The sequence below is a fragment of the Toxorhynchites rutilus genome, chromosome 3, assembly GCF_029784135.1.
Source record: "Toxorhynchites rutilus septentrionalis strain SRP chromosome 3, ASM2978413v1, whole genome shotgun sequence".
Taxonomy (NCBI): Eukaryota; Metazoa; Arthropoda; class Insecta; order Diptera; family Culicidae; genus Toxorhynchites; species Toxorhynchites rutilus.
In genome coordinates this window covers 204,830,042-204,902,130 of record NC_073746.1, presented here as the reverse complement: position 1 = coordinate 204,902,130, position 72,089 = coordinate 204,830,042, and the positions used below count along the sequence as shown (strand labels likewise).

The 72,089-nt window shown below is 39.8% G+C and overlaps 2 protein-coding genes across 2 annotated transcripts; both read right to left on the bottom strand.

Moving 5' to 3' along the window:
- Window positions 1-7,260: 7,260 nt before the first annotated feature.
- On the bottom strand, window positions 7,261-10,976 carry LOC129775985 (mucin-2). Its single transcript, XM_055781298.1, has one exon. It carries the CDS (start codon window positions 10,442-10,444, stop codon window positions 7,472-7,474), a length of 2,973 nt encoding a protein of 990 aa, XP_055637273.1. The 5' UTR covers window positions 10,445-10,976; the 3' UTR covers window positions 7,261-7,471.
- A 23,201-nt stretch (window positions 10,977-34,177) lies between these two features.
- LOC129773869 (uncharacterized) lies at window positions 34,178-35,857 on the bottom strand. Its single transcript, XM_055777529.1, has one exon. The coding sequence runs from the start codon at window positions 35,855-35,857 to the stop codon at window positions 34,178-34,180; it is 1,680 nt and encodes a 559-aa protein (XP_055633504.1).
- Between the last annotated feature and the right edge of the window lie 36,232 nt (window positions 35,858-72,089).

Genomic DNA, 72,089 nt, shown 5'->3' with positions numbered 1-72,089 from the left:
AGTGCGCTTCGAGCGTTCCTTTAAAGAGCGCTTCTGCTTCTCCCAGCGACTCTTGTAAATTTCACAAGCCGAGAGCACGTGCGGATTTCCTCCGCAATATGGACACTTTTGCTCAATCGCACTGCAGGATTTGTCCACATGTTGCTCTCCGCAAGTGGCACAGCGCTCCTTGTTGGCGCAGTAAGCTGCTGTGTGACCAACTGACTTGCATTTCAGGCAAGTCATGGGCTTTGGCACGAAGAGTCGCAGCGGTAGCCTCAATTTGTCCACCATAACGTAGTCAGGGAGGGCGGAGCCAGCAAAAGTGACTCTAAACGAGTCGGACGGCGTAAATTTCGATTCTTTCCCTTCCTGGGAGACTTTGCCGAGTTGTCGGCATTCTAAGATTTTAACCTTAATCAAAGGCAGCTTTTTAAATCTGCCATCTCCTTCCATAATTGATTTGCACGTCAGACCCGTTTCGGTTATCACCCCCGAGATTTCTACGTCATGGGAAGGCACGTAGACACGATATTCCAGGGTAAACCTCTGGTCGACGACAATACCGTTTGCGTCTTTCCGATCAGCCACGACAACACGCAGTTTGGTCGGTCTAACCTTCGTAATTTCTGTCACGGAAGAGTATCTTGCCAGATCTTTCATGATCTGAATAACATTAAGTGCTTTTCCGTTTGGCTTAGGCCTGAAGAAAACAACCCACGGACCAGTTCCAGGTGCATCTTCAGGATAGACCTTGACACGTGGAGAGAAGACAACAGGAGGAGAAGGAGATGACGAGGATTGAAGGGGATCGGGGACAACAGGATGGGGAGGCGAAATCTGAGCTGGGGTAGGAGCGAGGGGGGTTGGAGAGGAGATATTTGCAGGTTTTTTAGAGGGGGGCTTGCTAGAGTTAGCAGACTCGTCCCCGGACGAAACATCCTCTGATGTAGGAACGCGTTTAAGTGTCTTCGCTGTTCCTTTATTTGTTTTTTCAACCAGAGGGGAGTCATCATCAGAGATCTCCATATCTGGAGATCCTCCCCCTCCTTCTGCCATTCTGTAATTGGTACTTATAATCTAATATTTTGTTTCAATAATAATAATAATTAAAAAAAAAAATAAAAATAAAAAAAAAATCTTATATCTTATTTATTTCTATTCACCACAATGCACCCAGTGCTGATGAACTGGCAACCGCTGCTTGCTTCTCAATCGGAGCGCTTGAGCGCTCGGCACTATCACACACCACTAAGAAGTGATGCTCTCCTTCACACTGCTGTAAGTGAACAGCGAATCGCGCTGGTATTGTGTGCGTGCAACTGAGCACCGATGTCCGACTTCGATTGCGATGGCGACAAATCGGCGAAAACTGAAAGCCGGCTGGCCTTGCCAGGCTTTGATGATTCTGCTTTTCTCACTAATTCCGAGTTCACACTGCGTTTTACGATATCTCGAACAGTTCGAAAACGCGCGAAAAAAGCACACCCGGGCGATAAAAAAAAAATAACAGCCAACGGTAACCGAAAACAATGCTTTAACGGAGACGCTCACAGCACATGACCGGTTACTCGAAGCTTATGCCGAAGAATGATGTTCGCAATGTAGTTCACCGTGAAATTATCGTACTATTCCACCACCTGTTCAAGTTCACGTTCACGGGAACTCTAAACCAGGCTTCAGGGGAAATCATTACAGCTCAGACAACGAGATGAAGGCAGCTTCCGCGTCCTAGGTTCGAGAAAAGTCGAAGAATTTTTCAGTAACGGTATGAAAAAACTTTTAACACGTTGAGAGAAATGTATAATGCTCAACTATGAAACATATGACTATGTTGAAACATATATATTAACACGCTCTATCACGTTATATCTCAAAATAGTTTATTTTTTAATATTCACGAGCAATAAAAATTCTACGCATCGTATATTACAAATCTGTCCATATTCCCCCCACTATATGTCCCCCCGCATCGAAACAAATGTTCTAATTTTAATTTCAGTGAAAAAAATATTAAAAAACTATTTTTTGTAAAACATTTGGCCGATTATTTCGGAAAACAGTATATTAAATTGTAAGAAACTGCATTCATGTTTTGGGAACCATGAGTTTCAAAAGATACAACTGAAGCTCTTCTTAGCATGTCCGTCTTACCCCCACTTTTATAAGATAGTCGAGATAGGATGTTCTAGGAAAGATATGATAAGCGAAATTATGTGAGAGTATGAGTAAGAGTAAGAGAAACGAGTAAAGTAAATCAGAATGAATAGTATTAGAATAAACAAATGGGCTCAAGAGTTTGTGAAGAATATTTGCGAAATATTGGTATAAAAATAACAAAATAGAAATTAAAATGGAGGAAAAGATTAGGTTAGAAAGAATACTTGGAAGGCTGATGAATTTTCACACTACTAAGAAATTGATGAAAAGTATTGATTTGATTCAAACTGATTTATTGCATAACATTGAGAAGTTATAAGACCTGTATCGAAAAGTAACTCTCAACTTTTATAATGATTCTACTCAAAAATGGGTGAACTTGTTTTAGTATGCATGCAAGCAAAAGTTTGTTTACATGTCAACAAAAGTTTGTGCAATCGATTCATTTCGGTTAAGCTGTTTGTTTTCGCTATAACTAGAATTGATCTTGAGACAAGAAATAAAATTCTGCACACTTGGTGTACTGAAAAGTGTGCAACTAAAGGTTCTAATATGGGAAGTTATTTGTACTTGTGGTCTGCGGTCTTCTATTTTCTTCACAAAAGGTACAATCAATGCTCAAATTTACAAAGATGAATGCTTGAAGGAAAGATTGTTGCTCCTCTATAAAAAGCATCAGTTTCCCCCTCTCTTCTGGTCGGATTTGGCATCTGCACATTACTAAGCCAGTATTATAGTGGCTCTCAGACAATAACATCCAGTTCGTCGAGAGAAACATCAATCCACTAAATTGTCCAGACTCCGATCAATTCAACGTTACTAGGCGATTGGGAAAAGGATCTTCAAGAAGGAGAGAACAGTTTTCCAAACCATGGAGGAATTCAAAAAAAAGTGGATAGCAGCATACAGGAAATGCACAACAGCTACTGTGCAAAATTTTATATTGCCGTACCATATATATTACACAAATGCTTACCAGTATTTGAGAGTCATGACATTTTATTTTATTTTTGCGCTGTGTTGATAAATCGGGATGACAAAACATGAACTAAAAGTCAATTTTGGGTGTAGCTAAACCATATAATTTATGCATTTCGATGACCTCAATTTTGATCATGAGTGGTCCGATTCACTGATGTTGGTTTGTCTACATGATTTCTATGGCAACCGCTTGGCGCGCTGCAGTTTGTTTGTTTTGTTTATGGTGTTCTTCACGCATAGCAGCAGTGTTGAGTGTGTTAAGGTGAACACTTTTAAAATGCCCAAAAAAGGCAATATTCTGAAGAAAGCCTAAATTATGAATGGATCAATATGATGACAGTAATCTCAAGTAATGAAAAACGCAACATCTACTTGAGAATTCTAATTTTTCAAACAAAAATGGTCAAATGTCAAAAATGCTCAATCGGAGAGTGGCGCAAAGCGATCAAAGTCTGAGTTTTTTGAAAATCGAAAAATCACCTAAGGGGATAGTAAAGGAAATCGGGGTTTTCGATTTTTTTTGATACCAAATATCTTAAAATTGCATGAAACGTCGAGATCTAGTGTCATTTCGAAAATTTTGTTTTGTCAAAAGTCGACACTCTGAGACCTGTTTTTTTCGGTATACGAGACGAAGTTTTGGGTGCCAATAGAAATAGTCATCTCGATTTTCCAATCGGAACTAGCTGCAAAATGTTGATTTGCACGATGATATACTCTATGCGAAATATTAGCTCACTCGAACTTCATTTATTAGTGTCGCAGACGTTAAAATTTGAGTTTGACAAAAAACATTTTTCGAGATAACAGTGAATCTCGACGAGTAATACAATTTTAATACATTTGGCATCAAATTTTTTTTGAAGATCCCGATTGTGACTCTAATAAATGAAGTTCGTATGAACTAATATTTTGCACAAGGTATATTTTTCGCTCAAATCAACATTTTGCAGCAAGTTCCGAATGAAAAATCGAGATAACCCTATTTATTATAGAAAGCCATAATTTTCGTCTCGTATTCCGAGAAAAAAGTCCCAGAGTGTAGATTTTTGACAAAAAAAAAATTCTAGATAACACTAGATCTCGACGTTTCATACAAAAAAAAACTCAAACTTTGACCGTTTTGCGCCACTCTCCCTGAGGTCCGATTGAGCTGATATTTTGCATACGGTTTTTTTTCGAGGTGGTAAACTTTTTTTTATAGAGTAACTTTTTGAAATTCGAGATGACCATTTTCATTGGCACCCTAATATTCATTCAGCTGATAATCATTGATCCTGTTTTTTGCATTTTGTATGTACTCGAGTGGAATGAATGTTGTAATTTGTATAGTTCGTATTTTTATTTTAAAAAAAGACAAATGTTTTAAAACGTCCGAAAACACATAAAAAGTAATAAAAGGAAGCAGGCAGGAAGTAAAATTGAGTTATAATTAGTTCAAATTATCTGTATAATACTGAAATTTAAGTTCCTGCCAAAATATTAGCTGAATATTTCAGATTTTGAACGCTAGCATTAATTGATGCAAAAAGGTAGTTCGTTCATTTTTATTATTTTGGTTTATTTTGCCTTTGATAACGATACTTGATCTAAGTAGTGGATCATTATAAGTAAAGTAACACTTTTTCCCTTCCTGATTATCGGATCTTTTTTGACATTTCTATTGGATTCTTTTTGACAACAAATTTGATTCTACTCGCATGACCCAGGTATATACGAACTCAGCCCCATATCGTTTTAACTTACCATCCATCATTTGCACAATTTCGCCTACAACAAAGGGCATTCGGAAAATCAGAGTGAAAGATTTGTTTACATTTTTAATCCAATTTTATTTTTCATTTCCCATATAATTTAAAACTTGCTTTCTCATTCAAATTCACATATGTTTTTTTTTAAAGTGATATATTCGTTTCTTTATAAAGTATTTAACGTAATCTCGTTTTTGTTCTCTTCTCAATCTTCTGAAACTGAACCTGAAAAATGAAAACATAAACTCAGCCCATCAAAACGAGCTGAATCAATAACATCTTATTGACTAATGATTCCATTCGAAAACATAAGGATGGCAACATAATTCATGACACAATTCTGTCCGAAAAAAAAACAATATTTTTCGTTCGTGATAATTAGAAGCGATAACAACTTAATAAAAAGCGGGAAAAACCCGCGATGAGTGATTTAACCAAAATTGAGCAAAAAAATTCGTATTTTTTGAAGACATGTTTCCAATTATTCCTACGTGGTTATTTTATACACTGGTACCCAGATACACATTGTTATGCGATATGAGTATGGTAATAATGCAGTTGGCCTATATAGTTTTTCTTTTTTTATTTTTATCAAATGCACATCCAATTATTACAACAATTCAAATTATATAAACCGGTTGCTCAAATTTTCTACTAAGATATAAACGCAAGATGGATATGTGGCATTCATGACACAACTAATTAATATTGGCTAGGGTTTTGTTTTACAAAATGGGATATGTCATTCTTACATTTCATTATTGCAAAATATTGTTTTTTTGTGTGTGTGTGGCAATACGATTTATATTTTTCGATATGACATTCTCTGATTGGTAAGTACTGATTGATTCATTTCCTATTCATCTTAGTTTGCAAACTTTTGCAGCTTCTGATAGTTTGTTAGTTTACAATCGTATATATGGTTAACATCCGTTGATGGTGTTCTAGAATGCTTATAAAATAATCGCGCACAACACATTCTAGGAGCTTTAGATTTTGATCGTATTGCGAACACTATAGATCAACGCATTAGTTTGGCACACAATGTACAGTTACACAACTAATATAATCAAAATAAAACTACACTAAATCAACCAATAGTGTAATCGATAATTCGCACATTTTATCTAAAACAAATTGATATGAAAGACTATCGAGTGATGGTAACTCAAATTTACTTACGTAGAATTCGCAGTGCTATTTGCTTATGTGGTAATCGAAATGTACAATGATATAAACTATCAAACTCACAACATGTGATTTGGAAGATCATAAATTAAATGGCTCATAAAGATGATAATAATCACCTAAGAGAGAGAGCGAGCCCCAGAATGGAGGAAGCAAAGTGATTATATCACTTCTAAAGCACAGCATAATATGTTGGCAAGGGAGCAGCATGTAAGAGGGGGAAGGGGCACAGACATCTCGTGGCGCGCCATAAGCTGGCCGCCCGCCCGACGGAAGTGCGGTGAAAATGGTAAGAGAACTGAAGAACACAGCAAATCTGCGACTGCGACGAAACCGTAACCATGTGAGAACAACAAGAAAAAAAGATGTGCCGTTGAACGGGGAAGCTATCGAAATCAGACCAAACGGAAAGCTTATAATCCTCAATAATAGGTAATTAATTAATCTAACACAACCATTCGATAATACAGTTTCGGTACGTAGGATTGTTTGTTTTGCTTCTTGTTTTCGCATTTCGCATCTTTTTTTTTTCATCCTCCTGTAGACACAAATGAAACTATTATGCTAATGTTTTGTTTCTTATATTTTCCAACAACAAGAGTGAATCTGCTTTTTTTTAATAGAATTTTCGATTTTCACACTTAACAATTCTATTGTATTATAGTTTTGTACATGTTATTCTGTTTTTTTTTTGTTTTGTTTAAAAACTACAAACACATTTAAAGGAGGATTCCCCCTATTTTTTCCCATGTGAATGCTATTTTATGTTCATCAGAGAGGTACCTTTTGTTGCGGTCATTTTATATTTTAATGTTTAGTATTGCTTCAAAACAATATTTAAAATATTTTGTCACTTCAATTTGAACCTTTGTTTCAGATATACGTTTTCTGCTTGTACATGATAAATACGCTTATTATATTTGCTTTAGATGTGTCATCGGTTTATTCTCGATTGTAAATAACATTTTACTTTCAAATGTATAACTTTGTTCAATTGCTTTACTCATTCTGCGACAGTTGACTCACGGGGTAGGAGCGTGTGTCACACAATAAGAATAATAATCACTATTGAGTTGAGGTAGATCCTGTGTGTGTTTGTTGGCTAACTTTGTTATTATATGATATTCAATTGAACTAGATATTGACTATTTGCCAAATTGATAAATATTCTGCTGAGGTAGAATACTGCACCTGGTTTTGGTAAAATAAGTGTGTCATATAGGTAACTTCGTTTCTCATGATGCACAAAAAAATGAATGAACAAAAACTTTGCGTATGTGATTCGGAACAAAACTTAATATACCAAGAATTATAAACTTTACCATTAGGAGCGCCGAATCCTTCGCCTATTGTCCGTTGTCACGTTGATGCGTTCATGGTTCCGGAGTTAGACAACGGATGTTGGACCAATGTCATTCATCTTGCACAACAGCATATTTGTTGAGAGTATCCTGAGTTTCGTGCTGTTTACCCGCAGCTGCCTTCTTCGAACTGTTGCCATTTTTCTTCCTGTGAATGTAGCTGTGTTTCAGCATATGATCCTTACGAATGAATCCCTTTCCACATTGAGCACACGCATATGGCTTAGTGCCGCTGTGTAGACACATGTGGCGGCGAAGGTCGGTCTTGTGGTTAAATTGCTTTGGACAGAGCTCACATTTGAATGGTTTTTCTCCACCATGTTTCGCAAGATGTTCCTCGTGTGATTGATCACAGGGAAAACGTTTGCCACAGCGTTGGCACTTGAACGGCTTATCCCCGGAATGGAATGTTTTATTGTGCTGAGTGAGGTAGCAGGCCTTGTTGAATACCTTGTCGCACTCTTCGCAGCGATGGATTTCATTTGAGCGAGTTTCCGCCGGCGGAATTGTACCTGTTGAAGTAACCCTTGGCGAACACTGTGCTGGTGATAGTAGAGGTACCGTTGTGGCCTGTTGAGGGGTCGGCGCCGGTAGTTCGTTATAGAGCGAGTCAGTTTGCTGATATTGCTCCGGTACATTAGGTGAAAAGGGGGGCGCCGTATCGGCTTGATACATTTCGGCGCCCCCCGAGTACCGAGGGACTCCCGGAGTTACGGAAGATACCATGGCCGTCGCTTCAACTACCATTACTTCGTAGCCATTCACGGAATAGTATTGATTACCTGAGACTGCTTCGTCGCCAGCTGATATGCTTTGATTACCAATAATATGGTGATAGCTCGGTGCCTCCGGCAGGATGGTTTGGAATGATGGAATGGTGTTGATAGTTGAATGGTTGGTGGTGTGGTATTGCTCCGTTGTATTGATGTGCAGCTGACTGTGCAGCGGCGATGGGATGCTGGTGGTGGTGGTGATAGTAGACATTTGTTCCGTTTGCTCCTGCTGCTGCAGCGTTTCCATGCTGCTGTTCGAGAAGATCTGCAGGCCCCTCGGTAGGGAGGCTTGGACGGAGGGACCTGCTACCCCGTTTGGGGGAACCGTTGAAGAAGTATTTTGAAGATTGGTATTGTACTGGTGGAACCCCTGGTTCGAGGTTAACTGATGAGCGACAGGTGTTGTAAACCCCGATTGATTATACTGGGAACCGTAATCAGGGCTCCTGGGAGGGTCTGGCGGAGGAACCGGTTGTTGTATCGGTTGTTGGATTTGTGCAGCCGTTCCTCTCCTTCCCTTGTTCGCATAATTAGGGTCACGTCCAGGATGATGGTGAACACTGATGGGTAGGGTCGCCGGATCTGGCTGACCACTTGACTTGACGGCATTCTTGTGCAGTGTCGTGTTGTAGTGTCTTTTCAGATGTCCCGAGCTCGTAAACCATTTGTTGCATGCCGTGCAGTTATAGGTTTTCGGACGTCTAGCTTCGTTCGATTTCCACGCGGTCCCCTTCGATGGTAACGCACTGTTTGGCAACGAGGAAGTCGGCGGTTCGAAATTGCGGTATTGGGAACTATTTTCCTGAGTTGTCGTGCTAGGAAAATCAGAAGGACTCGTTGTCATTGGATTGTTTTCATTAATTTCTTCTGCAAAAGGTTTCGCCGATTGATTCGGCTGTGATACCGCCGGCGGTCCCGTCGGTGGTATATTATACTCATTTTTTATTGGAGCCGGAGCCACAATTGACGAATACTCAGGTTTAACGTGCATTGCAGCGTGCTGCGGATAGTCGCCCTTCATCGAGGGTGTGGTTGAATATTCCGATTTAATTTGAGGGTGATAATATGGGACCTTTAATTCGTGCGGCGGATGGGGTGGAATGAAATTATGAGGGTCATGGGGCCACATCATTGGGTGACGTTGCATCGATTGTAGTGAATGCAGCGAATTCATCGGTGGAAGTACTGGTTCCGGCGGGTAAACCATTTTCTGCGAGTCGAGGTCTAAAATATCGGATGCTGGAGGCTCTTCCTTGATGAACGGCGGAGGATTATTGCCATACGGATAACCACCCTGCATGTCTGTGTCACTGCTATTCATATTATTACCTTCAGATGAATGCGAGGAGACACTCTGCTGCTGGGATTGGTTTTGATGTACCGACGCATCATGCTCGCTCAGCACTTCGTCTGAATCGCAAACTAATCCACACTTTTCGCATTGAATTGGAGACGGCGATGGTGTTGGTGGGATATGAGCACTTGTGTGCTGTGGCGACGACGTCGTCGTCGATGTCGCTACGGTGGTGGCTGTTTGTGTGGAGGGGTTATGAGAATTGCTAGAAGAACTAACCACTTGCGGACTCAAACCTGCATTATTGAGCGGAACTGCACTATTCGATGCACTTCTGTTGGAATTCACAATCGAAACACTGCTGTTGTGATTTCCATTGCTGTGATTGTTATTGTTATAGGGGTGATATCTCGCTGAAGGCACTGCTTTGTACTCTGGGTGTGATTGGGTGAGATGGGGAGGTGGAAGCGGATTGCCATACTCGATACTTGCCGGGTGGTAGTATGGATCGTATCCGTGAACATAGGTAGGGTAGTGCATCTCTGGTGGAGCGATAATAGTTGCGGTCTGTTGATATGGTGAGGCACCACCTGTATAACTCTGTGGCGTACCTGGCTCAGGTAGTGCAGGCGGCTGCGGAGTAGATGGTTGGTTATCACTTGAATCCGCGGCGGCGGCAATAGTTTGGTGTGGTGAACTCGATTTTATCTGTGCCTTCAGTGGCGGTTGATTGTTATTTTCTGAGTCAGAAGTCGGCGTAGATGAAGTCGTCGAACTGGGTACACTTCCCGTTGATGATGGACCCCAACGATTCATTGTCTCATGGTGATAATGCATATGCACCTGTAGCGACGATGAACTCTCGAAAAACAAACCGCAGTGAGAGCAGTTGTGATGACCACCTAGGCTCTGCTGCGATTGGGGAACCCCATGTAGAGTTCCCCCATTACTGGCCATCACTTAACAGACCCGCTGCACAATACACTTGCATTAATTTGTTCAGTTTTTAGTCCTCGCTGATTGTTGACACAAAATGTAACCGTATGCACAAACACTTTGTTTCTAGCCAGACGTTCTCATCACTCAAATTGTTACTTCAGTTTTGGATTGGGTTTTCCGGTTTACCAGAGTTCACAGACTTAATAATTGTCGAACCAAACAAACCAAAAAAATATCCGAAACAATTAAACAGAACAAACAAAAACAACAGCTCTTCTCCAACTCGATTCACACAGAATGGAAAACTATTCTTCCTATTACACCATCATTACTGTAAGAACAATTACAGCACAACATTATTAGCAATGGTTTTTGGCACAATGTTCAAACGATCTTCACCATCAGATTTCTACTGTGTCGCTAAAGCCCTGAGTGGGTTTTCTGGAGGAAACGGAAAGGAAACTAATTCACGTTTGCTTCGGTCGAGGATGCGTTGTCAAATGAAACCTAAATATAGCCTCGGAACAAATAGAACCCAACGGCTCAACAACTGGACATCTCCAAACAACTTAAGCGAAAATATGTTTAATCTTCTCCATCCCTACACACACTCGCATTCACTCACTCTTTCTATCAAACACACATTCCCTTCCCTCCCATATCGAGTAGGGAGCAGCAGCAGCACCGTCTTACATTTGTCGGTAATGTATATAATAGAGTGGCCAGTGTGTCTTATATACAATGACACTGGCGAAAGAGTAAGAGAAGGATATTCGGTATGCACACTACCACATTCAGCCTAATGTGCACAACGGACGGTTGCCTAGTTTGCCTGATGAAGAAGCCTTACCATCTCTATTGAAGTCGAATGAAGGTCCGGCAGCAGTTGCCAAATGCTAAAATATATAGCATAAAACTAGCATGCCATGCCATTTGAAAGCAGTGTGCGTGAGAGAAGGTGACAACATTTTCTTTACCTCTTACGGATGCGTTGTGGAGAATCAACAGCAGCAGACGTGTATTCGCATACTGTTTTGCTGCCTGAAGATCTCTTGAGGCGGCAAATGCCAAAGCATGATCAGCAAAACACCACCAGGACTTTTCGTTTGAGAATATTAGTGTTGAGAAGAGAAGCTACACCGGGGTACGAAAGAAAAACAAAACATAAAAATCGTCTACTCTTGTGTTCCCCTACTCCCTTGCTCTCAAAAATGAGCACTCCCAACCACGTGCTGTATACAAATTTTTACGCGCTTTATTCGTTATTTGAGAGAATTTTTGCTCGCCGGCAAACCCAAGATATCGCCGCGTCTCATGGAATGCACTTTGGACTCTCACTCTCCGCATGCTGCGAAGAGCATTGTGGCGGACCAAAGCAGGATAACTATATGTATTTTCGGGTAGTGATTCGCTACCCTCTCCTTCAAATCGTAAGCGATGATCAGTCGAAGCGAATGATACCAAATTTTATAACTCACCAACGTGGTGTTTGTGCGGAAAGATTCCATCAGAGATCAAAAGGGACAATCAAACTATACCAGAAGATGAACTATACCAACACATTCAAGTTAATTAGTTTCATTGACGCTTGCAGTTGTTCTCCGTTTTCCTTCCAGATTCACAAAATGACTATGCTACACATAAAAACATCTCGTCTCATGTCTGTCGGTTGATGCTGTTGTAGGTCAGCTTCCATTTTTATGTTTGCCGCCTTTATTTTCTAGCAGCAACGATTCCAGTGTTTTCCCCGCTGAAAGGACTCGGAGTGTTGGGCCCCGTTAGAAGACATATGTTCGTATGTTTCAGCTAGGAGCTATACGTTTTTACGCATGAATGATAAGAATTCTTTCCACTTTACATAATCAAGAATGATGTATACCAATTTTTAAAATTAAAACTACGATTTTCCAGAATGGTTCACGTTTAGAATCACAACACAACATAACCGCAATTCCAACAGCATGCGATTGAAATCTTTAAAAAATCTCGAATTGGCTCCCTCGCATTCGTGACTTTGAAAACATCCGTCAACAACAGTATTCTCAGGATTTCACTACCAATTGAAAAACTATGAACGATCTACAAGTGTTTATCAAAGCACTCGTATTCAGTCCTAATTTTGTCACACTTGAAGACTGTATTTTGAACTATTATTTCGGGTGAGAATAATGCAACATTTATATCGATGCCACAACATAGGACCCACCCGAACGGTGGTTGATATCATTAAAAGCGATAGTAATAGAAAAGATCTTACCTGAATTGCTTCGGGAAACCGCGACGTTCGGTGGCCGCGAACTAATCGGAGAATTGAAGTTAAGAGGAACATCTGAAAACTATGTAAATGCAAGGGATATTTCAGCAAAAATGTTCCACTCGTTTATTCGCAGGTAGCGTACTTATATTGCTCCATATATAATATATGGAGCAATATTGTCTATTGTCTAAACGTAAAGCAGTTTTGAGTGAATGACAAAGTACATCATTGTACAATAAATTTTTCATCAAAAATAGCTACATAATTCACAAATAAAGTTTAAAGTTTTTTCAAAGAATTACATTCATGTGAGGGTTTTTCCCTCAATTCTATATTCCAGTGAAGCGTTTAGAGTCGAATATAATTAACCCCATATTCCATGTTGTTTATGTACGTAATTCTCTAAAAACAATCCAAACTGCTAGATTATATGTATTACGATTTGGCCGAGATCGATCCAGACGCCTTCAGCGCTTCCAGCAACAGGCGCTATTTCAAGGTCCTCATCATTTGCAACAGTGGAACAACACAGACACCGATTGATGCCCAAGAAAACTATTATGGTGGCAAAAGTGACAACGTAGCAACGTTCTCTAGATCCTTTCTGGGCAGAAAGAGAACCGAAAAAAACACACACAGGATGAAATTCCATGGGACGATTTTGCTAAAGTTTGGCAACACCGACTGGAACATAATCAGGCCGAGCCGCCGAGGATTGTGAAAGTGATATGTTGTGAAAAGAAAGGACACGAAAAAAGGAATTGGCAATCAAGCAATTTCCAACAAACAGGACAATGTGTGGAGGAGGTTGCAGGCGAAATACATCTGAATATTACGACGGGCATATTGTTTGCATCTGTAGCAATTATACAATTCCACAGTAAACACACACACCAATACGCTATTCACAATTGACATCTAATTTTTATTTGCATTGAATGTATGTTTTTGTCGATAGAAATCAGAAATTTATAAAATAAACTGACTGCCAGTTGATTTATACCATGCTTGTTTTAACGTAGAACGTAGAACTGAATGCCCAGTGATACTAGAAAACATCAATCTCCAAGTTCAACCTCGAAATCTACGGAACCATGCCTTCTTTCGAGTACCTTTCCGCCGTACTAATTATGGATGCAACTCAGCCATTCAAGGACTACAACGTCTGTTTAACAAAGTAGCTTCGGGCTTCGACTATCATAATTCACGAAGTGCAGTTCGACAAAATTTTATTGTACTTATTAACAATTTCCACTAATATCATTAGGGCAGTAATGTGCCTGTTGATATCTGAAACAAATAAACAAATGAACAAATACAAACTTCTGAATCGATGATCATTCACCGTATTTAATTAGCCAACAAAAAAAAGTCATGCGCAAAGCATTTAGAAAAACCAAAAACGTGAATTTTTCATAACTACCAAATGGAGTAAAAAAGAACCAAATGGATTTTTATACTCCTTAAAAAATTTAACATCAATTTCGAATGAATAACAACAACTTTAAAATGAGCTGGCCCTCCATTGGTCTCAATCTGTTCAGATAACTTAAACGTTATCTCATTATATGCCGATAAAACGGCTCGTCATCTCTTCATTATTTGTCACCCGACTTTTATGAGCTGATGCGTTATTATGTTGGAATGTATAATAATTAGGATGGTAGATATTTATTTTGAATGGGTCAAAAAAGGTAGTTTTCGAACTGTTTTGATGAATAACAGTTGTAAATTAGAGTAAAACACAATTCTGATTACGTGACAATGGGTCAATGTAGTGAATATTACTTTCTATTAAGAATTATGTTTAGAAATCAATTTCTCAATAATTTCAAGATAATTTGTCAATGTGTAAGTGTCTTGAATAATTATTCGGGTTACGAAAATAGTGTCAATTCACCTAGAAGTGCGATGGAAATGTTTATATATAAAGATTTTTATTAGATCTGCCGTCAACGATGTCTTCTGCCGTGATGCTGGTTCCTGGAAGAATATCAAACTTCTTTAGTTGCTTTTGTCTCGCTCATGAGATAAGGTCTATGCCCTCAACGCATACCATGAGTCTCGAGGTTTTGGCAGGCGTACTCCCACTAAAAGATCGCTTCAATTTATTATCTCTTCGGTTCCTCATCCGGTGTAAGGTTATGAACCCATTGGTGATCGGAAATTTTGAACAGCTGATCGAGCTAAATTTTCAATCTGGGTTCATGAGTCCATATCATGAATTCATCTCCGTGCAGGTTGATCCTTCTTCGTATATTCCCAACCGTGTTTGTTTTCCTGACTACATCAATTCCTCTGTACATTTTGATCTGTCCATGATGCAGGATATCCATGGAACATCAGATTATCTTCGATCGAGGATCGTTCCAACGATCTTTGATGCAAAGTATGGGAATATCAATTGTGATAATATGTACTTTACTGATGGGTCCTCTATGAATGAGTCCACAGGATTTGGAGTGTTGAACGAATTTTTTAGCACCTCCCGCAGTCTTCAGAATCCTTGCTCAGTGTATGTTGCTGAATTGGCAGCGATACACTGGGCGCTGGACAGCGTCGCCTCACGACCTGTTGAACACTATTACATTGTAACGGATAGTCTTAGCTCTGTCGAAGCTATCCGTTCAGTGAGGCCGGAAAAGCACTTGCCGTACTTCCTTGAGAGAATACGAGAAATTTTGAGTGCTTTATCCAGACGCTGTTATGTCATTACCTTTGTCTGGGTCCCTTCACATTGCTCAATTCCGGGTAATGAGAGGGCTGACTCATTAGCAAAGGTAGGTGCAATTGAAGGCGATATTTATCAGCGTTAAATCGCCTTCAATGAATTTTATTCTTTAGTCCGCAAAAATACAATAGTTAACTGGCAACGCAAATGGAACGAAGATGAATTGGGCCGGTGGTTCCACTCGATTATCCCTAAGGTTAGCCTCAAACCATGGTTCAAAAGTCTGGACTTGAGTCGGGACTTTATTCGCACCTTCTCCCGACTCACTGTTCGTTAGACGCGCTACTCTTTCGTATTAATCTTGCCGACAACATTCTTTGTGTTTGTGGCCAAGGTTACCACGACATCGAGCACGTTGTTTGGTCGTGCGAGCTGTATCTTGTCGCCAGATCGAATTTAGAAGACACCCTTCGGGCCCGAGGAAGGCAGCCCATGGTACCGTTGAGAGACGTGTTGGCTCGGTTAGACCTTGATTACATGTCCCAAATTAATGTATTCCTTAAAGCTATCGATCTTCGTGTGTGATTGTCCTTATACCCTTAGTTTTTCCTTTTCCTTTTCCTTTGTGAGAGATCGGATCCCTTCTTAAGAATAAGATGAAATGTAAATACATATTAGATATAAGATAGGTTTAAGAATTGAGTGTAATGAGTGTGTTTGAGAGTGTGAGTGTAATCATTGTCAACATATCCTCATATCCCCTCCTTTCCCTGAAGAAAATATGTCACCCTTCTAAACTCGAGTAGACCGCGAGTAATCGGTTTCCTATATTATTAACATTAGAATTAAGGAAAAATGTATATATACTAGTAACAATACAGTAAGCAGTTCGGCTCCTTTAAACCTATGAAACTGAGCCTGTAAAAATAAACGATTTAAATAAAAAAAAATGAGATAAGGTCCCCATGGCCTAGTGGTTAGCATGACGCTCGCCAAGATGGGAGCTTCGGGTTCGATTTCCGTTCTAGTCACAAATTCTTTCGACAAAGGTCGTTTCTCTGGCTTGCACTGGGTCAGGTGAACATTGTCTAGGGTGTAATGAGAAGAGCAAATGGCCATTGCCAGTCTCCAAGAAAATCTACAAAAACACGGAAAAATCGAATTGACGCGCCGTCGGAAGCGGCGGCTTCTCGCAAGCAAACCTGTGTTTCACTGATTGCCCGGTTAGTTTGCAACATAGCATACGATCCTGGTGCATTACAAAAATGGTGTTTTAGAAAAAAAAAGTTTTTGTTGGTAGCGCAACGTCGACCAGCGAGCCTAGTACATCCCTGGTTGAATCGACCGGAAAGGTCAGCCGCACCCACTGACTGAAGAAAGAATTAAAACTGTCAAAAAGTTCATACAAAAAGAAAATCCATATTGTGCAAGAGAACGTGGTAGTGCGAGCAGGAAATTTATTATTCATTTAAAAATTGAATTTTCTTTAATTCTATATTTGGAAAGCACATAGGAACACATAAAGAACCTGAATTTGCAAGCATAAAACGAAAGGTGTTTGCAAAAAGGTTATCTGAGGTTGAATCCTACAAAATCAGATTGTTGCGCGATAGCGAAGAGCTACTATAGTAAGTAGATTTAAGCGAACTAAACGTTCCCATCTAATATGCTTCCTCGTTGATAGGATTTTGTAACTCTGGATGATATAATAAAGTTTTCACGAAATTGAGAAGCCATTCGTTTTCTATCGCCAACAGTTTTGATGCTAAATGTCTGCAAATTGAATGAAACATTTAGCATGAAACTGTCATCTCGATTTTTTTTAAATCGACACACTTTTCGAGATAACAGTAAATATTGACGTTTTGTGCAATTATTAGACATTTGACATCAATTTTTTTTTCGAAAACCCCGATTTCCGGTGATTTTTTGGTTTTTGAAAAACTCAAATTTTAACGTTTGCGATTGAGCTAATATTTTGCATTGGGTATTTGATCGTGTAAATCAACATTTCGCACGAAGTTCGATACGGATAATCGAGATAATCATTTTCATTAGCACCCGAAACCAAAAACGCACCCGAAAAGTTTCCGAAGGAAAACTAAGTCCCAGAGTGTCGATTTTAGATCTCGTCGTTTCAAGCAATTTCAAGACATTTGGCGTAAAAAAATATTTTTTTGAATAAAGTCTGCTTCATTTAATATTGGAACAAATTCTTTTGCTCATTGTGGCGCTCCTAGTGGACGGATTTGGAAACTTTTTTTCACCCACGTGTCGGGAAATTCATTACCTTTCACCATGTATTTATGTCATAACACCAAACGATAGCATTTTGTAAACAACCGCCATGGAAGACGAACGGAGAGATAAAATTGTGCACAGTTTTCTTGAAAATCCATTGTTGTCGGCATCTAAGCTAGCTAAACAGCTTAAAATGCCCAGAAATACCGTATGGCGTGTTATCAAGCAGTACAAGGAAACATTGACGATGGCTCGGAAGCCGCATTCGAAGCGTCGGAGTGGAACTGTCGACCGGAAACTGCGTGGGAAAGTCATCAAGGCCGTCAAGAGGAATCCCAATCTTTCAGACCGCGATTTGGCCAATAAGTTCCAGGCCGCTCACAGTACGGTGCGACGAATTCGTCTCCGGGAAGGAATAAGGCCATTCCGAGCCAGCAAACAGCCAAATCGGACGCTGAAGCAGAACAATGTGGCCAGAATCCGTGCTCGAAAGCTGTACGACCAAGTGCTGACCAAGTTCGACGGATGTATTCTGATGGACGATGAGACCTACGTGAAGGCGGACTTTGGGCAAATCCCAGGTCAAAAAATTGATTTGGCGACGGCTCGGGGGGATGTACCTGCAAAATTTAAGTTCGTGTTTGCGGATAAATTCGCCCGCAAGTACATGATTTGGCAGGGGATATGCAGTTGTGGACAGAAAACCAAAGTCTTTCTCACTGACAAGACAATGACATCAGAAGTCTACAAAAAAGAGTGCCTACAGAAACGGATTCTGCCGTTTATTCGTGCCCACGACAGTCCAGTAATGTTTTGGCCGGACCTCGCAAGCTGCCATTACAGCAAAACGGTTATGGAATGGTACGCAACGAACGGGGTCAGCGTAATACCGAAGGACCTCAACCCCCCAAACTGCCCCCAGTTCCGGCCGATAGAGAAATACTGGGCAATCACGAAGCGGAGGCTTAAGGCAAAGGGAAAACTTGTTAGGAACATGACTCAAATGAAGAACTGGTGGAATCAAATCGCCAAAACGGTGGACGAAAAGGGTGTGCGCCGCCTAATGTGCCGTATTACGAGAAAAGTACGAGAATTTCTTCGAAACAGCAATGAATAATTTTTTAAATTTTTTTTTATGAAAGAGTAAAGAAAATGCTACATTTGTATGAAAAACAAATTATGAATTCGTTAATAAATGACTGAACTACACGCAATTATTTGTGTTCCAATATTAAATGAAGCAGACTTTACCCTTATTTCCTTTGCTCCTCACTTGGGTGATTTTTCGATTTTGAAAAAACTCAAACTTTGACCGCTTTGCGCCTCTCCACTTAAGTCCGATTGAGCTGTTATTATGCGTAGGGTGTTTTTCGGGGTGGTAAACATTTTTTATTGAGTATCTTTTTGAAATTCATGTTGACAATTTTCATTGGCATCCACTGTCACTCTACTTCTGCAATGGAAATCATCAGTTTAGAATGAAAGGAAAACAACTTAATTTTTTCCTGTATTAAGTCAGAATAGGACAACAAATTTGAATTCGGCTATAATGAAAGTAATTTAGCATTTATAATCTTTTGACGTAGAACTACGTCTAACCGGTAGATATAGGGGGTGAAATGGAAATCTAGACACTGAACAAGTAAGAAAAAATGCAAAATTTGGAACGCTTATAACTCGAGCATTTCTCAATAGATCGCAAAGGTTTTTGCATCAATTGATAGGAAATATATCTACGCATCTATCATAACGAATAACATTTCATTTTTATTGAGATAAATAATTGAATAATTGTGAAATATCAAGCATTGTCAAAATGCACTATGTGCCCATTTTTTATTGGTCCATTTTGTGCTCCTCAAATCGTATCGACCAAAACGGGCAACCAGAGCAGCAGCGAAATAGAATGAAGCACGAAATGAACGAAACATTGGTCGCAGTCTCACACATGCGTAATTCTCGAGCGAGCCAGTCAGCTTACAAATCCCCGCTCCGCTGCCGTAACGATCACCATTCTTTGTGTGGACACCGACTGGACAACATCGTTGCTGGACGAGCTGGACGGCGAGGGATCGAGTTCCTTTCTCAAGGCAAGAGGGCGGAGGTGGTAGCGCTGGAGTAGAGTAATAGAGTAGAGTAGAGTTTTCAAAGGGCCTTTCTCAAGGCTAGAGACGAATGAACTGCAAAAGTTTAAAGTCTCTATAATTCAAGACCTTCCTTCCTTCCGTAACGATCATTCTCATTCAAACCGTACACCACATCGGTTCGCATCACAACACATCAACAAACCAACACAAGCAGCCATGTCTGGACATGGTAAAGGAGGAAATGTGAAGGGAAAGGCAAAATCCCGCTCGAACCGTGTTGATCTGGAGTTCCCCGCAAGGGTAGCTAGGCCGAGCGCGTTAATACCAGTGCACCAGTCCACCTAGCCGGCGTTATATAGTTTCGGCCGCCGAAGTGATCGAGTTAGCTGGCAAAGCTGCTCGCGACGATAAGAAAACCCGCATTCGGAACAGAACACATTCGGTTCGGTGGACATCAAGACAACAGGCAGTTGCAGCGAGTGGCGAGTGGCAAACGCAATCGCAAAACGGCATCAGGTAGCAGAAGAAAAAAGTTTGTTCTTTATACAAACTGCTTTGGTGGCAAATCCAGAACAAGGCGGCATCGAGGGCGTTCGAAATGGTTTTTTTCAAATCACGAGTACTAAGTTTTCTAAACTGGAACCATTCCATAAAACAAGGCGCTTTTCAGGGCCATTAAACCTTCCAAAAAAGAGTTTAGGAAATACAGTTTAATGCTTTCTAAAACATTATCCAAAATAATAATAAAACACAAATTGATTTTTTCATAATTTGTTTGCCAGGATCTGATGAGTATGTGAATTTGGCAGTTGTTCTGAGCTTATTGATAGTTGGGGACTTTCCTGATTATTCAATTTTCACCAATTCTTAAATTGTTTCCAGATTGAAAGTACAGTAATTTACAATTAGTTCGACATTTAGCTAATTCGACGGACCTGTAATGCGACATATTTAGTTGGACAGTTTTGTAAACATAGAGTTCGGGGTCCAAATTATGACCCCACATTGAAAGCCGACACTGTACCACTGTCATCACAAATGTTCAATTACAGGTTAAAATTACCTCCAATCCGACACTGAGTGGTGGTAATGCGACGTGCCATTGAATGTAATTTACTGTAAAATATGTCACAAGCTGGATGGGAAGAAATTTTCCAACTGTGAAAGCTGTGGCGAGTGGCAAATGCAATCGCTAAACAGGAAGATTTAGCCGAACAAGATGGGGATATCGAGTGATAACAAAACAATAAACTCTTTAGATTGAAGATAATTTTGTGATCCTGAAAAGGACCCTTTTTAGCCTGCATGTGAATCCAACGAGCGAACAAATCGTAATGGCGGGTTTACATCAGGGAGATCTATAGCTATAGATGGATTTATTCGCGTGAAAATAGGTGTAAACGGGTGAGAATAAATATGATACACTTATTCGAAGCATATATAACTTGAATAAATTCAGCATATGTAAACGGTTGTGAATTTCTCACTGGTGAGAAATCACTAAAGTTGGATGCAGTTCTACTTTAGGTGAATAAATTCACCGAAAATATGAATATATTCATTACAGAAGTTCTTCTTCTTCTTCTTCTTCTTCAATGGCACTAACGTTCCTAGAGGAACTTCGCCGTCTCAACGTAGTATTACTTGCGTCATTTTTATTAGTACTTAGTTGAGATTTCTATGCCAAATAACACGCCTTGAATGCATTCTGAGTGGCAAGCTCCAGAATACGCGTGATCACAGTGCAAGTCGGAGGAAATTTCTTTGACGAAAAATTCCCCCGACCAGAACGGGAATCGAACCCGAACACCCGGCATATTAGTTATGACGCTAACCACTCGGCCACGGGAGCATTACAGAAGTTCACGCTAGTGTAAACAGTTGATGCGATTTCTATAAATCTCATCATATTTCTTCACATGAATATATCACTGGTCTAAACCCACCCTAATGAATGTATTTTTTTGCCATCGCTCCCTTTTAACGCTCATTCGTTCGTCTCGTTGGACTCGCCCCTCTGGCTGAGTCTGTCGATTTGTCTCTATCCTGTGAGCGTGTACCGCTAGAGTATAAAACACGCGGATCCCAAAAAAAAATCTTATTTTCTTTCAAACCGTAAACCCGTGTGGTTGTACGGCATCGGCATCGTGGACGAAACAAAGGAGAACAAGTTAAGGGAAAGGCAAAGTCTCACTCGAACCGTGCAGGTCTCCAGTTCACTGTTGGTCGCATTCACTGATTGCTCCGCAAGGGTAACTAGGCCGAACGGATTGGTGCCGGAGCACCAGTATACCTAACAGCGATTATAGAGTTTCGGCCGTCGGAGTGCTCGAGTTGGCTTGCAAAGCTGCTCACGACAATCAGAAAACCCGCATCAAGAACAGAGCAGCTTCGGTTCGGCGCTCATCAAGGCAACAATTATTTTCAGTGAGTGGCAAAGTGTTTCTCCGGCACGTCGCATTAAATGTAATTTACTGAACAATATGTCACAAGCTGGATGGGAAGAAATTTTCCAACTTTGAAAGCTGTGGCGAGTGGCAAACGCAATAGCTAAACAGGAAGGTTTAACCGAACAAGATGGGAATATCGAGTGATAACAAAAACACAACACCAAAGGTTCTTTTCAGAACCATCAACATATTCATAAAGAGTAAACAGTAAACTAATCCATTTTTCAGGTAGATAGGTAGGTATTCACGTAGGAGAAGAAAATAAAACAATATATTTAAAGTATACATTTAACAAAAGCTGTCCCCTTTGTATAGTCCTACGTCACTCCGGTTATGTCCCCGACATTACCCACCCGTCTTTTTATCTCTAAAATGCATAATAAACTTGATTGTTTCTGACAATTAAATTAAAGCCCTTGGCCGTTCTACAATTTGTTCTTCAACACCCAGCTCCTATCTTTTTGTTTTTTTTCTGCAATATCATTTTGAACAATTCGTTGTTATTTTTTTTTAGAATCTTCGAAAATCATAATTTTACACCACTATAATAGCCACTCATAATAGCCAATTAAAACGAGGAGGCGATCTGGCGTAGTGTTAACATGCATACCTCTCACCCTGAAGGTTATGGATTCTACTCTCGCTTCCGACATTATACCAAAAAATGGAATCAAAGTAACGAGCCAGCAGTCATAGTTCTTATTGGAGATAAACTCTAGCAATAGATTTCTACAATTTTCTCTTGATCCCTTTTTCTTAGGCTTAAGATTTCATCCATTTCTTCCTTTTCATAATAAACATAAATAACAGCTATCCTCTTCGGAGGCTTTGGGCCTTCCACTCTGGTTCTCAATAGTTTCAGGTTCTTTTTCGAACAAAAATTCAGATTTTATTTTTAAGTTTTCTCAATATTCACCAATTCTGTTTTTATTTGAACACTAACTGACCCGACAAACTTCATCTCGCCCAAAATTTATTTTTTGTTATCAATACCTCCAAACGTTCACGTTTTCTTACTTACGATCATGGGTCCAATCGCAGAACTGTTCATTGATTCATCTTCTAATTGGCCCTTTACAATTTCATTTAATATAAGTTTCCTAAGACTTCTACCAAAACTCGTCATTATAATATCAAATTATTTTCAGATACAATTCTCGTTCAATATTTTTCAATCACTTGGAAATAACAAATAACATTCCTTCTTCGAGTTTTGCTCTTATCAACACATTCGGCGATCCATTTTTATTTATATAGATAGAAGAAGATATAGGAGTACGTTTTATCACATTGAAATCCATTTCCACTTTCGAACAAAAATCAATTTCGTTGGCGCAAACATCAAATGGACTAACAACACTTTTTTTTTTTTTTTTTTTTTTTTTTTTTATATAAATCGTTTATTTTTACAGGCTCAGTTACATTAGTTTAAAGGAGCCGAATTCTTAAGTATATGTTTTAAAACTATACATAAATAATTTTCCTAACACTATGGTTAGTAAGGTGGAAAACCGATTACTCGCGGTTTACTCGAGTTTAGAGGGTGACATCTTTCAGGAAAGGGATGGGATATAAGGGAATTGTTACAATGTTGATGATCACACTCGATTCTTAAATCTATTGTATATTTACATTTCAACTTATTTTACTGTTTATACCATGGGGGCCAATCGCTCGCAATGGATGAAAAGGAGGGTATAAGGACATAGGTACAATCACACACGAAGATCGATAGCTTTAAGGAAAACATATATTTGGGTCATGTATTCAAGGTCTAACCGAGCCAACACATCTCTCACCGGCACATTGGGCTGTCTTCCTCGGGCCCGAAGGGAGTTTTCTAAATTCGATCTGGCGACAAGATACATCTCGCACGACCAAACAACATGCTCGATGTCGTGATAACCTTGACCACAGACGCAGAGATTGTTGCTGGAAAGATTGAAACGAAAGAGAAGCGCATCTAACGAACAGTGATTGGACATGAGTCGGGAGAAGGTGCGAATAAAGTCCCGACTCAAGTCCAGACTTTTGAACCACGGTTTGAGGCTAACCTTAGGGATAATCGAGTGATTAACAACACTTGTCACTATGTAATTGTAGAACATATTCGAATTGAATTTCGCGAATTTTCCCATTTCCCTTCAGAGTTTTCCGAAAATTTTCCATTGTCATGTTTGGTTGAAATATGTGTAATATTTTTATGGGACCCCCTCTCCATTCCATAGGAGGGAGGGGTGTCATACCATCATAGAAACATTTCTCGTACCCAAAAACCCTCACATCCCAAATTTGGCTCCATTTGCTTGATTAGTTCTCGAGTTATGCAGAAGTTTGTGTTTCATTTGTATAGCAGCCCCCTTCCCCTTAGAGAGGGGAGAGGATTGTCAAACTACCATAGAAACAATTACTGCCCTCTAATTTGGTTCCGTTTGCTAGATTAATTCTTGAATTATGCAGAAATTTATGCTCCATTTTTATGGAAGTTTCTCCACCCCTTAGAGAGGGAGGACGAGTGTCTATACACCATAGAAATGTTTCGTGCCCTCTAAGAATTCCAAATGCCAAATTTGAGTTCGTTTGTTTGATGAATTCTAGAGTTATGCTGAAATTTATGTTTCATTTGTATGGTAGCCACCCCCTTAGAGAGGAGGGGAGGAGTGTTTACCCAACATAGAAACATTTATTGCACCCTTAAATTTATTATTCATTTAAATTTATTCATTTAAATTTATTATTCATTTAAAAATTGAATTTTCTTTAATTCTATATTTGGAAAGCACATAGGAACACATAAAGAACCTGAATTTGCAAGCATAAAACGAAAGGTGTTTGCAAAAAGGTTATCTGAGGTTGAATCCTACAAAATCAGATTGTTGCGCGATAGCGAAGAGCTACTATAGTAAGTAGATTTAAGCGAACTAAACGTTCCCATCTAATATGCTTCCTCGTTGATAGGATTTTGTAACTCTGGATGATATAATAAAGTTTTCACGAAATTGAGAAGCCATTCGTTTTCTATCGCCAACAGTTTTGATGCTAAATGTCTGCAAATTGAATGAAACATTTAGCATGAAACTGTCATCTCGATTTTTTTTTAAATCGACACACTTTTCGAGATAACAGTAAATATTGACGTTTTGTGCAATTATTAGACATTTGACATCAATTTTTTTTCGAAAACCCCGATTTCCGGTGATTTTTTGGTTTTTGAAAAACTCAAATTTTAACGTTTGCGATTGAGCTAATATTTTGCATTGGGTATTTGATCGTGTAAATCAACATTTCGCACGAAGTTCGATACGGATAATCGAGATAATCATTTTCATTAGCACCCGAAACCAAAAACGCACCCGAAAAGTTTCCGAAGGAAAACTAAGTCCCAGAGTGTCGATTTTAGATCTCGTCGTTTCAAGCAATTTCAAGACATTTGGCATAAAAAAATATTTTTTTGAATAAAGTCTGCTTCATTTAATATTGGAACAAATTCTTTTGCTCATTGTGGCGCTCCTAGTGGACGGATTTGGAAACTTTTTTTCACCCACGTGTCGGGAAATTCATTACCTTTCACCATGTATTTATGTCATAACACCAAACGATAGCATTTTGTAAACAACCGCCATGGAAGACGAACGGAGAGATAAAATTGTGCACAGTTTTCTTGAAAATCCATTGTTGTCGGCATCTAAGCTAGCTAAACAGCTTAAAATGCCCAGAAATACCGTATGGCGTGTTATCAAGCAGTACAAGGAAACATTGACGATGGCTCGGAAGCCGCATTCGAAGCGTCGGAGTGGAACTGTCGACCGGAAACTGCGTGGGAAAGTCATCAAGGCCGTCAAGAGGAATCCCAATCTTTCAGACCGCGATTTGGCCAATAAGTTCCAGGCCGCTCACAGTACGGTGCGACGAATTCGTCTCCGGGAAGGAATAAGGTCATTCCGAGCCAGCAAACAGCCAAATCGGACGCTGAAGCAGAACAATGTGGCCAGAATCCGTGCTCGAAAGCTGTACAACCAAGTGCTGACCAAGTTCGACGGATGTATTCTGATGGACGATGAGACCTACGTGAAGGCGGACTTTGGGCAAATCCCAGGTCAAAAAATTGATTTGGCGACGGCTCGGGGGGATGTACCTGCAAAATTTAAGTTCGTGTTTGCGGATAAATTCGCCCGCAAGTACATGATTTGGCAGGGGATATGCAGTTGTGGACAGAAAACCAAAGTCTTTCTCACTGACAAGACAATGACATCAGAAGTCTACAAAAAAGAGTGCCTACAGAAACGGATTCTGCCGTTTATTCGTGCCCACGACAGTCCAGTAATGTTTTGGCCGGACCTCGCAAGCTGCCATTACAGCAAAACGGTTATGGAATGGTACGCAACGAACGGGGTCAGCGTAATACCGAAGGACCTCAACCCCCCAAACTGCCCCCAGTTCCGGCCGATAGAGAAATACTGGGCAATCACGAAGCGGAGGCTTAAGGCAAAGGGAAAACTTGTTAGGAACATGACTCAAATGAAGAACTGGTGGAATCAAATCGCCAAAACGGTGGACGAAAAGGGTGTGCGCCGCCTAATGTGCCGTATTACGAGAAAAGTACGAGAATTTCTTCGAAACAGCAATGAATAATTTTTTAAATTTTTTTTTATGAAAGAGTAAAGAAAATGCTACATTTGTATGAAAAACAAATTATGAATTCGTTAATAAATGACTGAACTACACGCAATTATTTGTGTTCCAATATTAAATGAAGCAGACTTTACCCTTATTTCCTTTGCTCCTCACTTGGGTGATTTTTCGATTTTGAAAAAACTCAAACTTTGACCGCTTTGCGCCTCTCCACTTAAGTCCGATTGAGCTGTTATTATGCGTAGGGTGTTTTTCGGGGTGGTAAACATTTTTTATTGAGTATCTTTTTGAAATTCATGTTGACAATTTTCATTGGCATCCACTGTCACTCTACTTCTGCAATGGAAATCATCAGTTTAGAATGAAAGGAAAACAACTTTATTTTTTCCTGTATTAAGTCAGAATAGGACAACAAATTTGAATTCGGCTATAATGAAAGTAATTTAGCATTTATAATCTTTTGACGTAGAACTACGTCTAACCGGTAGATATAGGGGGTGAAATGGAAATCTAGACACTGAACAAGTAAGAAAAAATGCAAAATTTGGAACGCTTATAACTCGAGCATTTCTCAATAGATCGCAAAGGTTTTTGCATCAATTGATAGGAAATATATCTACGCATCTATCATAACGAATAACATTTCATTTTTATTGAGATAAATAATTGAATAATTGTGAAATATCAAGCATTGTCAAAATGCACTATGTGCCCATTTTTTATTGGTCCATTTTGTGCTCCTCAAATCGTATCGACCAAAACGGGCAACCAGAGCAGCAGCGAAATAGAATGAAGCACGATTGGAAAGGAAAAAGAAAAAAATGAACGAAACATTGGTCGCAGTCTCACACATGCGTAATTCTCGAGCCAGCCAGTCAGCTTACAAATCCCCGCTCCGCTGCCGTAACGATCACCATTCTTTGTGTGGACACCGACTGGACAACATCGTTGCTGGACGAGCTGGACGGCGAGGGATCGAGTTCCTTTCTCAAGGCAAGAGGGCGGAGGTGGTAGCGCTGGAGTAGAGTAATAGAGTAGAGTAGAGTTTTCAAAGGGCCTTTCTCAAGGCTAGAGACGAATGAACTGCAAAAGTTTAAAGTCTCTATAATTCAAGACCTTCCTTCCTTCCGTAACGATCATTCTCATTCAAACCGTACACCACATCGGTTCGCATCACAACACATCAACAAACCAACACAAGCAGCCATGTCTGGACATGGTAAAGGAGGAAATGTGAAGGGAAAGGCAAAATCCCGCTCGAACCGTGTTGATCTGGAGTTCCCCGCAAGGGTAGCTAGGCCGAGCGCGTTAATACCAGTGCACCAGTCCACCTAGCCGGCGTTATATAGTTTCGGCCGCCGAAGTGATCGAGTTAGCTGGCAAAGCTGCTCGCGACGATAAGAAAACCCGCATTCGGAACAGAACACATTCGGTTCGGTGGACATCAAGACAACAGGCAGTTGCAGCGAGTGGCGAGTGGCAAACGCAATCGCAAAACGGCATCAGGTAGCAGAAGAAAAAAGTTTGTTCTTTATACAAACTGCTTTGGTGGCAAATCCAGAACAAGGCGGCATCGAGGGCGTTCGAAATGGTTTTTTTCAAAACCACGAGTACTAAGTTTTCTAAACTGGAACCATTCCATAAAACAAGGCGCTTTTCAGGGCCATTAAACCTTCCAAAAAAGAGTTTAGGAAATACAGTTCAATGCTTTCTAAAACATTATCCAAAATAATAATAAAACACAAATTGATTTTTTCATAATTTGTTTGCCAGGATCTGATGAGTATGTGAATTTGGCAGTTGTTCTGAGCTTATTGATAGTTGGGGACTTTCCTGATTATTCAATTTTCACCAATTCTTAAATTGTTTCCAGATTGAAAGTACAGTAACTTACAATTAGTTCGACATTTAGCTAATTCGACGGACCTGTAATGCGACATATTTAGTTGGACAGTTTTGTAAACATAGAGTTCGGGGTCCAAATTATGACCCCACATTGAAAGTCGACACTGTACCACTGTCATCACAAATGTTCAATTACAGGTTAAAATTACCTCCAATCCGACACTGAGTGGTGGTAATGCGACGTGCCATTGAATGTAATTTACTGTAAAATATGTCACAAGCTGGATGGGAAGAAATTTTCCAACTGTGAAAGCTGTGGCGAGTGGCAAATGCAATCGCTAAACAGGAAGATTTAGCCGAACAAGATGGGGATATCGAGTGATAACAAAACAATAAACTCTTTAGATTGAAGATAATTTTGTGATCCTGAAAAGGACCCTTTTTAGCCTGCATGTGAATCCAACGAGCGAACAAATCGTAATGGCGGGTTTACATCAGGGAGATCTATAGCTATAGATGGATTTATTCGCGTGAAAATAGGTGTAAACGGGTGAGAATAAATATGATACACTTATTCGAAGCATATATAACTTGAAATAAATTCAGCATATGTAAACGGTTGTGAATTTCTCACTGGTGAGAAATCACTAAAGTTGGATGCAGTTCTACTTTAGGTGAATAAATTCACCGAAAATATGAATATATTCATTACAGAAGTTCTTCTTCTTCTTCTTCTTCAATGGCACTAACGTTCCTAGAGGAACTTCGCCGTCTCAACGTAGTATTACTTGCGTCATTTTTATTAGTACTTAGTTGATATTTCTATGCCAAATAACACGCCTTGAATGCATTCTGAGTGGCAAGCTCCAGAATACGCGTGATCACAGTGCAAGTCGGAGGAAATTTCTTTGACGAAAAATTCCCCCGTCCAGAACGGGAATCGAACCCGAACACCCGGCATATTAGTTATGACGCTAACCACTCGGCCACGGGAGCATTACAGAAGTTCACGCTAGTGTAAACAGTTGATGCGATTTCTATAAATCTCATCATATTTCTTCACATGAATATATCACTGGTCTAAACCCACCCTAATGAATGTATTTTTTTGCCATCGCTCCCTTTTAACGCTCATTCGTTCGTCTCGTTGGACTCGCCCCTCTGGCTGAGTCTGTCGATTTGTCTCTATCCTGTGAGCGTGTACCGCTAGAGTATAAAACACGCGGATCCCAAAAAAAATCTTATTTTCTTTCAAACCGTAAACCCGTGTGGTTGTACGGCATCGGCATCGTGGACGAAACAAAGGAGAACAAGTTAAGGGAAAGGCAAAGTCTCACTCGAACCGTGCAGGTCTCCAGTTCACTGTTGGTCGCATTCACTGATTGCTCCGCAAGGGTAACTAGGCCGAACGGATTGGTGCCGGAGCACCAGTATACCTAACAGCGATTATAGAGTTTCGGCCGTCGGAGTGCTCGAGTTGGCTTGCAAAGCTGCTCACGACAATCAGAAAACCCGCATCAAGAACAGAGCAGCTTCGGTTCGGCGCTCATCAAGGCAACAATTATTTTCAGTGAGTGGCAAAGTGTTTCTCCGGCACGTCGCATTAAATGTAATTTACTGAACAATATGTCACAAGCTGGATGGGAAGAAATTTTCCAACTTTGAAAGCTGTGGCGAGTGGCAAACGCAATAGCTAAACAGGAAGGTTTAACCGAACAAGATGGGAATATCGAGTGATAACAAAAACACAACACCAAAGGTTCTTTTCATAACCATCAACATATTCATAAAGAGTAAACAGTAAAATAATCCATTTTTCAGGTAGATAGGTAGGTATTCACGTAGGAGAAGAAAATAAAACAATATATTTAAAGTATACATTTAACAAAAGCTGTCCCCTTTGTATAGTCCTACGTCACTCCGGTTATGTCCCCGACATTACCCACCCGTCTTTTTATCTCTAAAATGCATAATAAACTTGATTGTTTCTGACAATTAAATTAAAGCCCTTGGCCGTTCTACAATTTGTTCTTCAACACCCAGCTCCTATCTTTTTGTTTTTTTTCTGCAATATCATTTTGAACAATTCGTTGTTATTTTTTTTTAGAATCTTCGAAAATCATAATTTTACACCACTATAATAGCCACTCATAATAGCCAATTAAAACGAGGAGGCGATCTGGCGTAGTGTTAACATGCATACCTCTCACCCTGAAGGTTATGGATTCTACTCTCGCTTCCGACATTATACCAAAAAATGGAATCAAAGTAACGAGTCATAGTTCTTATTGGAGATAAACTCTAGCAATAGATTTCTACAATTTTCTCTTGATCCCTTTTTCTTAGGCTTAAGATTTCATCCATTTCTTCCTTTTCATAATAAACATAAATAACAGCTATCCTCTTCGGAGGCTTTGGACCTTCCACTCTGGTTCTCAATAGTTTCAGGTTCTTTTTCGAACAAAAATTCAGATTTTATTTTTAAGTTTTCTCAATATTCACCAAATCTGTTTTTATTTGAACACTAACTGACCCGACAAACTTCATCTCGCCCAAAATTTATTTTTTGTTATCAATACCTCCAAACGTTCACGTTTTCTTACTTACGATCATGGGTCCAATCGCAGAACTGTTCATTGATTCATCTTCTAATTGGCCCTTTACAATTTCATTTAATATAAGTTTCCTAAGACTTCTACCAAAACTCGTCATTATAATATCAAATTATTTTCAGATACAATTCTCGTTCAATATTTTTCAATCACTTGGAAATAACAAATAACATTCCTTCTTCGAGTTTTGCTCTTATCAACACATTCGGCGATCCATTTTTATTTATATAGATAGAAGAAGATATAGGAGTACGTTTTATCACATTGAAATCCATTTCCACTTTCGAACAAAAATCAATTTCGTTGGCGCAAACATCAAATGGACTAACAACACTTTTTTTTTTTTTTTATATAAATCGTTTATTTTTACAGGCTCAGTTACATTAGTTTAAAGGAGCCGAATTCTTAAGTATATGTTTTAAAACTATACATAAATAATTTTCCTAACACTATGGTTAGTAAGGTGGAAAACCGATTACTCGCGGTTTACTCGAGTTTAGAGGGTGACATCTTTCAGGAAAGGGATGGGATATAAGGGAATTGTTACAATGTTGATGATCACACTCGATTCTTAAATCTATTGTATATTTACATTTCAACTTATTTTACTGTTTATACCATGGGGGCCAATCGCTCGCAATGGATGAAAAGGAGGGTATAAGGACATAGGTACAATCACACACGAAGATCGATAGCTTTAAGGAAAACATATATTTGGGTCATGTATTCAAGGTCTAACCGAGCCAACACATCTCTCACCGGCACATTGGGCTGTCTTCCTCGGGCCCGAAGGGAGTTTTCTAAATTCGATCTGGCGACAAGATACATCTCGCACGACCAAACAACATGCTCGATGTCGTGATAACCTTGACCACAGACGCAGAGATTGTTGCTGGAAAGATTGAAACGAAAGAGAAGCGCATCTAACGAACAGTGATTGGACATGAGTCGGGAGAAGGTGCGAATAAAGTCCCGACTCAAGTCCAGACTTTTGAACCACGGTTTGAGGCTAACCTTAGGGATAATCGAGTGATTAACAACACTTGTCACTATGTAATTGTAGAACATATTCGAATTGAATTTCGCGAATTTTCCCATTTCCCTTCAGAGTTTTCCGAAAATTTTCCATTGTCATGTTTGGTTGAAATATGTGTAATATTTTTATGGGACCCCCTCTCCATTCCATAGGAGGGAGGGGTGTCATACCATCATAGAAACATTTCTCGTACCCAAAAACCCTCACATCCCAAATTTGGCTCCATTTGCTTGATTAGTTCTCGAGTTATGCAGAAGTTTGTGTTTCATTTGTATAGCAGCCCCCTTCCCCTTAGAGAGGGGAGAGGATTGTCAAACTACCATAGAAACAATTACTGCCCTCTAATTTGGTTCCGTTTGCTAGATTAATTCTTGAATTATGCAGAAATTTATGCTCCATTTTTATGGAAGTTTCTCCACCCCTTAGAGAGGGAGGACGAGTGTCTATACACCATAGAAATGTTTCGTGCCCTCTAAGAATTCCAAATGCCAAATTTGAGTTCGTTTGTTTGATGAATTCTAGAGTTATGCTGAAATTTATGTTTCATTTGTATGGTAGCCACCCCCTTAGAGAGGAGGGGAGGAGTGTTTACCCAACATAGAAACATTTATTGCACCCTTAAACCTCCACATGCCAAATTTGAGTTCGTTTGCTTGATCAATTTTATTTATTTATTTATTTATTTCATCTTTATTTCATCTGACTATATATTGTCATATTGAAAAATTGGCGGGGAAAAGCCAAAATGGCGTAAAAACCCTACATCTTTACATCATACATTGAAAGGAGCACATAAAAACATATCATGGTCAAAATATAAACATTAATATAAACATAATCAATTAGCAATCATCGTTGGAAGCGTCTTCGTCCAGTATTCATTATTGATTCAGTGGTCCATGTTGAATCCGGCATCGGAAAGCTTCGGCAGAATGGTTGAAGTCGAAGAATTCATAAAATACATTGAATCGTGCTGACATAAAGCGAATAGGGTCGTGTAAGCTGTAGTTCGCCAAACGTGGTCCAAGATGAAGGAAGCTTCTTGTGCGAAGGGCTCTCTCAGGTGCATAGATGTTTATCTCCGCAAGAATACCAGGACTATCAATTTCTCCCAAAAGCACTTTGGCTGCAAACAATGCCTCGCTTACCTTCCTTCTATTCTGGAGTGTATCGAGTCCCAGTAATTGGCAGCGAGCCTCGTAGGGTGGGAGATTAATTGGATCATTCCATGGAAGAGTACGTAGAGCATAACGGACGAATTTTCTTTGAATTGATTCGATTCTTTCCACCCACAATGTTTGATAGGGGCACCAAACCACCACGCCGAATTCCAGAACCGATCGAATAAGCGTACAGAATAATGCTTTCAGGCAAGTGGGATCGCGAAATTGATCCGAAATTTTAAGGATGAATCCGAGAAGCTTATTGGCCTTGGATATTATGTCCGAGTAGTGCGGCTTGAAGTTTAAAGCTGAGTCAAGCGTAATTCCGAGATCACGTATTTTTTCTACACGTAGCAAAGGATGATGATCGATCATGTATGTAAACGTTATTGGCTTGAGTTTTCGATGAAATGTAATGACGTTGCATTTTTGAACATTTAGTGAAAGGAAGTTTCTTAAGCACCACTCATCGAAAGTGTTTAGCAGGTGCTGCAGTCGCAAGCAGTCAGCCGTTTCCCGAACTGTCATAAAAATTTTGACGTCATCCGCATAGAACAATCGACTACCTATTGGGAGGATCAAACCAATCTCGTTCAAAAATATAGAAAACAGCATCGGTCCGAGGTTGCTGCCTTGAGGTACTCCTGAGCTATTGGTGAACTTTTCCGAGAGATCCGTACCAATTTTCACATACAGTTTTCGGTTCGTAAGATATGACCTGAACCAACGAGTGAGCCTTGGAGATACTCCAAGCTTCTCAAGTTTGGCAAGCAGCAACCCTATCAAAAGCAGCCTTGAGGTCGGTGTACACAACATCCACCTGCGCTCCAACTTCCATATTCCTGAGGCAAAGCGAAACGAAAGGAACAAGATTCGTTGAAACGGACCTCTTAGGGTAGAAACCGTGTTGATCAGCAGTAATATAATTTTTGCAGCAAGAAAATAATGCGTCGTTGATTATGATTTCGAATATCTTAGAACAGGCGTTAAGCGATGTGATTCCTCGATAGTTTACGACGTTCTGCTTGTCTCCTTTCTTGTAAACCGGGAACATAAATGAATATTTCCAACGTGTTGGAAACACACCCTGCTGTATCGAGATATTAAACAGTTTCGACAGCGGTATTATAAATTCAGAAGAGCAATTCTTCAGTACGCAGGAAGGAATTCCGTCGGGACCAGCAGTGTTGGAGAATTTCAGTTTTTTTATAGCAGATTCAACACAGGCTGATGAAATCGTAGCGATATCAAAATCAAAAATGTCTCTGGGAGTATCTCTTATCGCATCTCCAATCTGGATCGATGAAGCGAAGCGATCGTTAAAAACACTTCTGAAGTGCTCAGCCAGGAGCTTGCATTTTTCAAATGAGCTGCAGGCAATTCTGTTGCCCAGGTGAATTTCCAATGGTAGCCCATCCTCCTTCCGTTTTGTTTTCACAAACGACCAGAACTGTCTTGGATTACGCCGTAGATTGTCCTGAATGCGCCGTGTATACCTTTTGTAAAGGAAACGATTGTACGTTCGGTATTCCTTGCTGGCTACTGACAGCAAATATTTGGCAATAGAATTACGGGTGTTACAATACTTGCGAAGCGCTCTTGATCTCAATCGCTTCAAATGACGTAGTCGAGCATTGGACCAGGCAGGCTTCGGAGCAGGTCTGCTCAACGGTACACAGTCAGAAATTACTCGGCTCACGACTTCCTCAAAGTAGTTAACGGCTTCATCTATCGATGGACAGGTATCCAGGAACTGCCAATCTGCCTGGGCGAGTGAAAGCCTTAATGCAACAAAGTCGGTTCTTCGGAAGTCGAGCTCGCGCACTTCAGTGGTATTGTCGAAGCGGACGGGTATCGACAGATTAATATGAATTTCCAAAGCAGGATGGTAGTTGTCAAGACCGATTAAGGGTTCGAGAGCTTCTATAACAGAACATTCCGTGACTGCCGCTTCATTCACCAGCACAAAATCGAGGATCCGTGAGTTAATATTAGTAACTTTGTTGATTTGCATTAAATTATGCAGGCTGAAACCATCCAAGAGTGTACAGCAGGAAGCTGGGATGTTCGACCGAATAACATCAATGGTAGGATGATCATTAGCAGAAACGTTCCAAATCAGCCCAGATTGATTGTAATCACCAAGTACCAGAGCTAAGTCATTCTGTTCTAGTCGAGATAGTACATCACCAATCGAACTGATGTGATTGTTGATACTGTTAGAATCTGATTTCCGGTCTGGAGGAAGATACATCACACCAACACTTAATGATCTATGTGGAGTCGTAATTTTCACCCACAACTGCTCGAAAGATGTACAGACAGGAGTAGGATCGCGACAGCAACTAAGACGTTTTGAAACTGCTATCAAGACGCCACCTCCGCGCGATTTAGAACTGTTCAGATGATTACGGTCGTTGCGAAATACTGTATACATACTCCCAAACAACTGTAAGGAATTAATTCGTTCATCAAGCCAGGTTTCGGTGAGAACTATAACGTCATAGTTGGAATCAACTGCGGTCAGAAACAAGTCATCTATCTTTGTCCTAAGCCCGCGGACGTTCTGGTAGTACATCAAGAGACCGTCGATTGTTGTTCGCTCTGGTGAAACAATACGTGTCGATCGTGGGCAGCATGGTGTTACGCTGGATCTTTCCATGCAAGCAGAGAGTTCAATTTCAGGATAAATGCTGCAGTTTTGCTGAGGAACACTGAAAGAACTATCGAAGAACTATCAGGCGATGGAAAACTATCAGAATGAACGTACTTGCCTGTATGAGAGACTCGAAAGATTCGCGAGTTATGCTGAAATTTGTATTTCATGTCTATGGTAGCCCCTCCTTAGGGAGGGGGGAGGTGTGTCTATCCAACATAGAAACATTTATTGCACTCTAAAACCTCCATATGCTAAATTTGGGTTCGTTCGCTTGATTAGTTCTCGAGTTATACTGAAATGTGTGTTTCATTTGTATGGTAGCCCCCCCCCCCCCTTAGAGAGGGGGAGGAGTCTCGAACTATCGTAAAAACCTTCCCCGGCCAAAAAAATCCCCACACACCAATTTTAACGTCGATCAGTTTAGTAGTTTCCGAGGACATAAGAATCAGACAGAGAGACAAACAGGAATCCTTTTTTATATATATATAGATAGCGTCTTGATAGAAAAATATCACTGTTCAGGTTAATGAGTGGCTACCTAAATTCCATATCCACACCAGTGTCAACAGTTGCAAATCGAGGAGGGGGTCCTTCCGAAGCCACCAGATCTTCGTAAAATACAAAACAACATTTAATTGTTTTTCTCCTTCTTGAATGGCACTAACATTCCCAATGGAACTTTCGCCGTCCAACGTAAATGTTACTTGCGTCATTATTATTAGTAGTACTTAGTTTAGATTTCTTATGCCAAATACAACACTCCTTGGACGAATTCTGGGTGGCAAGCTCTAGAATACGCGTGACCACAGTCGGATGAAATTTCTTGGCGAATATCCCCCGGTAAGAATAGGAATCGAACTCACACCACCGGCATAATAATGTGTAACACTATGCAATCGGGCTCGGGGGCAACAACATTTAATTGTTATGTGTGATCGAAAACTTAATTAACGTGATTTAGCCGAGCCTATAAAAGTATATTTGTATACGAAAATGGAATTTTGTACGGACATTTAGATACGAAAAATGTAACCACAGCCTCAACTTCTAATATTGAAATGAGAGTGGGTGAACATAGATAACTTCGAACGTCTTTTGGTAGTCTTGTTCCGACGTAACTGACAAGTCTATTTATATTTAGTGTTCTATCGTTCCAGATAAAACATTCATCTACTTTTGCTGTATATTATGAATAAAACTTTTTTGAAATGCACAGCAAACAAACAAAGGTTTTCGGGGATTTTGAATGCATTGTGCGTTTTCATCAATTCATACAACATGGGTGAATTCTCATAATAGTTTGCGTACAAATTGATTTATATGCGACGCTACATATTAGGATGCATTAAGTTTTATAGTATTTAATCTGAAGCAGACAAACTGACATACCTTTTTTCGCTTCGTTCACTTTTCTGAAAACATTCTGTTGAGTGTGGAACATCACATCTTGTATCAATTAACAGAATAAATATTTCTAAAACGAAATCAATATTTAATTTCACATGACTCGCTGCGTCGGTCTGGTGCTTGGTATTTGAATTTGTGTTTATATGGAACCCGTGTATGGGGCGCTGGACATTGCAAAGTCTAATACCACACATTCAAATATTCACACACAGAAGCTCGAAGGTACCGAATTATGCTCGAACAAGTCTTACGCTAGCGGCTTGACCACATATATTCAAATCATCTCCCCCCGTTTCTTATCGTCCTTATTTTCACCACTGAACAGACCTCGCCGAACCCCATCTACCCACCACCCACAAACAGTACTCTTTCCAAAGATTATATTCACGCAGCATCGCCATCAGGAGCAGAGGAACACCAACAATAACAATAACAAACGCTCTCATACAGCATTCCACTAGAAGAGCACCGGGAAGGAAAAAGGAAATATCATCCCCTACGAGAAAAGTTTTGCATATATTATAGAACATAAAGCGGATTTTCTATACACTCATGCTGTCTTTCTTTTTCTCTTCCTCTACCAGCTCAAAATTCTATGTGTGGTCAGTTGCGTACCATGTACACTGGTTCGTCTATCATCTTTCACATCTAAACGCATACCGTATTTTCCTGGCTATTATCAAATAATTTCCTCCAGCCGTGTACAAGCCACCTTCAAGTCACGCACCCTAGCGCACCCTAGCGCACCCAGCGGCGTCAATATTACGAGATTTTCCGATATTGAACTCGGCCTCTCGGAGGAGATAAAACAAACACAATAATTTAAACGCGGCCAACAGCAACACATTATGTCTGATTTCCCATAGTTTTCACATCAAACAGATGGGAAATATAATTAAAAACATCTGATCACACAGCGTGTTAAATTGGTATTTCAATAGTTGATAAAAATAATCACTATGAAAGTTTATTGATTTTATATGTGGTTTTCTATGATGTGTCCAGTAAACCACCTGAAGATCCTTTTGTTATCATTCGTTGATATATAGAGTCCATGGTTAATACAAATCGAAACAGGAGCAGGCGAGAAAGGTCCTTAATAGTGTCGTATGAAAACAACGCACCCGGTAGAAAAGTGTGGGGGGAATAGTCCATCACTGTCTTGTCGTCAAAATTCTTGGGTTAGTTATGTTATTTGAGTAAATCAATAATGAGAATATTTATCCATTTTGTAGTTCATTTTGAATAGAATACCTGCTTCAACTACCATCTATGTTATGCAAACTCTTGCATTAACACATATCTTGTTTTATCTCAAAATTTGAATGATTGGTTTTTGCAGTAACGCTCTACAGATATCATTGATTAAAAAGTATGTCCGACAAAAATTGCACACACAAAACTGCTAATCAAACTTACGTATTTTTTCAGATTCTCTTGAATCTTTCAGAAAATGAAGAACTACTATTGAGGGATGATTTGCTCTATTTGTTTTTTTTTTCATTTTATGTTCCATTCCGAATGGCCGCACTTTTCTCTCCCTTCGTCCATCAAATTTTATACAACAATTATTCAACGGTGTCCGTCTAAAATTTTTTCAACTTCAAGTGGTATTTAGTGATTCGATCTCCTTCACAATGTTTTTCCAATAAATCCGATCCATTGCTGCAGTTTCCCAACTCCAGGCCGCACCATTTTTTTCCATGTCCTGTTCCACCTGGTTCAACCACCTCGAATTTGATGCAAGCACCCAATTTGCCGGGTTGCTGTCCGGCAATCATGCAACATGCCCTGCCCATCACACTCGTCCAGTCATGGCGACTTTCTGGATGCTGGGTTCGCCGTAGAGTAGCGCGAGCTCGTGGTTCATTCTCCGTTTTCTGTACACCACCGTATATTGTTCTGAGCACTTGGCGTTCGAAAACACCAAATGCTTGTGAGTCCTCTTCGAACGTTGTCCATACTTTGTGCCCATGGAGAACAATCGGTCAAATCTGGAATTTGTACATGGTACACTTCGTACGGGGTCGGAGCTTGTTGGACCTTAAGGATTTGCGGAGCCCATGCAACTTCCGTTGACTATGCTGCCGTTCTACGCATAGTTGTCCCATGTTCCAAAATAAGCAACTGAGAGAAACGCATTCAAAATTTTCTAGCATATTTGTCTACCAGGAGCTTCAAGCATTTCGGTTTAGCAATACTCTGGGTTTTTTTTATAAGAAGAAAGAAAGAAAAGCTATTGTTTAATGAAATGTGTAAAGATCTCCACATTTGAATCAATCAAGCTTGGTTACGGTTTCTTGGTTCCAGCATGAGCTGATTTCGGATGACGGCTTGATAGAGATAAAATTTCTACCGCCAAACGTGACTCATTTACTACATCCCATGGACCAACTGGTCATTCAATTTACCACGTTTTTGAAGACGTTTCTTTTTGGCTGTATGAAGCATGGATGGATGTCTCCGAAACGATGGAAAAATATAGATTGAATAGTTGGAACTGCTGCACGAAGACGACGTTTCTTGGCGTATATTGTTCAATTCCAAGATGGACATCCAGGTACTTCCAGGTCCAGCTTTGACCCGAACACACCAAGTCGCTCAAGAACTGGCCCGGGTAATCGAATGGGCTAAGGACAAAACACTTCGAGATGATTGATATGTTGCACCTCAGGAAGATTCGTAATGCTGCGCTGCAGATGAGCTTGGATGAATAAACTTGCGTCGAAACATTTCCGAACACAATGTTGTTTATCATGAATTGAGATATAGTTTGCATTATTTCTAAATGCAAACAATTACTTGAATAAAGATGAAATAAGACAGAGACAAGGTCATTGAAAACTACAAATGGTGGCCTCTGAGGTTTTCACCATGCCATCTAGCATTTTTAGAGGCACACATCTCAATAAATTCGAACGTATCATCCCTGAAATTGTTACTCATAGCTTGCTGCAGTGCAGCATACATGGATTCAGGCACGAGACATTCGAATTTATTGCGATGTGTGCCTCTAAAAATGCTAGATGGCATGGTGAGAACCTCAGAGGCCACCATTTGTGGTATCCATCGACCTTCACCTTAAGAAAGTAACATTCCAAAAAAAAAATAAATGAAATTTATTCTGCATTTCCGAGAAATTTATCGGTGTTTATCAATAAAAAGGTTGAGCTGTCTGATAGTGCTTCCCAGTCGACCTTCCATATTTTTCATATCGTTCAACACCGTCAAGGGTGGTCTCCGTAGCCACATTGGTTGCGCGTTCGTTTAGTAAGCGATCGATCGTAAGTTCAAAACTCAGGGCCCTCATTGACCATCTTTGTGTCGTTACAGAATAGCTACGTCCACGCAACAATCATCAGCGAAGGAGATCGGAGATCGAAGGAGAAGGAGATCCACGGTCGAAATAAGATAGATTCAACCTTACAACTGCTCTGCTCTGCAAGACACATCGGGCTGCTGTTCTATTAATAACTCAACAATGATCATACAACTGTCTCCGCTGTCCGGTGGTTTAACTGGATAATGGAAGAACAGAAAAAATACTCTTACGCCTAAGTGGCTACTGTGTAAATGTACAATATGCAATGGCATAGAAGGTATATTCTTACGCCGAAAAATGGCAACTGTGTAATGTTCTAGTTATAGATAACACGATTAAAAATTCGGCTCTGTTACAGCTAAAAATGCTAATGAGCTTAAAATAAACAAATGTGATGGAAAAAAAACACCGTCAAAGCATGTTAGAATGTTGTAATATTAGAAATGCGTGACATTGTTTTCCTACATGGGGCTTTTGATTCAACTTCCGGTCTTGATGTAAGAACTGTTTCGCTTTTATCTTTTGAAAACTCCCAGGGCGAAAATGGAACACAAACATTTTTTTTATATGTGTATGAACTGTATCTCTCATGAAGTGTTCTAAGCAACGATGCAATGCTTCGTTCTGGTTTTATACATATACAGAAATCATTAAACTATCCATCTGTAAGGTCGTGCACTCCAGTGGCGGATAATCCGAAAGCCACGACCAAAACGAAAGAGCAAGTGCCTATATCTCACTGACAAATCGAATCCTCCGCTCGCGGACAATCGGGGTTCTACAGTATCTATGCTCATAACACCTGGCGAAACCTGGTTGCGTAACACACTACTATGTATGGGTTCTACACTATTTTACCAAAAAACATTTAACGGATCGCATTACCATCAGCTCGTATTTCCAAACTCACAGTATTTAAGCAAATCGTGGCTGGTGATGCAAAATCTAAGCATTCACAGCAATGTTGAGTGAAAAAAAATCTTTGGACCAGTCGAATGACCTCTGTTAGTTATCCTCAAAGCCTGTCTCCACCAGGAGAAAGTCATTTTTTGTGTCTGAGTGATCGGTAAGAAATTCCGTAATATGAGTTTCTACCAAGCAACCAGTCGATAGATTTAAACACACACAGTTCGCAACTAAACAAATCATAATCAGCGATCCAGCGATTAGCCATCATGATCGGCGTCCTGTTCCACCAAAATAATGCCAAACCTCATGTCTCTTTGACAGCCCGGAAAAATTCTTGGTGTTTGGTTGCGCTGGGCTTCTTCACCCACCGTATTTGCCACATATCCATCTCCAGATTATCATTTGTTCAGGCCAGTGGGAAATATAATTGAAGGGCAAGAACTTCGACTCATTTGGATATCATAAATAGCACGTTGTGCAGTCTTTTAACGAAAACAAAACAAAGAAGTTCTGCAATGCTGGAATTTTCAAGTCTAACGTCTATGAGTTCAAGCAATTTAGGTGTTGATCAAATCAAAACTACATAACATCACACAACATTTTAAAATCTTTAACAGCGTGATGATATCAATATCTGTATGTTTATACCACTGAGATCTTGTTTCGCTTCAACTTTTCTCCGACGATGTCTATTTCGACTAACGAAGCCCTTGATTTCATTGTTTGATTTTCTCCAAAACCTAAGCAGCTTAGCCAGTTTACGCAAGTTTATGCTACAAAATGTCCGAGATAAGATTCACAAGTTATGCTTTGATATAACGTAAATATAACGTAGAACAACGTAAATGGAATTTGGATGAAACTAAGGAGTTATACAAATAACGTCACGGGCAATGTTGGGAAACAAATTAAAAATTGAGTACAAACCGCTACTTTTAAATGCGCAGATTAATTACTTTTCCGATTTTTATTCAAATGAATGTATAAATGTCCACGTGGACAACAGGGGAAGCAGAAAATGTCCACGTTTGTCCACGGAGGTGGAGGAGGGAGTCTAAAATCGTTTTTTTCTGTCCACGTGGTATGTGGACAGTCCCAAAGTCATTCGCTAACAAGGTGTACACGTGTTCTGTTAATCTTTTTTTATTTGTTTGAGAATTAGTTCGTTTTTCTAAACCAGAAATGAGTACATTAGCCCTGCTGAAAGCGTGACATAAAATTATTGTACTTGAGCCGATTTATTAGATATGGATTATGAAGAAAAGTGAAAATTGTCAACATTGGACAACTATGCGTAGAACGGCAGTATGCGTCTTCGAATTTCACGGTCTTTGTTGTTGTCAGTTGTTATCGACAAGCCAAGGTAGACAAAGTGTTCTACACCTTCCTCTATCACAGCACTACTACCAGGAAGAACTACGTTACGATCAGTTCCTCCTGCTAGCATGTATTGAGACGCATTGATTCCGAACCCAATCAGCCCTGCTCCGTGTTTCAGTCAGGTATACAAGTCCGCTATGGTTGCATGTGTTCTTCCAATTATGTCCACGTCGTCGGCGAAGCAGATTAATTGACTAGACTTGTTGAAAATCGTGCCCCGAAGATTGAAGCTTGCTCTCCACATAATACCTTCCAGCGCCACGTTGAAGAGCAGACAGGAGAGTCCATGTCCTTGTCGAAGTCCCCTGTGAGTCTCAAACGATTCCGACAGTTCGCCTGAGATCCACACACCGTTCATCGTTGCCTGGATCAATCTTTTCAGCTTTCGCAAAAAGCTGGGCTCGTCCATGATTCATAGAACCGTTCATCGTTGCCTGGATCAATCTTTTCAGCTTTCGCAGAAAGCTGGGCTCGTCCATGATTCTCCATAGCTGTCGTCGGGCGTTTGTATCCTATGCGGCCTTGAGGTCGATGAAGGTGTATGCCTAGGGTACTCGCGATACTTTTGGAGAGTCTGCCGCAGTGAAAATCTGGTCCGTCGTCGAGCCCCGGGCCCCGGGCATGAATTCGGCCTGAAAATCTCCCACAAATTTTTATACTATTGGCGATAGTCGGCGAAAGAGATCTGAGACAAAATTTTGTAGGTACCATACAGAACCGTGATTGCATAGTAGTTCCCACAATCCAACTTGCAACCTTTTTATAGATGGAACAGATCACCTCATCCTTCCACTCCTCCGTAGCTATTCTGTGTCCCACATCCTGAATATCGACCGGTGCATACACTCTACAAGTTTCCCGTGAAGAGATCCGCCTCGAAGACATCCTTACCAGCTGCTTTGTGGTTCTTAAGCTAATTAATTGCCTTACCAATCGTCGGGAGTGGTACGTCATCGTTGTTCACTGCATCGGTGTTGTCCTCGAAGACACCGTCTTGGTCTCCTGTCTGCGCTCTCTTTAGGTGTTCACCGTAGTGCTGCCTCTACCTCGTCACCTCGCTCGTCAAAATGCCTCATTCCATGTTCCTGCACATTTCGGTCCACGGCACAAAGGCTTTGTGCGAGGCGTTTAGTTTCTTGAAGAACTTCCACGACCGTCGAGAACGACAAAGAAATTCCATCTCCTCACCCTCTTCCTCTTCGAGGTGGCACTTTATTTCCCGAAAAAGATGTGTTTGCTGCCTTTGCTTCAATCTGTATCGTTCCACGTTTTGCCGAGTCGCTCGTTGCAGCATGGCTGTGCGTGACCATTCATTCCGTTGCCCTCATTATTTATGCCCGATGACGGGCTCTGCTGTGCTGCTAGCTGCTGCTTTCATGGTGTTCCAGCATACATGGAGAGAAGCAGCATACAATTCGGCTACCTCCGGTAACGTAGCTTCGATACGCTTCGAGTATGTTGCAGCAACGATCGGCTTCTGAAGTCGCCGTAGGTGGTACCGTGGTGATGTCTTATGTTGCTGATGTCTTATATTATTGACGACTGACAGTTTAGAACGCAGTTTGACCATCACCAGGTAATGGTCTGAATCGATGTTAGTGCCACGATAGGTTCTGACGTCGATGGTATCCGAGAAGTGCTGTTACAGTTTTGGGTAGTTTGCCCTATGACTTCACCAGAATCGCACATAGAGAACACTGATAACCTTTATAACAGTTAGGGAGACAGAGAGGAGGTTTACACAGAAACACAAACAGACATACATTATGGAGCAAGATATGATCAAGAGGGTGGACTAGGAGGCTGGATGTTGAAAGGGGGTAATGATGAGGCTGGGAAAAGAACTTGGAAGCTTGTATAGTTCTTTTCCACTGCGATCGCCGAGCTAAAAAGACCTAAAAATAGAAATTGAAAAGTGATAATCGAAGAAGACGTTGAAAAGTTGAAGTGAAGTTACAAGTTGAAGATAAATTGAAATTAGAGAGGAAGGAGAAAAGACAGTGGAAAAATATTTAAAAAAGAATCAGGTAATTTGAAGCATAGAAGCGAGAGAAAATGTGCTGATTTGTTCTCATCTAAAAGGGATCATGACCCATTTTTAAAGTCTTGTGCCTTGACCGCCATTGCGGATAACCGCATAGAACCAGCCAGCCACGCGAAATCCAGACCAGACGACCAGCGAGGACCAGAGAACCAGCCTGCCGGCCATCACACACGACACACGACACACACAAACTTGTAAGTGACTAGAAATAAAAAAAGAGATAGTGAATTGAAAAAAAATAGTTGGTTTTAATTTTGTGTTTCCAAAAAAGTCCAAGTGAGCCGACCTTGGGATCTCCGAATCCCACGCTCGAGCTAGCCAGGAAAAGAGGTGTTGTAACCCGCCTCAGACAGTCCCCGTGGCTAGACCAGGGACTAGAGGTCTTGTCGAGGTCCGTCTGACCGAGAGTGAGCGGTAATAGTGCCGACCGTCGATCAAAGCCTGGTCAATTTGTGTTTCTTTTTACTGAGGTGATCTGCAGGTGTAACGGTATTGGATGCTATACTGGAAGAAGTTGCTACGTATGGCCATGTTCTTGGAGGCGATAAGTCGATATATCTTAGGCCGTTTTCGTTGATTCGCGGATGGGCACTGAATCTACCACTCCTCTTCTTGGCTGACCTGAGCGTTCAAATCACCGATAACGTTTGGGCGATCGTATTCACGCTCTAGCTAGGTGTATAATTCTTCTTTGTCGCCATCGGTGCTCGCTAGATGGGGGGCTGTGGATGTTGATAATGCTGATGTTGAAGAAGTGGCCTTGTATCCTCTGTCTGCATACTCTTTCGATGATTGGTCACCAGCCAATTACCCGTTTCTGCTTCTCACCCATCACGATGTTGGAATTGCGGGCTCTCAATATTTCAGAAAGAATTCGGATACTCGCAAGAGAACTGAGAGACTTGCAGTTCCATGTCCTGAGTTTCCAATCTCTAGTCCGTGTTCTTTGCGTGTGTCAAGCCCGATTGACCTGTCTCGAACTTCTTTGTCAATTTTCCTGTGCATTTTATTTTTACTGATGACACCGCGAGGAGGAAGGAATAGGAGTTATTGGACAAGAAGCTAAGGACCACAAATTAAATCTATTCTATGTCTGCAGGTACGCGAAGTACGGATGGTGCTCTTAGTCCAGTCGTTCACCAACCACTGACTGACTAACATTAACTGCCGGAAGGCCACTCGCAAGGGCGTAGAATTTTTTTTTGCTAGTAAGCTAATACAATCTCCCATAGGAAATTTATCAAACTCAATTATCTGTCTTAGTTTTTTTTATCACCATCCAAGACCATTTTTTAATGCAAACGTTTCCGTGGCGCCACCAATTGGATGACGACCAGAACGGAGTTAGGGAGAAGAAAATCGAAAGATTGTCGAGATTTGGACGGAAGCAGTCAACACAGCCGTGTACCTGCGGAATTCACTTCCATCACGGTCCATCGAGAAGACACCGTTCGAGCATTTGTTTGGAAATTAAACGAATTACGGCCAATTGCATATCTTTGGGTGCGATGCGTTCGTTCACGTTCCTGCAGAGTCGCAAGCTGGCACCGAAGGTTACTTTCGTTAACTATTTCGATTGTTTCAAGACTGCAAAATCACACATACTGCTTGTTCTTGATAAAGTTTTGATCTCGTAAACAAGCTGACCAGTCCATAATCTGAAGCCCTTATTCATTAAACCATGACTTTCCGGAATTTATGAATTAATGCCAAATTACCCAACCCAAACACCGTCATAAGTTTGTGATGCAAAAACAGAAGTAAATGATTTTGAAGTACTTTGTTGCACTTCTGGCTATTTGTTCGTGTTGATGGTAAGCTATCTAAACCAGGCTTTCTTGAGAAATATCTTCATAAAATCCGAAAAATTATGGTTTAATGAATGTAGGATCGACGAACATCATCATGTAATCGAACTGAAAGCATTCCTCGATTGTCGACAAACAATCTGGCCGCTAGTCGTTCCTAGGTGCTCTAGGTCCTAGAGTAATAATAATAAATTACAAATGAGGGGCTTAGAATGCAAGGGGTGTAAGTGACTTGATCGATTTCTCTTCATCAACTTTTTCTTCAGTTAATAACTCAACTGCAAAAACGTTCCAATTTGAGTTTGCTATAGAATCCGATAGATGAGGCTCTGACCTGTCTTCCGCATTGTCAAATACAGCTGGGAATGTATTTGCAGCTAAGTTATGACCAAAAGAGAGAATCGATGTAGAGAAATCGATGGAATCATCGAGACAATCTTTCTGCTTTTTCGATGATAATTTTTTTTAAATGAACGTACATATTCGTTCAAAATAAATAGGCAAAACGCAAAATTCTATTGTCTTTACCAATAAAAAATAACCAAACAGCAATCCTGATATTTCGCATATTTGCTAGAAATGTCAACACAAGTTCTCACACGTCAACTGATTATTCTTTCAAGAGCTGCATACAGTTTTTGGATGCTTATTAAGAGGAATGCTAGTTTGACAATTATTCAATTTTCAAGTAATCTAAACACATACTCTTGAGCAGCTATGTTTACATGCTGGCATAAGTATGTTTTAAATTATTCAAATATACATATATTATAAATTTATGTGAAAACGGTCTTTCTCGTACTTCACATTACCTTCTATGTCCACCCACGCACGCAGAGACCGAGGTACGCGGTACGCCTTGGTCGCAATAGCAATAGCGCAAAAATCGACAGCATCAGCAACAACATCAGCTATCTATACACGTACGTGGACAAGGATTCTAAAATACAAAATACATACATTACATAAGACAAGCAAGCGAAAGAGTGAAGTAACGTGTGTAGAGCATAACACTCTTTCGCACATTGCCCTGGATCCTCCGAAAGCTGTTTGAACAGACGCGTTCGGAGGAGTACAAGGAAAACTGAATTGAAAATTGCTCAGCCAGAGTCCGGAAAACATCTTCCTTCTCATACCCTCCAAAGTCGGACACCGAGCTACGGTCCGTTTTCTGTCCTCAGTGTGCGTGTATACGCACAGCAAATTTTCTTTTATGTATTCTACATAATTTTATATCGGACACTCTAGTTTGCTCTCTAAAGTAAAAAGTAAAGTAAAAAAGCAAGGGTTCGTTATATATGTAAAATACATATACTGAAACATTCAATTTCGGTCGATATCTCAAGCTGCTGAGCTGACCCTCTTTTTGCTTTTACTTTCACTTTGATATCCAGCTGAAACTGAAAACTTCGCCACGCAGCATCTTCTCACCCTCACACAACAGGCCACCAGTCGTCAGTCCACTCTTCCCCCCATCCCTTCAGACCAGGCATGTCCGCATCTCATCATTCCCCCTCCTATGAAACCCCTTTCGTTGAGGCTCTGGGGGAAGATCGAAACTACTCCACCAATGCTTCCGCTATTGCCACACGTTTCTTGTTTTCCGAAAGCAGCAGCAGCAGCCCACCACCGTATCTCGGGAAAATACATGTGCGCTTCGCTGGACCAACGAAATGGAAATTTTTGTGTGCGCACAGAGACGAACCTAGGAACCTGGCCTTCAATGGCAGACTATTTCCTTGGAATTCACTATCGTGTTTGATAACTGCATTTCCAAGCATTGCATATATTCATATATTCTCAAACAAATAGAAAAAGTTTAACAGAACACGTGTACATGCTGTTAGCGCCAGTGAGATCTATTTTCTGTAAAGGTTTTGCAGATCACTCTCTTCTTCATAAAACGGTGTTTTTATGCATAATCTTTCGGAAAAACATAAAAAAGCGTATTGTTTGTTTTCAGAATTTCAGAAAACAACATCAAGTTCAATCGTCCCATGTTGATACTCTAGGCATAACTGTCTACCATGAATTTTTAAACCCGTAATCAAGCTGGATTGATTCAAGTGAGAGAAACTTTTCACATTTCATAAGACAATAGTTTACTGCTTATAAAAAAACCAGTGTTTTACTGAACTGAAATGCTTAAAACTGCTGGTAGACGAATATGGCACAAAGTTTTAATTACATTTTTCTCAGTTGCGGATTTCGAAACATGGGACTAACGGGTGTTACATAAAAAATGAAAATTTGTTCAATTACATATAAAAAAAATTTTTTTTCATCGATTTCAGTATTTTTTATTAATAACATAATGTATTTTCTTCAAAAAAATGTCAGTGAATGTTTGAGTAAGGACCGTGGTCTGCTGTTCGACGCAACTTTGTCGCGATGCTCTCACAATAACGTTGTACGGCACTTACGTCCATTTTCCGGATACAATTCCGGATTCTTGTAGTCAGTTGCTTCGTGTCCTTGGCCCTCCAATTGTTTTTATACACTGAGTGAGCCAAAGAAATCCTCTATTGGGCGGCACTGGGGCAAGTTTGTTGAGTTACGATCTTTCGGCACGAACGGTATCTTTTTCTCCTTTTTCTCTCTTTTTCTCCACGAACGGTATCTTTTTCTCCTCAATACGCCAGCGTCTTCTTGGCGTAATGGGAAGACGCCTTGTCCGGCCAGAAGACGTACTTCCCATCCGCGTGATGCTCGTTCAGGAACGGCAGCAGGATTTTATCGAGGCACTCTTCTCGATAGATTTGTTGGTTGATTGCCAGACCGCTTGGCTTAAACCAAGGCTTTGAAATGCCCCGGTCGGAAATGGCGATGTACAACATAACCTTTTTTTCAAACTTGTGCTTGAACTTGTATTTCACTTCAGGCGGTGGATGACTTGTCGCTGGAGTAGTAATTATCATATCCTGGAATATGCGTTTTGGACAGCGGAAAATAGCTTTCGTCGTTCAGAACGAAAGACGTCCCGCGGTATTTTTTGATTTTTTCCGCGTGTAGAATTTCTTACGTTTGAACAAAGCAACATTAAGGTACATGACGACTTTTACGCTTTTAGCCTTATTATTAGTATCGCTTGGTGCTGCTGATCATAAAAGCATTTACATAGAAATACTTGATCAGTTTCATAAGGACGAATTGCTTACAAGGATCGTCTGAGAGGATTCGCGTCGGACGGTGCGACCGTGATGGTGGGGGTTTCGAATTCCGTAATACACTTAATAAAAATCGATTGCCCAGATATAGTAGTCGTAAAATACTGGCTTTGTGTGCTAGTTATGCATGTAAGAAAATTCCTATCATGAGCATTTATTTAGGGACATATATACCTATATATCCAATAACCTAAAGAGGACTAACGAATACAGGAAATTTTGGAGCTCAAGCCACTGAAAATCCTACACCCTTCGGCCACCCGTTGCCTTTCATTATCATCAAAAAATTAATGACAAAATCTCTGGCGCTTCAGAAGGCACACTTTTTGAAAGGCAAATTGCATATATGTAAGTAAGTTGGCAGCGCATGTGGTGTGAAGATGAGTTCGGTCGTTGGTTACACACGATTATCCCTAAGGTCTCAACGAGTGCATGATTCAAGGGATTGAATGTAGATCGTGATTTCATTCGCGTGATATCTCGACTTATGTCCAATCAGTACAACCTAAACGCGCAACTTTATCGCATTGGGTTCGCAGCAAGCAAGCTTTGCGATTGTGGCGATGTCTATCACGACATTGAGTATTGTTGTTGCAGTTGCACCCCAAAAGGAAGTATCCCCTGTCGGCCACACATACAGAGCACTGGAGATCATCCCATCCCAATTATGAGAACCTTTGTAATACTAACCTCGAGTCAACCGCGAGTAATCGGTTACATATTACTAACATAGTCGTAAGGCAAAAATTGTCAAAATATAGAACACCCACCCCGTCAGGCGAACACCATATGTGCCTTAATAAAATATATATTTTGGAAAAAAAAATCTCTGTTGCTTTTTTTGGAGTATCTTTACCCTAGATCAAAAGATTGGATCGTTTGTTCAAGGCTGAAAACCCTGAATTCATGATGCTAAACGAAGAGTCCATTCTCACTAATATCTGCGAGGAGTAAACGTGACCTGTTTTCTAATTTGACACCCTTAATGACGTAGTTCTACGTGAAAAATACACGTTCATCATACTTGGATGATTTAAAACAGTTTATGCAAAGTAATGCTTATTGAAGGTAAACATTTTCTTCATCTTTCAGGCAATTTATGAGTGCCTAGTCATTTTTCATCGTGCCATCTGCACACAACTGCAAACAATCATCGCAAGAGCCAAGTCTAGTGAATAAATCGCATCCCAATTTAGTAGCTCAACCGTTTCCCTGGCATGTCATGCTCGGTATTACGAGCGCTGTCATCAACAAAAATCACTGTGTGTTTCATTTTCTGGCATTCCCGTTCTTTCTGGAACGTTTCACAGGTTTTAAATAGGTCGATTCAGATTACATCTCGCTAACCCCAGCAAATACACAGCAGTTTCTTCTTTCCAAAGCGATCTGGCCTTGCGAACAGTAGACGGTTGGCCTGATTCAATATATGATCTTCAACGCTTGGAATTCTTTGAAGTTCAGTTTTCATCCCCGGTCACGATCCGATTCAGAAATTACCTTCTTTTGTACCTGGCGAACAAACGTTTCTGTCAGTCAAATCAGGTGGCCCCTTCAGGATAACTCCCATGGCTTTAAAACGTCTCGAAACGGTTGATCACCACCGTGGCGTAGTGTAGAGGGGGGCGAGGGGGCGGTCCACCCTCAGAGGAGTGACACCCACGACGATAGGTTTTTCGGAAAAAAAAATCCTTCAAGTTTTTCAATGAACGTCACGCATCAGTGATCCAATATCCCAAATGGTAGCTCTGAAAAGAGCCGTTTGATACATGGAATGGTATTCTACAAACGAGTTGTAAGAGATGAAGTGGGTTTAAGGAAGATAAACGAAAATAAGGACGTATTCCTACGTTCAAAATTTCACCATGTAAAAGTCCATGAAAAATAATCTATCTTGAGTTTTTCGATTTGGATGGGAACTGTTGATTTGAATAACGATTCTTCATCAAATGGAGAGTAACGGTTGAGATTTCATGAAGTTCCTTTTTGCAATCTTTGGACAACGATCAAACCATTTCTGGAACGAATGGAGCACTCACTCACAAATGTGAACAACATTCTTTCGCTGAAAATCCACAGTGTGTGACATTTTTGAAATTGTTTACTCGTTTTTTGCAGTTTCAACTAATCTCTGGGATTCTGGGCCACATCTTCTTCTTCTTCAATGGCACTAACGTTCCTAGAGGAACTTCGCCGTCTCAACGTAGTATTACTTGCGCAATTTTTATTAGTACTTAGTTGAGATTTCTATGCCAAATAACACGCCTTGAATGCATTCTGAGTGGCAAGCTCTAGAATACGCGTGATCACAGTGCAAGCCGGAGGAAATTTCTTCGACGAAAAATTCCCCCGACCAGAACGGGAATCGAACCCGAACACCCGGCATGTTAGTTATGACGCTAACCACTCGGCCAAGGGAGCACCAATCTGGGCCATATAGGTGTGATGACAAAAAGTTTGTCGCAAACTCAACGGAGATTTATGCGAACTACGATGGGCTGATCAAAGCCATTGAAGTTATGTGAGATCTTGACGAAAGCTTGAATCAAGTGTATGGGTTCCCCGTACTAGCAGTTTGTGTTTAAACATTTATGTTTGTGATTATCTGTACTCAAGGTGCGATGTACTACTCGAAGTAGATCTTGCGCAGAACTATTTATAAACCAAAGTATTATTTCTGGATAACGTTGTGACTAGACTCAATGCCCTGGAAAAGACCATTTGGTGACTCTAAACATTGATGGGAATGGCGAATCTTTCGGCTGAAGTAGGTCTCGCTGTTGATAGCTCCGAAATTGAATGAATCTGATACTTTGGTCTAGAAAGAAACGGTTGGATACAGCTTGATCATGAGAAATAAAGCACTTTAGAAAATTTTGAACACACAGGAATACTGCCTAATTAAGGTATGAATTATTTTCACGATGCTTCACATACATAAGTTGGATGGAGAATGAATTATAGTATGGGGATTGATTAGTATACACAAAATTGTGCTATTGTGGGACTTCCAAGAAACTTTCCCAAATCCTGAAGCTGTTACTGAACTTTCGCGTTTTTGTAACATCTTCTGAAAGTAAAGGGTGTGTCACATCAAATTGCATCACGGAAAAAACGCTGTAGAAATTTAATTTTTAGGAATTATATCTTCAGCTTTCGCTTATAATCAGATAAGAGTGTATAGATCACGTTGGCCATGCTTCACTGTCAATTTTTCGTAAATTTGGAAAAATGTCGTCGAACGAAAAAGAGCGTCGTGAATTAATCCTGCGCACTCATTTCGAGAATCCGGAGTTGTCACATCGGGACATCGGTAAGATGCTGGGAATCGTCCAATCCACGGTCAGTAGAGTACTAAAACGATACTTCGAGAACCTAACCATCGACCGGAAGGTGAAGAACGGCAAAAATGGATGCTCCGTCAGTGAAAAAGATCACAAGCGCGTAGTTAAGCAGTTTAGACGTGATCCGAGAGGTTCGGTCCGGGATGTCGCCAATAAGCTGAATTTGTCAAGTTCATTCGTCCAGCGGACCAAGCAGCGGGAGGGCCTGCGTACATACAAGGTTCAGAAAGCTCCTAACCGCGACGAAAGGCAAAACATGGTGGGGAAGACGCGAGCTCGGAAGCTGTACACCGAAATGCTGACGAAGCCGCATTGCCTGGTAATGGACGACGAAACCTACGTCAAAGCGGACTTTCGTCAGCTGCCGGGCCTGTTGTTCTTCTCCGCAGAGGACAAATTCAGCGTTCCGGAGGAGATTCGCAAGCAGAAACTATCCAAGTTTGCCAAAAAGTACATGGTGTGGCAAGCAATCTGCTCTTGCGGAAAGCGGAGCGCCCCCTTCGTGATGACCGGCACGGTAAACGGGCAGGTTTACCTTAAGGAGTGCCTACAGAAGCGCTTACTACCACTATTGAAGCAGCACGAGGGCCCGACCATCTTCTTGTCGGATCTCGCTTCGTGCCACTATTCAAAGGACGTGTTGAAGTGGTACGAAGCCAACGGGGTCACCTTCGTGCCAAAGGAAATGAACCCGCCCAACGCGCCGGAGCTTCGCTCAATAGAGAAATATTGGGCGATTATGAAGCAGGCCCTCCGGAAGAACCCAGAAGTTGTCAAATCGGAGGCGGACTTCAAGAGAAAATGGATTTCTGTTAAAAAAAACTACAACCTGACATTGTACAGAACCTTATGGACGGGGTAAAGAGGAAGGTGCGAGCATACGGGCTTGGGCTCGAAGTATGAATAAAAAGAAAATGCCAAAAGTTGTTTAATAGTTTTTATTTTACTGTCTAAAATTTTCAAAAGGATCGGTCTACTGGGCGAATTTCTACAGCGATTTTTCCGTGATGCAATTTGATTTGACACACCCTTTAGCTCTTCAAAGTTAAATAAAATTTATTAAAAGTTAGCTGCAGTCAACGATAGGTTAGGCATGCTTAACACGTTCAGCTCCGACAATGAATTCCCCGTTTTGCTCATAAAGGTCCGATAGGTAGGTCCGATAAAACGATAGAGGACTTTTCCAAAAAATATTTTCTAGTTGTTGGTCGTATGAGACCGGCGCAAACCAGACGGATATTTCATGGCCTGTCCTCATGGGCCAACGCGAGGCTCAACGTGGTAAATGCATTGGCTTTATAATGAATTGAAAGTGAATGTCACATTAATATTTATATTGATATTGTGTTCAGAAAATTTGTTGCTGTTGAATCGAGACATACGTAGATTTTGTGATTTCTTGTTCGTTTCATCTAATGTTAAAATAGATAAGTTTCTGGGTTCGATAAATTTACACTTTTCATTAATGAACGGAGCCAAGGTTTGATAGCAAGGTTTTATTGGAGAGGGGACACCTAAGACAACCGCCCCGGGTGTCACCCAGTCACGCTACGCCACTGGGTCAACACTTAATTATTCTTCCAGTTGTAGTTGAGTTTAGCAATCATCTTCGTGCAATTTGGCGTCTAAAAACCCTTTCGGCGTTCTTCAACGTCCAATAGCATACTCGCACGTAAGCTTCCACCAACATTGTATGCGAATCGGATGCGAATTCGCTTAGTTTATATCAGAAAATGATATCCGCAGATCACACACACACACATTAAACACATTCAGGTAGAAAAATATAAGATATATCGAATTTAGGTTATTATTTTTGAAGGCCACGTCATTCCTTTTGTACTGTATTGTACCGATTTGAATCATATTCCGGACAGCTCCATATTTCGGACACTCTTTAAAAATAACTTGAAAAGCTTAATTTTTTGATGACACAACTAAAGGGTTACTCTAAACAATCAACCGTGATAATAATTTTATAGTTAAATCATCATGACATTGAGCATTTCAAGTTATTTATAAAGAGTGTCCGAAATATGAATCTGTCTGAAATATAATTCAGAACGGTACATATATTTGCAATCATCCTCAGAACTGAAGTCGAGATATTTAATACCATAATACCATTTCCCTAAATAGGCTAACGTTTGCTTTAAAAAAAATGGACAAAATTGCCGATTTTTCATGGGTTTACCGCATTGACGAATCTATCCATGCAACATCAATCATAGTAAACCATGAGCAGCAGACAGCTCTATCAGTCGAACTCTAATCGTGATGGCGAAAACAGTGAAGCTACTCCATTCAGAAGTGTGCGCGTTCAAAGAACGGTTTATCGCCGCGTCGAAAACAGACATCGTGCGGCACTTTTTGGACCGGATGCACCCGTTCCGGCATCTACAACATCTTGGCACTATTGATGGACGACGACCCTGAGTGACAAGAAGTTCCAAAGGATGCTGAAGAGTAAGATCGAGAGAAAAGTTGCTACATCGCTGCGTGCGCTTGGCCGTGAAGTCGGTGCAGCCGTCCAAACAGTGAAAAGGTACCTTGCAAACAAGGACTTATATGCCAGGAAGCGGAACTCCCGTCCACTCGTCTCGGAGCTGCAAGCAAAGACGCAGTGGCAGCAGCTGAATAAGATGGTCAAGTCAATTTTCCCGGCGAATCGTAACGTGGTGATGATGAACGACGAGACCAATTTCACCCTGGATGGCAACGACTGGCACTTCGTATTTTACTTCCCCCATGAAGGAAGTGAGCTCCGAAGTGAAGTTTATTACACACGCCAAGTTCCCCAAGAAGGTGCTGCTGTGGCTGACAATCGGCGAGAAAGGGATGTGCAAACGTCCTTTTTTATGCAAACGTTACTCGCGTCGGTGTGTCAGACCGAAAGTGTTAAAAAAGTGACACACATCCCCTTCGTATCAACACATGCGATAGTCAAACGATGACGGACGACGGATAACGAAGCAAGAGAAAATCGTAAAGTCGTGGAGTTGATGTTTTCTGAGAAATTTACGAATTTTTGGTTTCTCGGTCTCACAGACCTATGCGCGAGTATAAGAATGTTAAAGAAGTATAGGAGAAGTGTGTAATACGCACCCCTATGCGAGAATGGATTTATCTTGTTTAAGAAAACAACTACGTCAGTACGTAGATTAGTTAACCCTCAGTCATCTGTAGTCGTTCTGTATTTTAGATACTGAATAACAAAAGCACTACGAATTTTATTTTGTAAGGTGTATTTGTTTTTCTAAATTTCCAATCATACGGTGTTAAATGGCCTAGCAGAAGTATAATTTGCCCATGAGTTGTTTCTCTCAGAGACTATAAAGCTCAGAGAAACAGCTTGTATGAATGAGAGATTCCATCAATCTATTCCCTTCATGCCCACCAGCGAAGAGAAAAAACCGTTTCTCCGGTGAGCGTGTTCTCCCAGTATTCGTGTATTAATTCTTCAGTCCGCGCTCTGGTTTTCCTGCATTCTCTGAGCACATAATATAGATGCCAAATGTGAAGACATGTTTTCGTTTTGAAGACATTTAATTTTGTGAAAACATACTGAGGTCATTTCAAAGTATGTGAAAACAATTGTTTGTGTGATTTATCGAACATGATTTAGAAATATCGTGATGGTTTGTTCATTATGATTACATTTGAAGACATTTATTCGTGCCATGCAAAGATATTCGAAAAAATCATCTGGCATCCCTCACATCCAAGCTCTCGTGAGAATGTTATCCGGCCGAAAGCGAGCAAATTGCCCCGATCGAAGGTATGCCATACTGCCCGATGGTAAGCTGATGGAAATGAATCCTTACCTAACATTTTCTTCATCTGAGATATTCACTGGGAACTCGACTCAATAAATATGACCCACAGTTATCGCATATGAATTGGTTTTAAGCAACAAAAACCTTATAGAAATGATGTAGAAAATTACATCGAAAATCGCTTCCAAAGAAAATTATTTTTCTTATTTTTTTAAAGCATATTACAAATGTAAAACTTGCATGGTGGGATTCTATCATTGACTAGCACGATTGCCTGTATCCATTGCATTTCTATTCTTGCTGGTTTACGAGAAAATCAGGCGGGTCAAATTTCCCGGTAGGCGCGTTTTAGACACATTTCCTCTACCGTTCATTTATCGGAATGCGTTGGCAGCTCTTGTATTAGAGGCGAATGAACTGCAAAGTTTAAAGCCTCTTAAAAACAAAGAAAGAAGAAAGCTCTTGTATTGCTTTTGGCTGCTCATTGGACTAAATATGGCAACTCCGCTTATTAATGTATTCGTTCAACCAAAAATGTGCTTCATCGCTAAAGAGAATTTTTTAATAAAAAAAAAAAACACAATTTCAATGGAGCATTGATTATGATAATACATTTCAATGAATAATAAGTGTTGTTCGTTTGTAAGTATTTTCATAATGAAATGAAAACGAAAACTACACAACTTTAATTTTGACACATGGCAGGAGCCATGCGTGTTCTGTCAAAAACAATGCGCTGAAAAACCAAACAGCAAAAAAATCATCCGTTTTAAACAAGTATTAAAATAACATGTTACGAAGTTCATTCTCACTACCAGTCCCGAAACTAACTTGACACACTGTGTATTATCAATTGAGGGGCTTAGAATGAAAGGGGTGTAAGTGATTTGATCGATTCCTCTACATCGACTCTCTCTTTTGGTCATAACTCAGCTGCAAATACATTCCAAGCTGTATTTGAAAATGTGGAAGATAGGTCAGAACCATAACATCTATCGGATTGTATAGCAAACTTGAATTGGCACGTTTTTGCAGTTGAGTTATTAGCTAAATTAAAAGTTGATGAAGAGAAATCGATCAAGTCACTTACACCCCTTGCATTCTGAGTAGAGATGGGCAAAACGGTTCATTTCAGTGAGCGGCTCAGAGCCGTGCGCTCAATGAAAAGAGCCGGCTCATTTGAGCGGCTCGGCGGCTCTTTTCAAGAAGCAGTTTATTCGGGTATGGGACGTAAAAAATTAAGCTTGAAACAATAATTAGTGCAGAGAATAGAAAAAATAATATTTCACAGAAGGTTTTCTCATATATATTTCTATTAAAAAATCTTCATTAAACATTTTTATTTATGAACATTATTTTTTCAATGTTTCCTGACGTAAGTCTACTACGTCTTTCACTACAAACTTGTCCTGCTTTCGAAAAAAATCGCTCACATGGTACTGAAGTCGTCGGAATACATAATATTTTCAAAGCAATTTCGTAGAGCCGCGGATAGATAGATTTCCTTTCCTCCCACCAAAGCAAAGGGTCGCTTGTTCTCAGCAAATATGGCTCCACTAAATATTTATCTAACTCAGCTATTGCAGCAGCTTCTGGATCATGTGGAGCTTGAAGATTGCCAACCAATGCATCAAACTCCTCCCATACAGATGACCGCGCTTCATCACCAACGATTGGTGCTGGTTCTGCAGGCGTGTATTCTATGGATGTCATTTTTAGCGTCCTTATCAACGACTGGTATGCATTGTTGTACTTTATATTATCCCCAAAACCTTGCTGCTTGAAGCGCGGATCTAGCAGTATTGATTGGGCTACCAATTCGTCTGACTCAAGATCTGCAAATCGTTTTACCAGCTCCGAAATCAATTCATTACACAGCTTTTTTATAATCACGGGAACTGATCATCATGACGATAATGAACATGACGAATCATCAGTCGGGAGATTTAATTGTTGAAGGAACACGCTCAATGCTTGATTTGCATCTCATTCCTACATACTTTCACACGCTAATGTATCCCGAAGGCAAAATCCACAGCGTAACTACTCCCATCTCTTTCACCCTGTACTTGAAGAGGATTGTTAGAATGAGAATCAATCGTTAGGTTCATTTATTTATTTCTGTTTACACTCTCGTTGATCACATTCGTGATGACAGTGGTACAGTGTCGGCGTCTGGTGGCGACCTTTAATTCGGGTCCCAAACTCGATAGTGTAATTTCTGTCAGATCATCAGGAACGAAGGCAATTTAAAAATCTTAACAATTGAATGAAAATTTCTACATCATGTTATTTAACTACTCGAAACACTAATTCCTGACTATAACGCTATACATTCCCGACATTTTTATAGAAACTTTCCATTAGAATATAAAATTGCCTTCAAACACAATTTTCGTATGAGAATTTTTCACCACCTGCAAAAAAGTGTTTTTCATTGCAATAGAATACTAATTTTGTCTATACGGAAAAGTTAATTTTCATTCATAATTTCAATTTTAAAAACGTGTTATTATTATTATTATTATTTATTATTATTATTATTATTATTATAGAGTTATGGCACTTCTCAGCATTGAGCTGGAATATTCATCAGTGAGATGGCCCACCGGGACCGGCGGAAGAATACTCGCACCAACAATCTTATTGAAACCATCGTTCCTTGTCCCAATGATTTCTTCCAGCTCTACCACATTCGAAATTGTACGGAACGCCATTACCTAAGGCTATTGCGAACGAAAACGTAACTTTTCATCAATATTTTATAAATTTATCGATGCATATAAATATTCACAATAGGAAATGCAAAAACAAATGAAAAAATCTTTCGAAGTAAATAATCTTGAATGCGCTGCGGTCGCAGATTTTTTGGTTATTAGTCAACAGAAACAAAATGTCATTATTTGATCTATCGAACATTTTATTTTTCCACCAATTTTTTCTATAGGAAGTTTAATCGAATGGTTTTGTTCTACATCACAATGTATGTTTTTTTCATCGAAGAAGTGCTGTGGTATTTTTGCATTTTATTAGTTGAAACTTCTTTTGAAACTTCTTCCGTACTACATTGCTTGAAATCGAATTTATTGCCCAATAAAGTTATTCGAAATAAAATTGATGGTATTTGGTAGCTAAGAAATTAAGCTATCATTTGGTGCAAAAACTTTATAATATGATTGCTTCCCAAAGACATGAAAAATTATTAATGTTGCTGTTAGATCTTTCGAACAGTTGGTCGTTAGCTGGCTAACAAAGACGTTGTAACAAATGAGCTCTTATAGCAAACATATTATTGAAAAATAAGTAGAACAAACTTAAGTTAAACGGTTTCATTGTGATTCAACATAAAAACAAACAAATAATGTACTGAAAGCTAAGAAATTATTAGACAAGTAACCTCTTCCTTCATTAATCCCTTGGCCTATGATTGAATTTCCAAAATAATGGACCAAATGCAAACAATTCGATGGGTCCACATCGAATAATTTCACTACTTTTCTGAGCGTACTAGCGCCCTATGATATGCAAGTACACCACGAGTATTGTAGGTGAAAGGGTTAATCTAGAAGAAATCGATATTGACCCCTTAGGGTAGAATGTTACATGAACCAACCTGTTATAAGAATGACAAATATTTTAGTAGAAATATTAATGTTGTAATTTGTATTAATAATTATTAATTACACTTGATTTTTACTGAATTTTATGCCTATAAGTATTTTGTATGAACGAGAAAAAGATAAAATTTTTAGAGAAATTTGGCTATAGAGGTCGATGATATCACTTCATTCTATAAAGGGGTCTCTTGCTCAAAATAGTCTGAGAATCCCTTATCAAATAAAATCGTTGAGTATATGATGAAACCATAATCCGATGCCGTCTTGGACTTTCATGTTACATAAATATACTAGTCAAGTCCTTTCATTTGATACCCATATTGATGGGGTTCCGAAAAAATACATATTTCGCTATTTTGTGATGACGGCCATTTTGGATTTCCATTTTTCATAAATAACTGTGTTCTACTAGTCAAGCCCTTTCATTAGATACCCATATTGATGGGGTTTCGAAAAAAATGCATATTTCGCTATTTTGTGATGGCGGCCATTTTGGATTTCCATTTTTCATAAATAACTGTGTTCTACTAATCAAGCCCTTTCATTTGATACCCATATTGATGGGGTTTCGAAAAAAATACATATTTCGCTATTTTGTGATGGCGGCCATTTTGGATTTCCATTTTTCATAAATAACTGTGTTCTACTAATCAAGCCCTTTCATTTGATACCCATATTTATGGGGTTTCAATAAAATATGTAATCCGCCAACATTTACAAACATACAAACAGCCAAATAAAACCTATTAATAAGCAGCATGGGAAACATATATTTCTTCCGCACTGCCGCAGGCCACGGTTCGTCCGAACGAGCATACGATCCACGGTTCATCACCAAAAAGCCGGCTCTTAAAAGAAACACGGTTCTTTTATGAACCGCGGTTCTTTTTTGAACCGTGGTTCTCGAATGAACGGCTCTTAAATGAACCACGGTTCACAAAAGACCCACGGTTCACAAAAGTCCCACGGTTCACAAAAGACCCACGGCTCACAAAAGTCCCACGGATCACAAAAGACCCACGGCTCATTTAAGAGCCGTTCATTCGAGAGCCGCGGCTCATTTTTAATGAACCGTGGGTCGTACGCTCTTCCTGACGAACCGGCTTAAATGAGCGGCTCGTGAGCGCTCACCCATCTCTAATTCTGAGCCCCTCAATTACAGTCAATGAAAACAGTTGAATCCGTCCCGGAACATGTTTGATTACATGTCGGATAAAAGTTTCGGTGCTCTCGTTCAAACTCACAAATCATTTCTAGTCCGTCCCTGAACACTGTCCAGCATTATACGCGGACCTAATTTAAATCTTCCCCTTTTGCGCTCGTCTAAAGTCCATCACCTACAAGATTTCTAAATTTTATTTTATGCTTTGTATATTTTATATACCGGAGAGTTCTTTTCCCTCTTTTTTCGCTCACACTCACTGTCCGATGCTTTCCCGCTTTTTCTTACTTTTTTTCCTTAGCCACAAACACACAGTCGCAAAGCGACTTCCACCTAAACCAAAACCCACCCCCTTTTATGCTCGAAGCCTATGGAACGCGTACAGCATCCCTTATTTTATACAAACAAAACACTTTCTTTTTTTTCCAAACATTTTCTGCTTAAAAATATATAAAATGCTTTTACTGATGTTGTTTTTTTTTATATATTTTAACATCTCATTCCATTAGGTCCATCAGAATTCTAAAATCAACTGAGCAACTTGTGTATGCTGTAATGCCACAGAACGTTCGAACATTCGTTGCATGATGGGCTTCTTCAACTTCAGCCTTGGAATAACGTGCGCTGTGAAAGCCTTGCCCCGTTGGTTCTGTTCACCCTCTATTCGGACAAACTCTTAACCCCTTCCCAGCATCACTGAAATCGTTTCGAATTTTCCTCCTCTTTTGCTTCCGCACTTTCCCAATACTTGTCCAGTAAATCCCCCATTCCCACACCCTTCTGCAGTCACAAACTCCCATCAGCGCCACACGCTGTTCTCACTTGCTCGTTTTTCCTTTTTAGAACGTCTGGGAGTAAAAGCAGGAGCTGGAATACATAACGAGCTTGATCCTGTATAGTCTACGTGAGGTGGTTCTTTCTTCTGACCGACCGGACCATAGACGATGTGTTTTGAAAGAAAACTATATTCACTGCCATCTCTCCATCCCAGGCGTCATTACTGAAAGGGGATCCACCGGTATACAGTCATGCCGAAAACTTTTGACCAAGTAATTTATTATCTCGGAATTCAATTTATATCAATTTATAAAATATTTCAGATTCATATTTTAAAATCCTTCATGGCCGAGCTTTTTTTACCGAATTGATTAATGACACCGATGAAGTGCTTCTAAGTGGACGTGGACGCATTCATTTCTCTTTCGATTTACAACAAGCACAAAGCCGTTTGAAAAGTGTCTTCCATATACGATCAATATATCACTTTCGACCAGCAGAGCACACATTCTACTCAATATGAATCGTTTTAAATTTCATGAAGGTCTTCTTTTGCAGGGGCACTTTCTTCTATTGGAGATCCATACACCCAACACCAGTGATTTTAATCTACTAGGAAGTAAATTATATCGAAACTTCTCGTACCTACCGCTAAAGCAACGACGCTTTTCGTCCAGCATAACTCAACCAACTATGAAAGAAGACTCGCCGCTTTCAAGTGCTGGAAAATTAGGCCTCCGTTTCGGAGGATACCGGCGGTGGCCACAGATGCGTGAACGCGGGCTTTCGAGTGAAATACTATTCCATTAATGTTTACGATTATTTTTCCATCTCCGATAATCGTTTCCAGACACTCAATGATCGTACATAATGAGAATAATTATTTATTCAAACAGTACGTTCACGCGTCTTTCTTTGCGATTAAGTTTATTAGTAGAATATTCTTGAGCATAATTATATTTCATTTTTTATTGTGTGTTCTTGTACCATAATTACTGTGTATTTATGGAATGAAATAGAATTCAGTATGCATGTATCGATGCTTGAGTTAAACGCGGTTTGACATAAGTTACAGGTGAGCTAGATTTTTTTGTATCGTACTTGAAAATTACTCACACATATAAAATAGCTTGCAGTTTTGTGTTCAAAAACACTAACAAATTTTTAAATTTTGATTATATTAACCCGCAGATGAATGAAGAGGCAGATTTGTATTCATTAGTCACGACAATTAGAATAATCATTGACTAGAATAGTTCATCATTCATCCTCGCTCTCAACGCTCGTCAATTCATTTTATAGTCAATTCAAATTATGTTGACGTCGAATGCCGAAGTAGTCCTAGTAGAAGCGAAATTACTGAGAGGAGAGTCGATTTTCATTTCTCATCTTCGAAGATTTCGAGCCCTGGTTATGACACTATTTTGCCAAGACACGAAGTATATGTATTTATACGCGAGATGAAAATGTGATTATGTTTGAGGGGCTTAGAATGCAAGGGGTGTAAGTGACTTGATCGATTTCTCTTCATCAACTTTTCTTTCGTGAATAACTCAGCACACAAAACGTTCCAATTTGGTTTTGCTATAGAATCCGATAATTGAGGTTCTGACCTATCGTCCACATTGTCAAATAAGCTGGGAATGTGTTTGCAGTTAAGTTATGATCAAAAGAGAAAGTCGATGGAGAGAAATCGATCAAGTCACTTGCACCTCTTGTATTCTAAGCCCCTCGTTTGAGTTCTAGCAGACCCGGCAGTTCGTTCCGCCCAAAATTGATCTATTGGTTTGTATAAATTCAAACATTTCCATTCCCGTTTCAAACATTCGCGATTGATAACATTTAGTCATTGATTGAAACCCTTTTCAAATTCAATTGAATTGAAAGTGTCGCAAATGTTTCCAACAAAACCGCATGCAGGTTTCTAATTTTATTAATTTCCGTTTTTATTCACAGGATAATTATAAAATTCCTAAAATAATTTCATTATTGTTATTCATGAATATAAATATACGAGTTCATCCTTACATTTAATATTCTAAGTTAAATTCTTCTGCATACAGTTTAATATACAGACTGTTTTGTTACCTCAAGAGCCTACAAAATAGTGCAATGTGAATTCAAGGCTTTACAATTTTATAAAAATAAAGGTAATTCCAATTCTTACTCCGAAAATGAGATGATGATGGAATAATTTAAATGGTAAAAACTACGAATCCGCGTATTTGGTTCACTTGCTCACAATGGTTCTTAATATATGATGATTTCAACAATGGTTCGAATCTCTTCTATTGTTTATCGTTGCCAAGGGGTTCTGATGATAGGTGCGACGAATTGCAATGCATTTCGGTAACAGAAAGAGTTTGTGTGAATCACATGTTAGATCAATTCAATGATTTGTTGAAGATTACCTTCTCTATCGCAAGTACAATAAATGTAATGTGTATGTCTGGATGTTCGTGTTTCCTAACGTATGTTATGGCGCTTGAACGTATTCATTCATAAATCATGGACCTCCGACACATGTGGACTGAAAACTTCTCAAAGGATCAATACTGTTAAAGTTTCTTTCTGAACATATTGCATCGCTCAATCACTCAAATCGAACAAACTGCAAAGTTTCAGGCCTATTCAAAACAACCGATGAAGAAGAAGAAGAAGTGTACGTATTCTTCGAAGCGTTTTTTTCATTAATTTGATGAAGTTCAGGTACTCAGTGTCGATTGTACAATCCGAATGTAACGAATTTAGTTGGAATGACCGACAATCGACAAATGAAAAGGCCTTTTGTCGGGGGAAAACATAAATAACTTCGAATAAGGTTGAGATATCAACAAGTTCTGCATCCCAACATATTTGTTTCGTAAGGCTCTAAAAGTCGCCCGAAAACAATTTGCATGTAGAACTTTAAATACAAAAGTTACAGCAAAAACAGGATTTAATGGTCATGCTAATGTAACTTAGAAAAAAAGCGCTAAATCGGTTATACTAAATACTCTATTTTTGACAATATGAAAATGAGCGCTCTATCATATGTACCTACTTTCTCGAAGACAGTTTTTGTCTAGAGAATAACTGTCGAGCTCTAGATGCAAATTTTCACTTGAATTTGTTCCCTGGACCATTGTACATTCATACCGACCCTGTTGTGTACAGAAAAAATACAGCATTATCAGTTGTATCGCAGCACAATGACGAAAACAGTCAAGCAACTACGATCGATGATTTGTTCGTACTGCTAGCTCCATCTGGGAGCGACATCGTGAGGCACTTCGTATCCGCCTGATCGTGATACACTTTATGTCCGCCTGATATGGTCGATCCGGCATTCACAAACTCCTCTCTTTTCTGGAGAAAGGCTACCGTGAAGTGTAGTAGAGGCTGAAGAGGAAAACTGAAATCTAAATGGCCTCATCGTTTTGCATCTTGGGTCGGGAGGTAGGAGCATCCTTTACCTAGCCAAAATATACATTTCTATTCGGAAGCATCAGTCGAGGCCAACATTATTTTCATGGATAACTAGACATACTTGATGCTGAACCTATAACGGCTGGCAGGGGACCGGCTATCGTAGTTCTCGAAAAACATCCTTCTGCGGCTGACGATCAGCGAGAAGGAAATAACCAAGCTAATGTTCTCTGCTTCAGAACGTGCGGTGAACGGGGAGATATATAGTACGATGGCTTGCTGGAAGTTGCCGCCTTCCTCAAGAAATACTCACATCCATCTTTTCATCGGCCCAATGAGCTGAAAAATAGCAAGACCGCTGGGAAGGATGGTATCCCGGCAGAACTTCAAAAAGCCGGAAGCGAGTGGCTGCACGATGTCATCCACCGGTTGATATTAAGAATCTGGGCGGTTGAACAAATGAAATCCGACTGGTCGGAAGGTCTCGTTTGCCTTTTCTACAGAAAAGACCATCGACTTGATTGTAGCAACTATCGAGACATTACGTTGCTCAATTCTGCATATAAATAGCTCTCTCGTATCCTGTTCTTTAGATTGAGAAAGTTAGCGGAATCCTTTGTCGGCGAATACCAAGCTGATTTTCGAGAGGGATGCTTAACAACGGACCTATTGTTTAACCTGCGACAGATTCTGGATAAGTTTCGGAAATACAACCTGCATCAACTGTTCGTGGATTTCAAGGCTTTGGCAAGTAATGGTGTTCTAGTATTCCGTTTTCCGACGAAACTAATGAAGCTGATCCTAATTACGCTGAGAGATCTAAACCATGCGTACGAATAGCGGGTGAGACCTCAGATAGACTGAAGCAGGGTGATGTACTCTCAAACTTGCTTCTCAACATTCCACTGCAGTACGAAGAGCAAACGTGCAAAGAAACGGTACAACGTTCACGAGATAACGTGCTGAAATTTAAAAAGGAAATATTTTCAATCGGGAATCGACATCGACTGTTACTGAGGATTTCTTTATTATATTGTACAAGGCATTTCATTGCCTTGGAACAGGTGAGCATCTTTCTAAGTTGCTATAATTTATTTGTCCGGCCTACCTTGATCTTTTTATCGCCAGGATAATTCGTGAAATCTGTTCGAGTATCAACGAAGGCGAGTGCAGAGCAGCTCACCTCGCAACGAAGCTCCTTAGCTGCAACGTTGGATCGGCCAGATGTATTCGTGGTAAATTTCAACGAGGACAGAGATCTACCGCAAGTGCAGCTGAGGATTGAACGCTTAGATGAGCTATGGAGGAAGCTGGAAGATGTTCAAGATAGTTTAGACGAGCTGGAAGAGGAAGATGAAGGTAGGAGAGAGCATGAAGAGATTCCCACTGGTATAGAATCTCGACTTTTTCTAATAAAATCGAATCCTCTTTCTAAATAGTCTTCTCCACTTACTGATAACGCATCTCTCAATCTGCTCACACTAACTTTCTCTCGCACTGGAATAAAATTGCCGATGATAACACTTCTCGAGTTTGTGTGGCACCATAAACTATAATAATAACCTTGCAGATATCGCCTATTATGCCTCACAGTAATATCCCACCTTGTATGTATATACTTGATGCACATACACACGCACGTTACCCCCACCTCCAGTCGTAAAGCAACAAGCATCGCTCCATTGGAATACCAACAGCAACCAGAAAGAGTGATTCGGCTTCTCAGAGCGCGTTGGTTGATTCCTCGGTAATAGATGTCACACAGAGTTCAATGGAGATTATATGCATTGGCTCGCATTCCACGACACATTCTTAGCACTGATTCACTCAACCTCGATGTACCAGAAATACAATAGTTTCACTATTTGAAGGCAGCGGTCAGAGGTAGAGCAGCTGAATTGATTGAGTCGATAGCGATTAGTTCCGCTAACTATAATTTAACTTGGCACAGTTGAAAATCACGATATTCTAACGACTACTTATTGAAGAAGAAACACCTGCAGTCACTCTTCAACATACAGGTGGTCAAAAAGCAATCGGCGACTACCTTTCATGTAATAGTAGACGAGTTCGAACGTCATATTAAAGTTTTGCACCTATAAGAAAAACCAAGTGATACCTGGAGCCCAATTCTTGAGCTTGTTTTGTGTACCAGGTTGCCAGAGAAAATACTGGAAATGTGGGAAGACTTGCCTTGTTCAATTTCTCCAGCGTAGAATCAGAGTGCTGGTACAATATCTTTGAATAATCACAGCGCATCTACAAGTTCCACGAACACAGCAAAACAACCGAAAAAGTCAGCACCGTTTCGACTTCCTTCTTTAACATCTACCGCCACATCTACAGATAAATGTCTGGCGTGTAATCTGCCGCGTTGTTTGATGAAATGCCAAAAATTCAACCGACTTACCTCTTCAGAACACCAAAAGTTTGTCGCAACGAATCGATTATACGAGGGTCGTTCAAAAATAGGTTTCAGTGTCTTAGAAATCGCGGAAAAATAAAGTTAGGACAAAAAACAAGGTGATTTTCGTAACCTACGTTTTATTTTCTATTTTTCTACATAATCGCCGTGACGTTCGACTTTTCATTCCGAGCGCAAAGTGCGTAGCGTCCAACTTTTTGAAGTACGATGTAACTGCGTCATGAATTTCTTCAGTGTTATCGAATCGTTAACCGCCGAACGCCTGTTTCATCACCGGGAAGTGCGTAGCCTCCAACTTTTTGAAGTACGATGTAACTGCGTCACGAATCGTTGACGCCAAACGGCTGTTTCACCAGTGGGAATAAGTGATAGTCACTAGGGGCGAGGTCTGTGGAATAAGGAGGATGCTCGAACACAGTCCATTTGATTTTTTTCAATTGCTCTTGAGTTACACGAGCAGAATCGAGGAAAATGTGGAAATATCTAATCGTTACTGAAAACAATCTGCCAGTTCCTCTGGGAATTTAAAATTGCATTCATGTGAAAAAGTTTATTTTAATGTTTTCTATCCATGTAACACTGTGACCAAATACATTTGGTTTTGTGATTTTTCAATCAATCGCAATTAACAGGATAGCTTCTGAAGATTATTCTTCCCCATCAGTAGGATATTTCCGTATCCAATATTGGATGCATAAAACCTTGTGCCTCCAACGTAACGCTCTCGTTTTCGAAGTCCCCCAAATATTCATTCATTCAGAATGAATTCAGATTCAACTTCAAACAAATGATCTCTAAATCAACGATAGTCCTACGTCACCCTTGCGGTTATACCATAGATATAACCCACTTCCTGTTTTTTGAATATAAAAGAGGGATTTGATTTTTGATTCATCCCCTTAAAGTCAGGAAACACCTATCTCACATGAAAAAAAAATTAATTTATCCAGATTCTCTCAGGAGGTGATAGGCGATCATATTTGATGAAAAAAAATCCTTCTACGCATATGTTCGAATTTCAACAATGACAGAGTTATAGAACTTTTTTTCTGTTTCGGACTCTGTTGCCTCAAACTGGCTCTACATTAAAAAGTACGCTACAGAAAGCAACTCTGTTGCTTTCATTTGAAAGATGAGAAATTTGAGCATAGGATATAGTAGTGTAACATCTAAATTAGTGTATTTTAATAACATTTTGGTAGTGAAAAACTTAGAAGTTAATAATTTTCAATGTGCTATTATTACTTTTATCCTTATAATTGTACTAATTGGATTGTTTCTTTCAATTAAATTGAAGCTCTCAAACCGCTCTACAATTTGTTCTTTGACACCTAAATTCTATCTTTCTTAATTTGGCTGCAATATCGATATAAAGAATTCCTGGTAAAAAATCAAGCAAAATCTCCAAAAATCACTATTTTTACCCCACTGTAGCCACTCAAATTTCACCTTAACGTTGGAAGGTTACAATTCTTCTTGAAATAAGTCATATTTGAAATATAAAAAAAAATATTTTTTTCCAAACTGTATATAATCGAGTCCAAAATTGTATATAATCGAGTCTGACCTGTATCAAATGAAAGGGATTGACTAGTAGAACACAGTTATTTATTAAAAATGCAAATCCAATAAGGCCGCCACCACAAAGTGGCGCCAAATATATATTTTTTTTTCAATAACACATCAATATGGGTATCAAATAAAAGTGCTCGACTAGTAGAACATAGCAAATCATGAAAAAATCAAATCCAAGATGGCCACAGTTCGCAAATAACTGATTACTTTTTAATGGTTTCATTCAGCTTGCCCTGTTTGTATGTATGTTTGAGTGTTTGTAGGATTGCCCCACATTAATTGAAATTTCACCCCGTTCCTGATCACTGATTGTTCTGAAATTTGGAACATACCTTTAATTATACTGCCATTATAGAACTGCTTGAAAATTCAATTTGGCCGTCCCTAAAAAATGGCTGAATGGAGAATAGACTACATTATGAACAACATAAATTCGAAAAGGTAACCGCCTCTAAATAGTCGACTATGTATTTTTTGCATTCCCCTCAATACAGGGAACTCCGATATAGCGTACCCTCGTTATAACGTACACATTTTCAAAGTCCAAAAAAAAAATTTATTGAATAGTATTTTTCTGAAAGAACAATGAATTATCTGTATTTTGATACTAAAGTTTTGGTTTGGTTTGTACTTTTAACCAATCCTGAAGCACAACTGTTTTGTGATTCCTGATTCTAAATGAATCAAATTTTAATCAACAGTACGAAGAGAAACATCATGAGAAAGGTTGGCTTCGTCTTCTAGTTGAATTTATCCATTAACCTTACTCAAACAGCAATACAATAAAGTAATATAAGCTACGTTTCTGAGTTCTTTATTATGTTTCGATATACAGGTAAACTTCGATATAACGTACATTTCACTTTCAAAATTGTACGTTGTATCGAATTGTACGTTATATCGAAGCATAATAAAGTACTCACAAACGTAGTCTATAAGACATTATTGTGTTGCTGTTTTAGTAAAAGTTAATGAATAACTTCAATCAGAAGACGAAGCCAGCCTTTCTCGTGATGTTTCCCTTCGTACTGTTGATTAAAGCTCGATTCATTTAGAATCCGGAATCAAAAAACCAGCTGTATTTCGGGATTGATTGAAAGTACAAAACTTGTTTTAGCATCACAATACAGATAATTCATTGTTCTATCAGAAAAAAATATTGAAAAATATTTTCCTTTACACTTTGGAAATATGTACGTTATATCGAGTGACGTTATATCGAGGGTACGTTATAACGAGGGTACGTTATATCGAAGTTTCCCTGTAACGTACAATTCGATACAACGCACAATTTCGAAAGTAAAATGTACGTTATATCGAAGTTACCCTGTATTGTTATAAAATAAAATGACTTGACTAATAGAATACAGTAAATAATTAAAATATTCCGAAGAAAGTTAGGTAAGAAATAAAAAATTAAAAAAAGTTGAATGGTTTTATTGTAGAGATACCATTGTAGTATGCTAATGGTACAGATAATTTACTAAAAACTGGAAAATAAAATAAATAAAACAGCTTTTGAGGTTATACGGATTAATGTACTAAAAGCTAGAAAATAATTAGACAAGTAACAGTTAGTAGTTATTACATCCGTTCCTTCATTCATGTTTGTGTTGTTGGTAATGTAGTGTATTCTCCAAGTCAAGCCATTCAGCCATTTTTAGCGGCGGCCAAAATGAATTTTTCAAGATCATGGAATACGCAGTTTTATAATGGCAATAGAATTAAAGGTATGTTCCAAATTCAGATCAATCAGTGATCAGGAACGGGGTCAAATTTCAATTAATGTGGGGCAATCCTACGAACACTCAAACATACATACAAACAGGGCAAGTTGAATGAAATCATTAAAAAGTAATCAGTTATTTGGGAACTGCGGCCATCTTGGATTT

Excerpts from the sequence above, each read along its gene's own strand:
- LOC129775985 (XM_055781298.1), bottom strand. The coding sequence starts at position 10,444 with ATGGCCAGTAATGGGGGAACTCTACATGGGGTTCCCCAATCGCAGCAG.
- LOC129773869 (XM_055777529.1), bottom strand. The coding sequence starts at position 35,857 with ATGTATACAGTATTTCGCAACGACCGTAATCATCTGAACAGTTCTAAA.